The 72,089-nt window shown below is 35.7% G+C and overlaps 3 protein-coding genes and 1 pseudogene across 3 annotated transcripts; 1 reads left to right on the top strand and 3 right to left on the bottom strand.

The window, feature by feature from the left end:
* The window catches only part of LOC113333175, a 6,395-nt pseudogene extending 5,262 nt beyond the window's left edge, over positions 1–1,133 (bottom strand).
* A 14,942-nt stretch (positions 1,134–16,075) lies between these two features.
* On the top strand, positions 16,076–22,970 carry LOC113290554 (metal-nicotianamine transporter YSL2-like). The gene is made up of 8 exons (XM_026540147.1): positions 16,076–16,512; positions 16,595–16,767; positions 16,852–16,949; positions 17,061–17,195; positions 17,285–17,474; positions 17,581–17,708; positions 18,492–18,505; positions 22,045–22,970. The coding sequence occupies exons 1-8, from the start codon at positions 16,146–16,148 to the stop codon at positions 22,968–22,970; spliced, it is 2,031 nt and encodes a 676-aa protein (XP_026395932.1). The 5' UTR covers positions 16,076–16,145.
* Positions 22,971–23,078: 108 nt separating this feature from the next.
* Positions 23,079–25,603, bottom strand: LOC113290546 (ferredoxin--NADP reductase, leaf isozyme, chloroplastic-like). Its single transcript, XM_026540140.1, has 9 exons — positions 25,328–25,603; positions 24,998–25,238; positions 24,773–24,906; positions 24,478–24,556; positions 24,192–24,283; positions 23,997–24,074; positions 23,806–23,868; positions 23,478–23,712; positions 23,079–23,402 (listed from the first exon to the last, which is right to left on the bottom strand). The coding sequence occupies exons 1-9, from the start codon at positions 25,445–25,447 to the stop codon at positions 23,335–23,337; spliced, it is 1,110 nt and encodes a 369-aa protein (XP_026395925.1). The 5' UTR covers positions 25,448–25,603; the 3' UTR covers positions 23,079–23,334.
* Positions 25,604–48,702: 23,099 nt separating this feature from the next.
* On the bottom strand, positions 48,703–51,161 carry LOC113290538. The gene has a single exon (XM_026540131.1). The coding sequence runs from the start codon at positions 50,971–50,973 to the stop codon at positions 48,961–48,963; it is 2,013 nt and encodes a 670-aa protein (XP_026395916.1). The 5' UTR covers positions 50,974–51,161; the 3' UTR covers positions 48,703–48,960.
* Positions 51,162–72,089: the final 20,928 nt, after the last annotated feature.

Below are 72,089 nucleotides of genomic sequence, written 5' to 3'. Positions count from 1 at the left end.
GAAAAACAAATGTTAAAGCAACTGCACTTGCGGTTGTAGTTTTGAAATGGAGAAAATTGCAACTGAAATCAAAAGCTTACCTCCTTGTACAATAATGAGCTACTCGTGGGAACACCCAAAAAGATCCAAGCCAAACCGTTGAACTGTTTAACATGACAGGAAATGCCGCTACGTAAACAAAAGTTAAAATGTATTTCGTAGTTTGGGTCTCCCAATTCGTCTTAATAGTGGAACCTAGAACTATGATTTATGCATTAAAACCCAAAAATTTGCGCACACATATATACCTTGTAGTTTTCGTGTTTTTCAAAGAACATTTTCCACAAGAAAGGAGCAATTCCAGTTCCAGTTCCAAGCTGCAACAACAAAGGCACCAATAGCTTAATTAACCCGCATACGAAATGAAGGCTATAATCGACAAGCATTCCCCAAGTGCCATGTTTTTTCCTAACCAACTAAACAGTAGAAGAGAAAGGACTTATACTTGGCCCAACTAAGCTTGAGTTTACCAACTCTTTAACATTCTTACATTTCCGATTATGTGTGTACTTATAAGGTCGTACATTAATTGGAGCACATCGTTATGAGTTGATCATCTCAAGTGATAACATTGTGGGTGTTGAAAACGCCTTACCAAACTATTGATCAATATTTGTATCTGCCCAAGTATTTCTAGATTATGTTATGCTTCCGAACATTGACTAATTTGAAAAAATACCTCAGGTGATCCCTTATTTAAGAGTTGTTGTATGCTATGACTGTTGGCTAACCATACTTTATTTTTATTGCCTTCTTCTAGTCGAATATATGTTCAATAGCCATCTTAAAATCCATGGTTAAGTATTTTAAAACCCAAGTTATTAGACCTAATATTTCCAACCATTGAGCATCCCCCAAGTTGCAATACATCAAAAATTCCTTTGAACCCATACTTATATGCAATTTATCATCCATAAGTATATTCTTTTACAAGCCATTTTAGCCCCATTAGCTACCGTCACCTCAAAAGTGTCATCATCAATTACCTCAATTCCCATTCTTTTAGGTATCGCAACCTCAATAAAATTATGAGTACCTCCAAAATCGATAAGTATTATAGCTTGTGCCTTCTTAATGTCTCCTTGTACTCGCATGGTTTGTGGAGCCATCCAACGCATGCATAGAAATCTCGATATTTGTTTCCCTGGTTATTCCTATACAATAACTTCATCTTTATCCTCATCTTTGTCATAATGGTCGTATCTATCAATTAAGTACAATGTTTTGAGTTTTACAACGATGACCGTGATGAAAATCAAGATATAGAGAGAGAGCGGAGAGGAAGATCACGCGGAAACACTAGAGAGATTACATTGTGCTTAATCTGATTCTCACACTTTTCATTAACATAAAACTTTGCCTTTATAGGCTACAGAACACTAGCGTGATTATCACTAAACCACTAACAATTACATGCTTAACAGGATCCTAACTATTAGGACTTATAACCCATGACTAAATCATGTAAACAACCCTTAAAACTAGGAATCACTACTGCATTAGATACACGAGTAACTTCTGTGAACAAACCACTAATACATATCTACGAAAATTCCAAGACTTTGTAGTTTTAGTTTAATCAAAACTCCAACAGACCGCGGTGTCACTTTTCATCACAATTATAACATAGTTGTTGATTTCTTATTTCTTCATCCTCGGTCTGAGTTAACAACTTGAGTTTTTGTCGTGGGTTTTGAAGATGAAACATGTGGTTTAGAATTAAAAGGTCTACCAGTATTGACAATGTTGGGTTTCCTTGTTGCTATTATATATGGTCGTCTTCATAATGTAACTTCTCATCTAATAACCTTCCAATTTACATTACATCATGTAAATAAATAGGAGCGTGGGATTGGATTTCTAGTCTCACCTCGTCCTTTAATCCAATTAGAAAACAACTCACCGCAAAATATTCCGGGCGAATATCATCTACCAACTTTGGTAATCTTATAAAATATTCACAATATTCAATGTATGAACCTGAGTGCCTAATTTTGGCCAGTTTGGCCCCGCATCCTCATACGAAGTAATACCAAAATGATTAATAATGTCTTTCGGAAATTCTTCCCAAGTATCTACAAGTTTTGTTCTCTTTAACCACCTGTCTCGTTGTAAAGTTTCACCATCCAAATGTTTCCACCTTGATTTTCTAATTTGCAAATATTATACAACATTAAATTGCCAATAACCCTCTAGATCCATCAAACTTGGAAAAATGTAACCACTCTCCTCATCTCTTTGATTGGTTGTTTCTCTCATTATTCCCGATTGTTTGCCTTTCCACAAGCTGGACGATCCTTTTAATTAACAAAGCTTGATTTGATGTCATCTCAGCCACCTTCTTTGTTAACTCAACCAATTATTAATCCATAATTTCTAGGGTTTTTTTTTCCAGCCATCATAAACATGAAAAGTCGGCTCTGATACCAATTGATAAGAACCTACGACCTGCAGAGTAGACTTAAAGATACACAAAAAATTCAGAACAAAGTTATAATTTTCATTGATAAGAAAATTAACAACAATAGACCCTCTTATGTATGCCATTGAATTAAGAAAAAAATCCTAAAAGGAAACTACTCCTATAAGAGTCTAAAACAAAATTTTAAAACTTAACAATTTCCAAATGCAAACTAATTCCTAAAACAAGAGAAACCTACTGATTCTTACCCTAACCCTAGTTTTAACCCAAGTAATTTTTAGGGATTTCTTATCTGAATCAGCCTCTTAAACAAGACATTTCGATGCATCTTCACTAATTGCCTTTCAATTAACAAAGGGAAAGTGAAATGAAAGAAAAAAGAATGGGTCTTCGATGATATTTCTTGTTCATGTTTAGTTCTCTTTGTTTCGGAAATTTTTTCGATTTCTACATATATTTCTCCCTCGCTTTTCCCACTTTCTTTCGGCCATCTTCTACCCAAAAGCCTGGAAATATGTTTCTTAGGTATTGTTATGTTTGGCCTAATCCATAGGACCATAGTACTTTCTCAAATAAGACTTCAAATCCAGCTCATACTGTGTCATTACCCTGTCTTTGTCTGGGTCGTCGGCATCATCTTTATTCAACTCAACTAATGTTAGTTTGATTCATATGAAAAAACCATTAGTAGCGTATTTTTATTATACAAACAAGTTTTCTATTTATATGAAAAAACCATTAGTAGTGTGATTCTGTCCTGGCACATTGTCATTTGTATCGAAGTTGGTGGGAATTTGTTGGCATGTCAATTCATTATTGTCCAACATTCCTAACAGGGGTATCATTTTAATGGGAAGTCCCTGTGTATATTCTCACATGCATCTTATCTTTTTTAGTTCTACATAGTTTCGGGAAAAAAAAATGCTTGAACAATAAACAATTATAATTTCAACATTGCTAATAGGGTCACATATTTGCTAGGGTCTTCTTAATCATCCCTTGCTAGGGGTCTAAACCAGTAAACCAGCTCACCGTCTTACATGGGTTTTTGTACACCCTCGAGCAAGACAGTACCCCCATTAGCAGCCATGCATAATTTTATGTTAAGTTTCCTAATCATATAATTCATCCCACATTGCTGGAGTCCGAATATAGGAAACAAAAGATGCCTGAATTCGTATTTGTTTAAGTATCCCTAGTCTATTCTTTGGACGTAAGGTTTTAGTTGGCACCATTAATGATTCCAAGAACTAAGATATACAGAAGGATTTTGTATTTGTTTAAGGATCCTAGTCTATTCTTTGGACGTAAGGTTTCAATTATCTAATGGAAAACGATTATGCATTACGTTTGATGAAGAGCCAGTTTACGTATTGGCAGACATGGACAATATTAACTTTTTTTTCTTCCTTTCAACGAATATACAGTGGAGCAACCATGTTGTTCTCATTTATAATTTGATGTGTATAAGGAAATGATGATATCGTGTATACGTACCTCAGTTATTGCAATTTAAAATATCACAAGTAGTGAGCACATGCGATGCACGTCGGTAACATTAATTTTTCAATCCATTTCTGAAATGTGGTACCTCATTTTACTTTTCAATTTAGCCTAATATTATGTAAAAATGGAAATAAAAAATAAAATAAAGTATCACTCTTAATGAAACGAAGGTAATATCTTTGAATCGAAAATAAAATCTATATATTCTTCTAAGTAATTTTATAACATATCAAGTGAAGTAATTAAGTATTATATAGGTAACATATAAAAATACATAAACTCTTTCAATTTGTATTTAAATTATAGTTATTTTCCCGGAGAACTATAAATATATTGAAAAATAAAAAAATTGATATGGTTGTTTATATTCTTTGCGTTCATGATTGAAAGAGCTTTCCAAATATATAAAATTCACAAAAATCCGACGTACAATTTGGAAGATACGAAGTTTTAACATATTTATTTTTATTTTTATAAAAATGGCATTTCTGTAAATAAAAGATTTCATATATTATTACTTTTAAGTCCCTATTCCGTTAAGCATTTCAGTCCTTATTCATATTTCTCAACAAAACAGTCCCTATTTTGTTTAACATGTAGCCCCTAATCCGTTTGGTGAACCAAAAAAAGAGTAAGGATTTCAATTAAGCTTGCTTGCCTTAAAAGGGGGTAGATAATTTGATGGAGGACTTTGTGTTTAAAAGGGGATTGAAGAACATAGAAGATTACCAACTCGTTTTGTCTAGAAGTATGGATCAGGAGCTGAGAGACAGGAATAACGGAACCGAAATAGAAGAATTCGAAGAGTCCGACTGCAAACCACAATTAGAAGAGTTTTCGAGGAAAATTCCACACTGGAGGAGCCAACTAACAGTGAGAGGATTAGTTGCAAGTATCATTATCGGGACAATTTACACTGTGATAGCACTGAAGCTCAGTCTCACAATAGGAATTACTCCTAATCTTAATGTTTCTGCTGCTTTTGTATCATATGTTTTCATCAAGGGGTGGACTAAGCTACTTGATAAAGTTTGTTTTAATTCTACTCCATTTACAAAGCAAGAAAATACATTAATTCAAACTTGTGTTGTTTCTTGTTATGGTCTTGTTAGTTCAGGTAAAGTGCTCTACTGCGCTCGTTTCCGAAAAAATGGATAAGCAGAATTGACAAATAAGACTCTCAAATGCATACTTAGTTGTGATTTGTATGGTAATAAACGCCTATGGTACGAGGATCTACCAGCGATGTTGTGAGCTTATATGATTGCTAAGAGAATCTTTACTAGCATGTTGCTATAAAACCTGGTCTAGGTTACTGTGTCGACCTAATTTATTATATTACTTATTAAAGTAGTGGTTGCTTCAGCTATATTTTAGGATGGTAGTGGTTTAACTATAAATGATAATCGAAGGTTCGTACTAGACTGCATGAAAGAGATACAAATGTTTGCTCCACACGCAAAAATATCGTGAGCGTCTATTTAGGTCATATAACCTATTTTTTCATGCTGACTAGTACATATTAAAATACATATAATATCTGAATTTATTAAGTTATAAATATTTTTTAAATATAAAATTGATGTTGATTATGCCATTTCTGGAATTCAGTTGATATTAAAATAATTAATGATGTAATTGGTGTAACGTAAAATCAGACATGTTTATTTTATTCTTTGGCAAACATCACAACAAGTAATGTAATCTCTCACCTCTTTATGCATTTTATACCGATATAACAACTTAGACGACCGTTTTGTTGTCTTCAAATACTCGGCATGACCAACAATTATAGAATCATGAAACTCATCTCGCGCCAGTGCTTTCCATCTTGAAGCATGACTAGTTGATGTTGTTTATAATAAACTAAACTATTCTGTACATTAAAGATATTAATAATTGCCGAAAGAAGATTCACTTTAAAAAATGAAATATGTGATCCACATATCTGTTTTTAGTTCATCCCATAAGTTCTTCCATCCAAGCACACCTAACATAGGTTACAGAAAAAATTCCATCATGTTTAAACTTTCGATAAAATGCATTAGCAACCTTGTTAGGCGATCTATTATTATATTCAATCATGTGGTCATGGTCTAACAATTTGGATAACCATTTTTTGTGGGTCGGTGTTCCGTCTCTAGCATCCAAAAAATACTCCAAATATTTTTGGTCTGCCCGTATAAGAAATTTTCTGCAAATAAGAAAGGTTGTAATTTAGTAACCGCATGAACCACTGGTAACAAGTCTTTCTTTTAAGTTGACAAACCACGAGGTCCAAGTGGATTACTTGTGAAAGCAATTGGATACCTTCTTGCATTAAAATAACACATATTCCTACTTCAAGCATCACTTTCAATAACAAAGGTCATTATTAAATCAAGCAATGCTAGCACATGTGTGGATGTCATTACACTTTTTAATTTATCAGATGCATGTATTGCTTCATCTTTCCACAAAACCATGTATATTGACTAGTTTTATAAATGGAGTTGCAATATTAGCATAACATTGTAATAATTTCCTATAATATCCTGTCAAACCTAGTAATCCTCATGATTCCTTGAGACTTATTGGTACCGTCCAATTGAACATATTCTGTATTTTTCTATCATACCAAACTAACATTTACTTAAATTGTCTTTCTAATATCAAGAATACTTCATCAAGGTGCAATAAATGTGCACTCCAGCTAGGACTATAAATCAGAGTACCATCAAAGAAAACCAAGACAAGTTTACTTATTAAATTTCTAAACATGTTATTCATGAGATGTTGAAATATTGGTGGAGCATTAGTTAATCCAAACGGCATGACCATGAATTCATCCATCATGGGTTCAAAATGTTGTTTTGTAGATATTGTCTTCATGTATTCTGATTTGATGATATTCATATCTTAAATCTAACTTCGAAAAGAATAAAACACCATGTAGTCCGTCAAATAACTCATCAATGACCGGGATTGAAAGCTTATCCTTGAAAATAACTTGGTTTAAAGCTCTATAATCGAAAAGCATTCCCCAAGTGTCATCTTTAACTAACTAAACAGTAGAAGAGAAAGGACTTATACTTGGCCCAACTAAGCTTGAGTTTACCAACTCTTTAACAATCTTTTCAATCTTACATTTCCAGTTATGTGTGTACTTGTAAGGTCGTAGATTAATTGGAGCATAGCGTTATGCGATGATCAACTCAAGTGATAGCATTGTGGGTGTTGAGAACACCTTACCAAACTATTCGATCAATATTTGTATCTTCCCAAGTATTTCTAGATTAAGTTATGCTTCTGAACATTGACTAATTTGACAAAAGACCTCAGGTGATCCCTTATTTAAGAGTTGTTGTATGCTATGACTGTTGTCTAACCATACTTTATTTTCTTGCATTCTTCTAGTCAAATATATGTTCGCTATCCATCTTAAAATCCATGGTTAAGTATTTTAAAACCCAAGTTATTAGACCTAATATTTCCAACCTTTGAAGTCCCATCGCATCCCCCAAGTTGCAATACATCAAAAATTCCTTTGAACCCATACTTATGCAATTTATAATCCAGAAGTATATTCTTTTACAAGCAATTTTAGCTCCATTAGCTACCATCACCTCAAAAGTTTCATCATCAATGACCTCAATTCCCATTCTTTTAGGTATCACAACCTCAATAAAATTATGAGTACCTCCAAAATCGATAAGTATTGTAACTGGTGCCTTCAAATATCTCCTTGTACTCGCATGGTTTGTGGAGCCAGTGATCCATCCAACACATGCATAGAAATCTCGATCATTTTTTTCCAGGTTCTTCCTCTATAATAACTTCATATTTATCATCATCTTCATCTTCGTCATAATCGTCGTATCTATCGATTAAGAATAATGTTTTAGTTTTACAACGATGAACACGGTGCCACTTTTCAATCATAATTATAACATAGTTGTTGATTTCTTCTTTCTTCAGCCTCGGCCTGAGTTAACCTTTTAACAAGTGGAGTTTTTGTCGTGGGTTTTGAAGATGAAACACATGGTTTAAAATTAAAAGGTCTACCAGTATTAACTATATTGGGTGTCCTTGTTGCTATTATGTATGGTCGTCTTCACAATGTAACTCCTCATCTAATAACCTTCCAATTTTTATTACATCATGTAAATCAATAGGAGTGTGGGATTGAATTTCTAGTCTCACCTCGTCCTTTAATCTACTTAGAAAACAACTCACCACAAATTCTTCCAGGCGAATTATCTACCAACTTTGATAATCGTATAAAATATTCACAATATTCAATGTATGAACCTCAGTGCTTAATCTTTGCCAGTTTGGCCCCGCATCCTCATACGAAGTAATACCAAAACGATTAATGATGTCTTTCTGAAATTATGCTCAAGTATCTACAAGTTTAGTTCTCTTTAACCACCTATCTCGTTGTAAAGTTTCACCATCCAAATTATATGTTGCCACCTTGATTTTCTAATTTGCAGATATTATACAAAATTAAATAGCCAATATACTAGATCCATCAAACTTGGAAAAATGTAACCGCTCTCCTCATCTCTTTGATTGGTTGTTTCTCTCATTATTCCCGGTTGTTTTACTTTCCACAAGCTGTCCGATCCTCTTAATTAACAAAACTTGATTTGATGTCATCGCAACCACCTTGTTTGTTAGCTCAGCCAATTGCTAGGTTTTGTTTTCGAGCTATAGTCACAAACATGAAAAGCCAGCTCTGATACCAATTAATAAGAACCTACGATTAGCAGAGTAGACATAAAAATACACAAAAAATTCATAAAAAAGTTATAATTCTCATTGATAAGAAAATTAATAACACTAGACCCCCTTATGTATGCCATTGAACTCATTGAATTAAGGAAAAAATCCTAAAAGGAAACTACTCCTATAAGAGTCTAAAACAAATTCTTAAAACTTAACAATTTCCAAACGCAAACTAATTCCTAAAACAAGAGAAACCTACTGATTCTTACCCTAACCCTAGTTTCTAAGAATTCCAAGTAATTTTTAGGGATTTCTTATCTGAATCATCCTCTTAACCAAGACATTCCGACGCGTCTTCACTAATTGCCTTTCAATTAACAAAGGGAAATGGAAATGAAAGAAAATAGGGAAAATAAGGACGGGTCTTCTTCGATGATACTTTTTTTTCATGTTTAGTTCTCTTCGTTTCAGAAATTGTTTCGATTTCTATATATGTTTCTCCCTCACTTTTCCCACTTTCTTTTGGCCATCTTCTACTCGGAAGCCCGGAAATATGTTTCTTAGGTATTGTTATGTTTGGCCTTACCTTTAAGTTTTGGTCGAATACCCAGTTTCCTCCAACATATAGTTAAAAGACAATGACGACCCGTACTGGTTAGCTTTATTTTTATCCAAAACTTTGCCACATTTAAAATTTGTGGCATAGCCTTGATTATCCATAGTCAGGGGCGGAACTACCTATAGACTTGGGCTGGCTTAAGCAAGCCCAAAGTCCAGAAAAACTCAAATTTTTACAATGTTTGTAAGTTTGGCTAAAAAAATTCATGCCTAAAAAATAGGCTTAAGCCATACCCACCGATCCAATTAGTTTTCAAACCACCCCCACCTTTATTTTCTACAGAAAATGGGCGATTTGGCCAAAAGTACTTTTCCAGGTTCAGATGGACGGGTAAACCTTTTCCCTAGGTCAAATGCGCAATACTCTTTTTTATTTGAAACAAACTAAACTACCCTTCCTATCACACTACTTAACATCATTTCTTCTCGTCTTTTTCGTCGCCTCCACAGAAACTAGATATAAAAAAGCTATTACCATCTCTCGTTCTCCATCTGCGTCTACACCTCATCTTCTCCATTACCAAACAACAAGTACCATCGTATTCTTTCTACAACGTCTCCAATATCAAACCAGTAACATCATATTCCTCTACCATCTCTATCTCCTCCACAATCACTAACACCAACACCACCATCAACTTTATCCAACAACACCATCATAGGTACCAGCAGCACCACCATCAAAATGGGTTTTCTGTGTGCGTAATTTAATTAAATTTCTCAAATTATGGTTTTATGTTAATTCGATTTCAGAAGATAAGAAATGAAGACTATGCTTAAATTGGTAAATATCTTAACCGTAATTGTGTTTTGATTGCAATTGATTTCAAATTTGTTCATCTTAATTAGATGAAACTGGTTTTATCCTGTGCTAGATTGAGTTGAACAGACATGGCGAAACTGGTTTCATCCTATACTAAATTGGGTTGAATTTGGTTTCACCCATTTTAAACTAGGATGAAACCGGTTCCATCCTATACTAAATTCGGTTGCATTTGGTTTCACCCATTTTAAACTAGGATGCAACTGGTTTCATCCTATACTAAAATGGGTTGAATTTGCTTTCACCCATTTTAAACTAGGATGAAAATGATTTCATCTATAGGTAGGATGAATCTTTGATTTTTGAATTAGGTATCACTCATTGTAAACAAGGATGAAATTGTTTGGAATTGATTAAATTCGGATTCACTCATTTTAAACTAGATGAAATTGGTTTTGTCATGTTTAGATTAGGTTGAATTTGAATTTTCAGTCATTTTAAACTAGGATGAAACTGATTGCATCCTGTTTTAGATTGTGTGAATTGGGTTTCATTCATTGTAAACTAGGATGAAGCCGGTTTCATCCTGTCTAAACTGGTTTATATTTCATATTTATGTTTGAGGTTACCGATGGCTGTTGGAGGAGAAGATGTTCATGGGTTTATTGGGTTTGGTTTGAATTGGTGTTTGGTTGAGAAAATTTGAGCCAGGGGGGTGGGGATTGAGCTGAAATTATGGAATATCCACGTACCCTATTTTATGGAATAGGGACATATTGGTCTGCAATGGTGGATTTGAGCTGAAAATTCACGTACATGTTGAAGGAGATTACTCTGTTTTTTGCTGATATTGCAGATTACTCTGTTTTTTTCCAATTGTTGTATGGAATATCCACGTACCCTATTTTATGTTACTCTGTTTTTTGTTCATGTAATTTTTAGTGTTTTTTGTTCCCTGTTTTATGTTACTCTGTTTTTTAATGTTACTTTATATTTTCTTTTGCTGAGATTGCAGATTACTCTGTTTTTTCCAACCTTTACTAACCAGTAAACATCTGAAGAAGATAGGGACATATTGGTCTGTTCCAGTTAATTAATAAAAAATATTCTGGGTGAAATATCCACAATGGATAATTGAACAATATTTTTTTGATTCCTGTCCATATAAACAATATCAAAACTTACCAGTATATTTCACCTAGAAATTATGGATTTTGGTCTATTTAACCAAATTTTGTGTATTTTCTAGCTCCGCCACTGTCCATAGTGCTTGCTCAAATAAGACGATTAATCTAGCTCATACTGTGTCATAACCCTGTCTTTGTCTGGGTCGTCAGCATCATCTTTATTCAACTCAACTAATGTTAGCTTGACTGTAACAATGCATCCATACCGTATTTTTATTATACAAACAAGTTTTCAATTTATATGAAAAAACCATTAGTAGCGTGATTCTGTCCTGGCACATTGTCATTCGTATCGAAGTTGGTGGGAATTTATTGGCATGTCAATTCGTTTATGATATGCTTGTATGCGTAGGTAAATAGAACATGTCAATTCATTACTGTCCAACATAGGGGTGCACATGGGTTGGATTGGGTCGGTTTTGGCTTCACCCGCCACCCAACCCACTGATGGTGGGTAACAGAAGTTGTCACCCACAACTAACCCAACATTACAATGGGTCGGTTTTCACCCGACCCACATTACCACGGGCTGGATCGGGTGGGTGGTGGATTACCCACAGTAAAATACAATGAACATTACATTACATTTACATGCTAACAATTTTCTGTCAAACATACCTGTATACAAATAACTAAGACTCTTACAGATTGAGTAACTCTCTGTGAACTTTTTATGCTCTTTTAATCTATTTAAATTTCAAAAAAAAAGACTCTTACAAATTGGATGTAATAACTTTTATCAAAAAGCTGACCCCAAGTCAAGTGTAGACAATTAAGATCATAAGAAGTTACTTAAAAGTGTTTACTTAAAAGTGTAGAAAATTAACATCATAAGCTGACTCTTACAGCCAAAAAAAAGCATTTATAAGCATTTATAAGCATTATATATCATTAATTCAACGGCTATGGTTCATTTAGGATAGGTAATCTAAGGGTTAGAATTAACTTAGAAATATTTAGGTGGGTGGGTGGGTTGGGTCGGGTAAGGGAAGCTGTCACCCACAATCGACCCACCATACGATGGGTTTTGATGTTGTGATCCATAGTCGACCCGCTCCTAGGTGAGTTGGGTCGGGTGCGGATAATTTCAGGCGGGTATGAGTTGGGTTAGTGGGTTGAGTCGGTTTTGTGCAGCCCTAGTCCAACATTCCTAAGTGGGGTGTCAGTTTAATGGTAAGGTCCAACATTCATTATTGCCAATTCCCTGTATATATTTTCACATGCATGATGCATCTTATCTTTTTTAGTTCTACACAGTTTCGGAAAAAAAAATGCTTGAACAATAAACAATCATAATTTCAACATTGCTAATAGGGTGTCATATTTGCTAGGGTTTTCTTAATCAGCCCTTGCTAGGGGTCTAAACCATCCCACCGTCTTACATGGGTTTTTGTACACCCTACCCTCGAGCGAAACAGTACCCCCATTAGCAGCCATGCATAATTTTCTGTTAAGTTTCCTAACCGTTTACATTGCTGGAGTCCGAATATAGGAAACAAAAGATGTCTGAATTTGTATTTGTTTAAGGATCCTATTAGGAAATAATATGGGAAAGTCCATATTTAGGAGATATACATATTTAAGTTGTGAGAGTTATATTAGAATGAATTATCTTGAGAACCAAGTATTGTGCCTTGAGAGCCAAGTCTTGTGATTGTATAAATAGCTAGAGAATTAATGAGAAAGATACCCAAAAATTATTATCAATGTAGTCTTTTACGCTTCCGTGTTTATGCTCTCCTCTCTCTTGCTCGATCCTTAACATGGTATCAGAGCAAGGTGAGAGGAAGAGAGAGGAGAAGGAGAAAGAGATATAGAAGTTCTATTGTTTTTCGTTTTAGGGTTATCAAAAAAGAAAAAAAAATCGTTGTTTGGTTGCTGTTTGCTTGAAGAAGAAAAGAAGAGGGTTTGAAGGTTTGTTAAGCCGTGTTGCTGGTTTTTCAGAGGAAGGCAGATGCTGTCATGAAGGAAGGTGATGGATACCGTAATTAGAATATGAATTCCAGTTTGGTTAGGGTTCGAAGAAAATACAAAGAAGAAGATGCAGGCAGAGATGATGGTATACTATTGTGGTAGTTACTGCCATGTTTCGTAGCCAGTATTGAAGAAAACAGACGACATAAGATTGGTATGAGCTTAAGGAGATGAATCTCAGTCTCAAGATGATGAGTGAGGAACTGAAAATAGCTTGACGCCATTGAATTCCTTTGATGGAAGGTGGTGATTGCTGTTGATATAAGAAGAAAACTGAGATGAGTTAGCTGTGTCGTTTGAGGTGATGAACGAAGGATTACGTTGCTGATGTAGTCATGGTTTAATGGCTGTTGAACTAAAATCAAATCTGTTAGTTCGAAATCAATACAGAAGAAGGAAAGGTTAGTAAAAAAATCGTGACTTGTTGCGATGGATTTAACTTGTGTTCTCCGAAGCTTGAGACAAGGGTTTGAGAAGATATCATGCTGTGGTGGACAAGAGAAAAATCAGGGAAGAGAATGATGAGGTGGTTATGACTGTTAATATCAAATCGATGGTTGAGGTTAAGGTGTGTTTGGTTGTTTGTACAAGATAACAAGGAAGCTCGATTACTGAAAAAGTTAAAACACAGGAGAACGTAGTCCCAAAGTTAACATGTTTCTACAATTGACAAGTGGTAACTACTTGGGTTCGTGTAATGCTTACAAAGGGGTTTTGAGAGAATTGCGAAAGCAACAAGAATGAAGAGATGGCTAGAAGGTGATGATGGTTACGGGCACTGTTTACTGATGGATGACCGAATAATGGAATGCTGCTGACATGGACGATGATGATGATTGGTGACTGTTGAAAGAACGATGATGAAGAAGCAGAGATTCCGGAGCCAGTGATGGATGTGGTGGTTAACTGTGAAGATCGTTGACAGAGTTTTGCCGGGAAGAAATTGACAGAGATCACGACTGTTGGTGATGGGTTGATCGTGAGATGGAGGTTGCAGATAAAACAAGTTAAAGAGATTAGCTTTCAAGGGTGCTATGAAATTTGGATTGAACGATGGATTGCTGGCGTTAATGGTGAAGGAAGTTGAAGAATAGTTACAGAAGCATAACAGAAGAAAGTGTCACGGTTGTGACAGTGGGCGTGAACAAAAGGTTTATAACAGAGAAGTGTGACAGTTTCTGTCAGAGGTATTGCAGAAAGCTGTTAAACATGTTGGAAGAAGTGAAGTGTGGTTGAAGAGTTTGTGAGAGAAACTTGGAAAACTTACAAAGTGTGACAGACTTTGTGTTAGTTATTGCTTGTGGCATAAGCGTAACAAGAGAAATATTGTGAGAGAATCTTAAAAAAAAAAAAAGAAGTGTGAAGGTTTCGCAACAAAAGCGTGACTGGAACAAGAGAAGAAGAAACAACATTCATATTGTGAAGAAAAAAAAAAGAAAAAAAGAACAATCACCAAGAGGTGATGAGAAAAGAACAACAATAATAGGTTAAAATCCTATGAGTTGTCGAGAGAGTACACAAAGTATTCTATCGAAGAAACCAAGAGTACAAGAAGTATTCTACCAAAGAAACGAAGGGGACCGAAACGTCCTTAAACTACGAAGGGGACCGAGATGTCCTAAAACTATGAAGATGGGACCGAGATGTCCTAAAACTACGAAGGGGACCGAGATGTCCTAAAACTATGATGGAACCTGTATGTTCTAAAACTACCAATGGGACCGTAATGTCCAAAAACTACGAAAATGGACCGTAATGTCCTTAAACTACGAAGGGGACCGCAATGTCCTTAAACTACGAAGAGAGGACCGAAATGTCCCTAAACTACGAAGAGGACCGTAATGTCCCTAAACTTCCGAAGGGGACCGTAATGTCCTTAAACTACGAAGAGGACCGAAATGTCCCTAAACTTCCGAAGGGGACCGTAATGTCCTTAAACTACGAAGGGGACCGAAACGTCTTTAAACTACGAAGGGGACCGAAACGTCCTTAAACTACGAAGAGGACCGTAATGTCCTTAAACTAAGAAGATGGGACCGAAATGTCCTTAAACTACGAAGGGGACCGAAACGTCCTTAAACTACGATCTGAAGATTTTTTTTCACAAAAGTGTTGAAAAAAAAACAAGAAAACTGAAGTTAATTTCTTTTGTCCAAGATGGGCATTCGTGATCTACATGCTCCATCTTGAGGGAGGGTATTAGGAAATAATATGGAAAAGTCCATATTTAGGAGATATACATATTTAAGTTGTGAGAGTTATATTAGGAATGAATTATCTTGAGAACCAAGTCTTGTGCCTTGAGAGCCAAGTCTTGTGATTGTATAAATAGTTAGAGAATTAATGAGAAAGATACACCAAAATTATTATCAATGTAGTGTTTTACGTTTCCGCGTTTATGCTCTCCTCTCTCTTGCTCGATCCTTAACAGATCCCTAGTCTATTCTTTGGACGTAAGGTTTTAGTTGGCACCATTAATGATGCCAAGATTTAAGATATACAAAAGGATTTTCTGTTTGTCCTAGTCTATTCCTTGGACGTAAGGTTCCATTTATCTAATGTCAAAAGATTAATTTTCCATCTCTTTGGTGAAGAACCAGGGTACGTATTGGTAGACATGGACAATATTAACTGTTTTTTTCTTTTTTTTCAACGGATATACAGTAGAGCAACCATGCTGTTCTCATTTATAATTTGATGTGCATAAGAAGATGCGGACATCGTGGTTAGTTATTCCAATTTAAAATATCATAATTTGATGGAGGAAAGGGTATTGAAGAACATAGAAGATTATGAACTCGTTTTGTCATGTGTACTCTGATAAAACATATAGTACTACGTATTCCCTTTCAAGTTCAAAAAAAATTGAGTGAAAAACAAACCAAAACGGTCGAGCAAGAGTAGTGTTTGATTTGAAGCTAGAAGTATGGATCAAGAGCTGAGAGACAAGAATAACGGAACAGAAATAGAAGAATTCGAAGAGTCCGACTGCAAACCACAAGATGACGAGTTTTCGAGGAAAATTCCACATTGGAGGAGCCAACTAACAGTGAGAGGATTAGTTGCAAGTATCATTATCGGGACAATTTACACTGTGATAGCACTCAAGCTCAGTCTCGCAGTAGGAATTACTCCTAATCTTAATGTTTCTGCTGCTCTTGTATCATATGTTTTCATCAAGGGGTGGACTAAGCTACTTGATAAAGTTAGTTTTAATTCTACTCCGTTTACAAAGCAAGAAAATACATTAATTCAAACTTGTGTTGTTTCTTGTTATGGTCTTGTTAGTTCAGGTAAAGTGCTCTACTGCGCTCGTTCTTTCTCTAGCTCTCCTCTATATGTATTCCATTTCGATATATTTTGGTGAAACTGCAGGAGGATTTGGATCTTTTGTATTGGGGTTGAGTAAGAAAATATACGAGCTAGCAGGGGTTGATACCCCAGGAAACAGCCGAGGGAGTTATAAGGATCCAGGAATTGGATGGATGACCGGTTTTGTTTTTACTACAAGCTTTATTGGCCTTTTATCTTTGGTTCCTCTTCGAAAGGTAAAAAATTATATTTTGCTAGTAGTATATTACTTGAATTCCGAATCATTATTGATAAAAAGTGTATGACATGTCTTTGTGAAGATCATGATAATCGACTACAAGCTACCTTATCCAACTGGCATTGCAACGGCGGTTCTCATAAATGGATTCCACACGCCTAAAGCAGATAAGACGTCTAAGTACGATCTACTCATACTAACTGATCCCTTTGTGTCTCTTCAGTTCAATGGTTACCTGTCTCGAGTTTGATTTCGGATCATAATTTTTTATCTATAACATCTTCTATTCAGGAAGCAAATTCGAGGATTTGCAAAGTTCTTTTTATTTAGTTTTATCCGGGGTTTCTTCCAATGGTTCTACACTGGTGGAGCCGCATGCGGATTCGTGCAATTTCCAACTTTTGGGTTACAAGCATGGAAGAATTCGTACGTGTTACTTCTTATTACCTGCCTATATTCATGTTTTCTCTTGGTGTTAAACTTTTTGTGAATTTTGGGTTTCTTCTGTTTTGCAGTTTTTTCTTTGATTTCAGCATGACTTATGTTGGAGCAGGGATGATTTGCTCACATATAGTTAACCTGTCTACTCTTTTTGGAGCCATTCTTTCATGGGGAGTGATGTGGCCACTGATACGCGGCCTAAAAGGAGAATGGTATCCAGCAACTATATCAGAAAGCAGCATGAAGAGCTTAAGTGGTTATAAGGTCTCAACACTAAAATTTCCATTTCTTTACGTCATAATTATTTTGCATAAATTGGCAACTGTTTTCTTGACACTCAAAAACTTTCTAACTCCGTTCACTTTTGCAGTCTTTTATCGCCGTTGCGCTCATTCTTGGAGACTGGCTTTATAATTTTCTCAAAGTTGTATACATTACCAGCAAGAGTATTAAACGCACAGTTTGTTGGTTAAACTTCAACATACAAGTCACTAACAAGCTGGTTAGGACAAGATTAGGAAATTGATGTAATCCTAAGGGAATTAGAAGTCATCTAGTTCTAAGAAAAGGAAAGACATGTAATAAGGTAATAGGATTAGGAAAAGGAATTCATAGTTCTATATATATGATCACCAAAGTTGTGGTTGATCATATGAGCAAGATTAGAGCTTGTGTTTAGTTTTGAGAGATTTTCTAAACATCAATAAAGAGAGTTGTCTTTATATAAGCTAAGTTTCATCTTGCAGTTGCCATTAATTGGTATCGGAGCTTGTTTCTGAGCCATGGAAAACGAAACCACCATTGTGGGTGCAAAACAGTTGACGCCTCCATCAATACAAGTTCCAATCCTCAAGGCCACAAACTACACAGTATGGGCCATGAGAATGAAGGTACTGATGAAAATCTACAAAGTTTGGGAAATAATTGATCCTGGTACATTGGACCCAGACAAAAACAATGTTTCCATTGGATTACTCTTTCAAGCAATACCAGAATGTCTTGTTCTACAAGTTGGTAAACAGGAAACTTCAAAGAAAATTTGGGATGCAATAAAGGCACGTAATCTCGGAGCTGATCGAGTTAAAGAAGCCCGTCTGCAAACCTTAATGTCTGAATTTGAAAGAGTGAAGATGAAAGACACTGATACTATTGATAGCTTTGCAGGAAAGCTATCAGAGATAGCCTCAAAAGCTGCGTCACTTGGACAATCCATTGATGAAGATAAACTGGTAAAGAAGTTTCTCAATAGTTTACCAAGATCCAAGTATATTCATATCATAGCTTCTCTCGAACATGTCTTAGATTTAAAGAAGACTAGCTATGAAGATATAATTGGAAGATTGAAAGCATATGAAGAAAGAATCCTTGATGAAGAAAACAATGGAGAAACTCAAGGAAAAATCTTGTACACAAACTCTTACCAACAAAACTCTGCGACAAGAGGAAGAGGTCGTGGAAGAGGTGGTAGAGTAAACAGAGGCCGAGGAAGGGGAGGAAGGTTTAACTCACAAGATAGAACAACAAGTCAGAATGATCAAAACCAAGGGAAAGAAAAGAAGGATAGATCAAACATTATTTGTTACAGATGTGATAAACCAGGACACTTCTCCTCTGTATTCCTTGAAAGAATACAAAAGATGGAAGAAGCAAACAAGAATGAAACAAGGGAAGCAGATACAACTCTTTTCATGCACGAAGTTGTATTCTTAAACGAAGGAAAACTAATACCAAAGAACTACGAATCAAAGGATGGAGAAGAAGGAATCTGGTATTTAGATAATGGAGCCAGCAATCACATGACTGGTAAGAGACACTACTTTTCTGAACTCAATGAGAAAATCAAAGGACAGGTGAAGTTTGGGGATGGATCTTCTGTAGAAATTGAAGGGAAAGGATCAATTCTATTTCAGAGCAAGACTAGAGAACAGAAGCTTGTCACAAACATCTACTTCATCCCAAACTTACAAAGCAACATTCTAAGTTTAGGACAAGCTACAGAAGTTGGATGTGATGTTAGAATGCAACAAGATTATCTAACAGTTCATGACCCAAGTGGAAGACTTTTAGTTAGAGTCTCACGCTCACAGAATAGACTCTACAAGATAAGTCTCATGATTGGAAGGCCATTATGTCTGAATATGAGACTGGAAGATCAGACATGGAAGTGGCACGCAAGGTTAGGACACATAAGATTTAGTTCTTTAAAGGCTATGCAGGTACCTAATTATCTATGGGGAGAAGATGTACGACACTCCACATACCTAATAAACAGGATACCTACGAAATATTTGAAAGACATGACTCCATATGAAAGTTTGTGAAAGAGAAAACCAAACATAGATCATTTAAGAGTGTTTGGTTGCAAAGCATACGCAAAAGTTGATTCTGCAACTCTTAAGAAACTGGATGATCGATCTCAGACTCTTGTGAATCTAGGAATTGAGCCTGGATCCAAAGCTTACAGATTATTCAATCCAACAACGAAAGAGTGATAGTGAGTCGAGATGTGGTATTCGATGAAAAAGCAAACTGGAACTGGAAAGAAACTAATGATGGACCAAGTAGGGATCCAGGAATGTTTCACATGAGATGGGGTCAAGTAATTGATGAAGGCGAAGGACCCATAATCATCAATACCAATGGAAACAATGATGTTAATCAAGAAGAAGAAGAGAATAATGAAAACACTGAGAATAACGAAGAAGTAGAAGAAGAAGAAGAAGAGATCGATGAAATAACTCAACCCATTCCACTGCGAAAATCAACAAGACATATACAAAAGCCTACAGTATCTGGAGGATTATGTTCTTCAAGCTGCAGAAGAATGTGAGATAATGCTACTTTCTGTTAATGATGAACCAAGGAATTTTCAGGAAGCAAAGGTCTCGACTAAACGGACACAAGCATGTAGAGAAGAAATTATTTCAATCAACAGAAACAAGACTTGGTTTCTAGTTGATAAGCCAGGTGAGGTAAAAGTGATTGGTCTTAAGTGGATCTTCAAAATAAAACGGAATGCTGATGGTACTGTCAACAGATATAAGGAAAGACTTGTAGCTAAGGGATACGTTCAAGAATCAGGCATAGACTTTGATGAAGTTTTCGCACCAGTTGCTAGACTAGAGACAATTCGTCTCTTAATAGCAGAAGCAGCATCAAACTCATGGGAAATTCACCACTTAGACGTTAAGACAACATTCTTACATGGTGAATTGCGAGAAGATGTGTATGTTGAACAACCAGAAGGTTTTGAAGTAAAAGGACAAGAGCATAAGGTTTATAAGTTATCAAAAGCCCTATATGGTCTAAGACAAGCTCCTCGATCCTGGAATACAAAGTTAGATCAAATCTTAAGAGAAATCAGATTTGTTAAGTGCTCTAAAGAAACATCAGTATACAGAAGAGAAGAAAAGGGAACGCTTCTTGTGATTGCAGTCTATGTAGATGATCTATTTTTGACTGGCAACTCCCTTAAGGTGATCAATGAGTTCAAGAGAGAAATGTCATCAAAGTTTGAGATGTCAGACCTCGGAAAACTCACTTATTACTTTGGCATAGAAGTACATCAAGGAGTAGATGGGATTCAGATTAAACAAGAAGCTTATGCAAGGAGAATTCTTAAAGAAGCAGGACTTGAAACTTGTAATCCAACTAAGATACCAATGGAGTTTGGACTTAAAGTTTCAAAGGCACAAGAAGAAGCAGAGATTGATTCAACGAGTTATAGAAGAAATGTTGGATGCCTTAGATACTTGTTACACACAAGACCAGACTTGGCTTTCTCTGTGGGAGTAGCAAGCCGTTATATGCAGAGTCCACGCAAGTCTCATGGTGATGTAATAAAGCAGATATTAAGATATCTAAGAGGAACAATCAGCTATGGATTGAAGTATGGCCGAGGAGGATCAAAATGAATTGTTGGGGTATAGTGACAACAATCATAATATTGACCAAGATGATGGAAAAAGTACAACTGGTCATATATTTTATCTAGGAGAAGCACCTATTACATGGTGTTCACAGAAACAAGACACTGTAGCCCTCTCATCCTGTGAAGCTGAGTTTATGGCTGCAATAGAAGCAGCTAAACAATCAATATGGATTCAAGAACTGTTGGGTGAAATCAAAGGAAGAGAACCTGAAAAAGTTCTCATTAAGATTGATAATAAGTCTGCAATTGCACTCACTAAAAATCCAGTGTTTCATGGGAAGACGAAACACATTCCCAAAAGGTATCATTTCATACGAGAATGTATCGACAAGGAGATCATCAACGTTGAACACATACCAGGAACTGAGCAGAAAACAGATATATTGACAAAGGCATTAGCTCGGATCAAGTTTGAAGAAATGAGACAACTGATTGGAGTACAAGATATGTCACGGGTAAGGTTGAAGCTTAACGGGGAGAATGTTGGTTAAACTTCAACATAGAAGTCACTAACAAGCTGGTTAGGACAAGATTAGGAAATTGATGTAATCCTAAGGGAATTAGAAGTCATCTAGTTCTAAGAAAAGGAAAGACATGTAATAAGGTAATAGGACTAGGAAAAGGAATTCATAGTTCTATATATATATGATCACCAAAGTTGTGGTTGATCATATGAGCAAGATTAGAGCTTGTGTTTAGTTTTGAGAGATTTTCTAAACATCAATAAAGAGAGTTGTCTTTATATAAGCTAAGTTTCATCTTGCAGTTGGCATTACAGTTAAAGTCAACATCGAAGGTAAAAAGGAAAATGTATCTAGTGTGTTCTTTTGATGGAGTAGGTTTTAAGATTTTTGATGTGGTTTGACAAATTTGCTCAAGGAAATTCGTATTTTTACTCTCCAGTTAATGATCCGTCGGCTAAATCTCTTGAAGATCTTCAGCGAGATGAGATCTTCATGAGGGACAGTATTCCCATATGGGTTGCATGTGTTGGATACATTCTTCTCTCCGTTGTTTCCGTCATTGCGATCCCACTCATGTTCCCCCAACTGAAATGGTATTACGTAATAGTATGCTACGTCCTTGCTCCGTTTCTAGGATTTTGTAACGCATATGGTGCAGGCTTAACTGACATAAACATGGCATACAACTATGCAAAAGTAGCTTTGTTTGTGCTAGCAGCAATATCGGGGAGAGAAAATGGAGTAGTTGCAGGGCTTGTAGGTGCTGGCCTCATAAATGCAATTGTTTCTATCTCTTCTGATCTTATGCAAGATTTGAAAACCGGTCACCTGACATATACCTCCACTCGCTCCATGGTTATAAGCCAGGCTGCCGGAACAGTAATAGGTTGTATTGTAACTCCTCTATGCTTCTTTCTTTACTGGAAAGCCTTTGATATAGGAAACCCTGCTGGAGAATATAAAGCTCCATTTGCTTTAGTTTTCCGAAATATGGGAATTCTCGGAGTGCAAGGTTTCTCTGCATTGCCTAGCCATTGTTTGCAGCTGTGTTACGGGTTCTTTGCGTTTGCATTTCTGGCTAACTTGGTGAGAGACCTTTCTCCATCGAAGATCGGGAAGTGGGTTCCTATACCTATGGCTATGACGGTTCCATTTCTTGTCGGTGCAAGTTTTGCAATTGATATGTGCATTGGGAGCTTGATTGTGTATGTATATGAAAAACTTGAGAAAAAGAAAGCCGCTCTAATGATCCATGTTATTGCTTCTGGTTTAATGTGTGGAGAAGGATTATGGATGCTCCCTTCAGCAATCCTTGGTCTGGCTAAGGTGAAGCCTCCCATTTGTATGAAATTTGTCTCCTCTTAACCTGAAATTGTGCAATATAAGTGCAACAATATTCAATTTGTATCAAAGCATTTTATTTCCAGCTGAGTGGTGAGATCTGTATCAAGCAAATTTTCATGAATGCAGCTATTACTTGCTAAGTTCGAAAAAACTGAATTTGATATACACCAACAAAGAGGAGTTGGAGAGTGCTTTCTTACACCAGGAGCCATCAATGACACTAATTCACAACAATTACAACTCTACTTATACTTGCTACTAGAGTTTGGTTTCATGGTGCACAGGAGGGGCACCTTATGAGAAACTTACAATCATCTTACACATTCTTGACTAGACAAGATGAGACCAATTATACAATAAGAAGCAAAATATATATCGTTGTTAACTAATAAACTTCAACATTCCATTGTTCTGCCTTCTTCAATGTTCTTTTGTATTCAAGCCAATCAATACCTGTGCAAAGAATATCAACAGTAAGCAACCGTAAGTATGGAAAGCAGTTAGGGGTCGGGTATGTATGTTTCTTACCGTCTTTAGCCGCTAGAGAAACCATAATGTCATCAATTCCTTTCTCCATTCCTTTCAACCCGCACATGTAAACGAAAGTGTTGTCTTTCTTGAGTAATTCCCATAGCTCCTCTGCGTATTGAGCCATTCGAGTTTGTATGTACATCTTCTCTCCCTTGTCATTTGTTTGTTCTCTGCTCACTGCGAAGTCGAGCCTGAAGTTTTCAGGTGCTTTCTCCTTCATCAACTCAAATTCCTGCCGTTCATAGAAAAAAATTGTTAGAGCAAAATTGCGCTTGCGGTTGCAGTTTCAAAATGGAGAAAATTGCAACTGAAATCAAAACCTCACCTCCTTGTACAGCAATGAGCTACTCGTGGGAACACCCAAAAAGAGCCATGCCAACCCGTTAAACTGTTTAACATGACAAGAAATGCCGCAACATAGACAAAAGTTAAAATATACCGTATTTCGTATTTTGGGTCTCCCAATGGAACTAAGAATTATGCATTAAACCCTGAAATTTGCGCACGCATATATACCTTATAGTTTTCGTGTTTCTCAAAGAACATTTTCCACAAGAAGGAACGGAAAGGAGCAATTCCAGTCCCAGTTCCAAGCTGCAATAACGAAGGCACCACTAGCTTAATAAACCCGCATGCCAAATGAACTCTATATTGACATAAGAAGCACTAAAACAAAATCACGAATCCTGATTTGCAAAGAAGAAAAACTACCATTATGATTGTGGCATTTGGATCTTTGGGCATAAGCATTTCTTTTCCAATTGGCCCTGTGATCGTCACTTCAGATCCAGGTTTCAAGTCACCTAAAATTTTAAGGAAAATAAAAATCAGACTAGGATTGTTTTCAAATAAGTGAGTAAAACCGTCTAAATTATAGCCACTATATAACATTAGCGGTCCATAGTTGCAATGCATGTAATTAAGAATGCTCGCCTCGTCCTGGAGAAAATGAAGAATAATGTTGCAAGAACTTTTTAGATATCTGTAGATCACTTACATAGGAAATTTGAACAAACTCCCTTAACTTCTTCACCTTGATCGTTGGTGTAAACTAGTCGCTTCACACACAGTGAAACCTGTAAAGATCAGCCAACATTATAAGCTTTTAGGCCAAAAATTAAGCAAAAGAAACAAGATATTGGCATTAAGCTTCACGTGCATCCTAGACTATCCTTGACGATCTATATAAAGCCAGATGCGATTCTTTCCAAGGATTTATGCATAGTTTCGGAAACACAAATGCAGACGGGAAAGTTGAAAACTATTGATGCAGTATATGAAGTAAATCTTACAGTTTTGGAGTCTCCAAAATCACCAATAGCACTGCTAGCAATTGAGTACAACCTGAGTTTATGTGGCTTCCCATTCTTGTCAACTCCCTCAGGAATAATCCCAATGGATTGTCCTTCTCTGTAAGGAACTTCACCTAAAAATCATCCAGAACCAAAACAGGAATTGAATAACAATCTCAATAACTAACAAAATCAAAATATTATTAGAAATGGATTAAGGAATACCCTCAGTGGTGAAAACCATATGCCATGTTTCTCCAGGGGCATCATCACCAGTAATCTTAGTGTTAAGAAGGCATCTACCAATATAAGGATTCTTTGGTTTGAATTTGTTAACAACAATTCCTTCATCATCCTTCTTGGAGATCTTTTCTACCTTTACAGGAGCAGCTTCAGTAGTAGTAACTTGAGATGTTATGGTAACAGCATTGTTAGAAACAGAGATACCACCAGTGTAAGCAGAGTTCTGCAGAATGAATTCAAACAAGTCTATATCACCAAGAATATCCAAAATGTTTAAGAAAAGAAAAACAAAGATTTGATATTTGTAACTACCTTGGGGAAGCTGATCCTATCTGAAAAGATAGATGATGTTCTTGATGAAAGTGCAGATGTTGATGATGATGATGACTTAGATGAAGGAAGAGAAACTGCAGCAGTGAGTGAAGTTGCCATTGTTTTTGATATTGTAAGAAGAGAAAATCAAGAATGAAGGTTTTCTTCTGTGGGTTTTATGGTTTGATATTCAAGTAGAAAAAAAAAAGATAGGGAATCATGGGAATTGGGTGGAGGAAATTGTAAGTTAGAATGAAGTGGTCGTTATTGTTGTAGGATTTCAGTTTATCTTGTGCTTTGGATATTTCTCGTATTTCTAGTCAGTGTAAATTTTTAAAAAATTGCATATTACAAAAATAAAAGATCCAATCAAGACAATTCCATAGGGTGGGTAAAAGCATTATCAAACCAATTTGAGCCCAGAAGGTCACGAGCCTAAGTGACATTTTTCTCAAACCTGTTTTGAGGCATACTAAATAATGTCAAAATAGGGTCACTAAATAAAAAATAACATCACCCGTTATCAACCCTTTTTGATAATGACATAACTACCCTTATATAATTAGTATTAATGATTATGATTAGATTTGATTAATTAGGAATTTTAATGATTGATTAAAAATTAAATTATTAGCGGTAAATTAGTAGAGAAATCAGATTTATGTGAGAATTGGATTTTTGAGAGGAAGAAGAAATGAAAAAAAAACTTGGATTTTAATGTTTAGAAGTGACCAAAATGTGTGATTCAAATCAGAGGTAGACTTCTATGCGAGGTTTAGTGTCCTTTTTATAAGTTGAATCTGTCAAAAAATTGAATTTTTAAAACCCAGATTTACTGACCAGATGAACGGTTCGACTGATAACTTGTCAGCCGAACTTCACTCTGTAACTGACGAATTTAGGTTCAGCTGATTCGAACAAAATCTAGCAAAGTCGCATCATGCAAACATAGTGTTTCTCTAAATCATATACTAGGTTAGACTCAAAATTGATATACCAAGATCAGCCGAACTGATCTTCTGAAAATTTAAAACGAAGAACAAGGCTAGGTTCAGCTGATTCGAACAAAATCTAGCAAAGTCGCATTAGCCGAACATAGTTTTTTTCTAAATCATATACTAGGTTCGGCTCAAAATTGATTCCAAGATCAGCCGAACTGAACTTCTGAAAACCCTAATTTCATCTTTGAAAGCATATTCTATCGATCAAACAAAATAAAATCAATCAAAAACAAGATGAGTTTGTTACAAACATTCTAAAATACATCTGAGAGCAATTGAGATTTGGATTTCGCACTCCAACATCGCTCACTTCGATTCGTGTTTCCTTTGCTTGATTAATTGCTTGATTGAATTGGAGTCCAAGATGTTTAAGTTTAAAGATTATTTAGATTTTTGATTTTAGGTTTTTGAGGATAAGGGCACTCTAATAATTTGAATTGCTTAAGGATATATGAGTAATTGCACTACCTTTAGACACCCCTTATAAACCCACCCTAGATGGGATAATGAATGAGTATGCCTCAAAAAAAATCAGTATGCCTCAAAACAGGTCTCAAAAACAAAAAGTATATATCACAAAATTAGTCCAACCTAGCTAGGACTATAAGTGGGTTGTACAACTTCAGTTCTTATCAGGTACGGTTGGGTTGCCTTTAGCTTGTTCGGCTTATAAATGAATAGTAGGATGAAATTCCTACACCAAAATTATTTTTCTCTCACGGAATATTTTTGGAACCAGACTAGATCCAGATTCTAAATGTCACAGATCACTGGATTCAAGATTTTTAGGCTATTAGTTGAGATCCCTTGAGATTTCCCACAAAATTTTCTACTAGTGGGTGAAGAACCATAGATAAATGAAACAGGACCAAGCTCGAAAATAGGTATACGAAACATGACGAAGATGGAAAATAATATTATATGTATAAAATATTCGTCTATTATTGTTAAGTCAATCTTAACTCCTTTTCAAGGTTTTTTCTTTCTTCAAATCTATAAATCATCATGTGTCTCATATAACATGTTTTGATTCATTGGATATCGTGGAATCATCCTATGAATATATATATATATATATATTACTTCATCAAAGTAGTTTACCGTTTTTTTATTTTTCATATATTAAGATGTTAGATCTCTCTTTTAGGACTTATGTTTAAACATTTTTTTGAAACTAATCTTCTCCTATGAGGGGTAATCTCTTTTCCTGTGCAGGTGTATCCAAGATAATCATTTGTGGTATACAGTGGTGGATTCTTCCGAATGGTCTCTTCTGAAATAAGAACAGTGGTGTGGAAAGCAGTGGTGCAAGTCATCCTCTTTGTGATGACTCATAATAGTAATATAGTATCTCCTTATATCCTCTTAGACATTAGTAGAAGCCAATATGTTGATCTTCCTGTTGATCATAAATCTCATCCAAGATCCAGTTTCTTCCAAAATTTTCAATTCCTCCTAAAATCCAATTTTCAAAAGTCAGTCAAAGCAAAGACTTCCCGTATTTTGTGTCAATCAGTTACGTAAAATGCATGTGTTTCCTTACTTAGATCCCCACAAAAATAACATGCATAATTTGTGGTATCCCCTAAACTCTTTAGGAAAATTTCGCTACGTCATAAAAGAAGATTATTTCATTGTTCACCAGGATAACAATATATCTTTCTTCTCAATATTTTAAGGAGATATTCATTATGATAGCATAAATTTCTATCTCTCTCTGAATATTTTTTGGAGAATTATATATATTCATCATCCAACTAAGGAAAAAATCAAAACCAATTCTAGTCTCATAAGAACTATTCCTTAGATCTAAAGATTCAAAAACACAAAACAATGGCTACTAGTTCAAACAGTCGTGCATACAGAATTAACCTTCTGTGAAGACAACTAAGGAATGCATCCTTGGAGATACCAAAAGAGTGAACAAGTGATGTAGGTTCCTCTTCCACTATCACTGCAGCTACGGAAGAATAGTCTCATGCAATCTTATGTACAAATATAAGATTCCGATGAGGGTAATCAGAGAAGAAATTAACTAACTGCGGAGAAAGTACAGAAACAAGGAGATACGTATCATGGGTCATAACCTTATGTTGGTAAGGTTAAATAATGAAGCAGAACAATATTTAGTTATAAGAGATGGTCCTTGGATAATTTGAGAATCTTTATTCGCAATCAAAAAGTTTGTAGCTGGAATATCTGCTGAAGACTATGACTTTACGCATCAAGTATTCACTGTTCAATTGAATTACTTCAAACTTGAACATCTGGATGTCAAATTTATTGACGAAGCTATTGGTTTTATGAGAAATAGAAAATGGATCTCAAAAAACCATTACATCGTGGTGGCTGGTGGAAAACTTTAGGAGAGGAGGATGTATGGATTCGTTATCATTGGGAACTACAACTCAAGAAAATATGGGATAAATGTTGGTTATTTATCACCAAAATCAAAAGTGCATGGAATGGAATTAGTTATTGTTAGAGCATAGCTCGGTTGAACCCACCAAGCGTTGGTATGTCAAGTTTGCTTGTTATATTTTAGTGAACCAAAACTCATTTAAAGAGTCACTTGATTATTTACAACAGTCAACTTCGTATAGGTTAGCTATAAAGTTATTAGGATATGAGACATACAAGTATTACTCGAAGACATGAATAATGTGAAGAAGTAAATATATACAACGACGACATCATCCTTCCTCTTGAGGTTATTAATATTTTGACTTGAATTGTTTTCCTAACGTATATTTCAAGTCGTGCATATTGAAAAAATAACTGCGAAGCTGTGAATGATTACACTCTAGTTAGACATAGTATTAAGGAATACAATATGAAGTGAAACGCTTATCTTTTGAACTTCGTATATAAGACATCGACATAATCGTATGAATACTATTGTGATTATGTGTATGGGTATAGGTGAAGATTTCGTCCTAGGAAACAATGTTTTACATTCGTTCAAAGGAAGTAAATTTATAAACTTGTTTTGTGAATCAAAAGGGAAATCGCTAGGCTTATTGGTATTGTTATTCAGTGCAAATCCATTGGATTACCAATATGTGTGTTTAGTATATATAACTGTTGTATCTTGATGCCTGACTTATGTATCGGTATGACTTTTATTAGTGAAACCGATCTTAAGTAATCACCTGAGATGGTATGATCGATATTTGTAATTGGTGTGATCAACTCTAGTCATTGGGCAACCGATCCTAAAACTTGGTTGAGACTAATCACAAGATGGTAATCGATCCTTGTAGTAAGTTAACAAATTTTTAGTAATTGGTGTAACCGACCCTATAACTTGTGCAACCGATCACAAGTAAGTACCATAAATAAGTGGTAACCGATCCTGGTACTTAGTTAGCCATTTTATGGAAACTAGTGTGACCGATCCTAGTAGCCACTTGGAGGTAGAACCGAAACCTTTTTTTGGTAGAACCGTGAAACCCATGTTTGGTGATTGAATGTTTTTGGAATACAGATGAACCAATTCTTAACTCGTTTGGAAGTGTGGCAAATCGGTTCCAAGATTCTAAATATGAAAGAGAATTTACAAAGTTAAGATGTCGACATACTTTGAACACGTGAAATAATTCTTAGATTTTATTGTTCAAATATATTCTTTTATATGCTTTTAATTTCCATCAATTTCCTGGTGCTGGTGTGCCGGTTGGGAGTGAGGGTATTTTACATGCTGTAAATGGGTTGTTGGAGTTGAAAGGTCACTCAGATAAAATGTCAATGTTGGTTATTGACTTCTCTAATGCGTTCAACATGGTGTGCATATCTCATCTCATCAAAGAGGTTCGTCTTCAGTGTCCAGGTATTTCTCTCTGGATTGAATTTTGTTATGCCAAGCCGACTAGACTTTATTATGATGAATATATTTTGTCTTCTGCACTCGGTGTTCAACAAGGAGACCCTCTCGGTCCCCTATTATTTGCTCTTACACTTCATCCCCTTGTGAAGTCTATTGCTTCTCGTTATACACTTGATTTGCATGCTTGGCACCTTGATGATGGTACAATTATTGGAGACACGCTTGAGGTGGCCAAGGCTTTGAGCATAATAGAGTCTGAAGGGCCGAGTAGGGGTCTACACCTTAATATTAAGAAGACCGAGGTCTTTTGGATCTCAGTTGATCCTAGAAGCTTAGATGAAGGTGTTTTCCCTATTGATATTGGTAGACCCAGTAATGGTGTCAAACTTTTTTTTTTTTTTTTTGGGGGGGGGGGGGGGGTCTGGACTTGAATTTTATGAGTGACATGGTACTGAGTAGGGTGAACAAGACTATTCAACTTATAAACTCTATCAAAAAGCTCAAGGATCCTCAAAGTGAGATGTTGTTGCTTCGCAATTGCGCTGGTGTGTCTAGATTATATTTTGCGATGCGTACTACCAATCCCACAGCTCTACAACAAGCTTCTGATCTATACGACGACCATTTACTCATGTATTTAAGACTCTTAATTACGGGTGATGGAGATGGTTTTGGGCCCTTGAAGCAGAGATTGGCTACCTTGCCTATCAAGGATGGTGGGATTGGTATTTACACTATGGAAGACACTCTTACTTATTGTTACCTTGCCTCTCAGAGTCAGACTACCTCGGTGCGTAAAACGATACTTGGTAGATTATTATTTACAGATAATGGCTCTGCGTATCAACTTTCTCTTTAGAACTTCACTCAGTTATGTGGTTTGCCTTCTACTTATTGTGTCGATAATACTGCACCCCCTTCCATGCACTCCTTGGCTGTCTCTTATTTTGATGCAGTTAAAAAGCAAATCCCTGTCCAATTTTCGTTGTCTGCAAGAGACTATATTTTTTGGAAATGTAACCGGGTTAAGCATGCACAAGACTATCTTTTATCTGTCCCCATTAGTCGATTAGATCAATGCCTTGGGACTAGACAGTTCAGAGCGGTTGTTTGCTATCAGCTTGGTATTCCCTTGTTTGGTGAGGATAGTTTATGGTCTAGTTGCAATAAGCCCATGGATATATTCTAGCAAGTTTCGTCATGATCTTGCTCGTGATGTAATTGTGGATATTTTCTACAAAGCTAGAGTTCCTGTGCATAAAGAAGTTGATTTGGGACTTTTGTCAGATGCTAACAAGGACTTACGCCCAGCGGATATCCTTGTCCTTAACTGGGAAAATGGACAAGATGTGTGTATGGACGTCACTGGAGTTTCTCCATTTACTGGGGAGGGGGTCCATACATTCATTCCAGGTCAAGCCATCGCGAAAGCTACTGCGTGTAAACGTACTAAATATTTGGAAGTATGTGCTTCACACGGGTATGGTTTGGGTATTCTAGCTTTCACCACCTTGGGAGAGCTTGGTGATGATACTATTTGTTTTTTTAAACGTTTGAAGAATTTTTTAGTTAGCAATGATGCTGGTAGTGGTTTTGGTAGTTTTATTTTTCATAGATTAGGAGTTGCTATTCAAAAAGGAGCTGGTGCCCATCTTGTTGCTCGGTTACCAACTAAAGCATTGTACAATTCATAATTGATATGTATATTTTCTTTAAATAATTGCATATCTTTAGAAAATAATAATTAGTAATGTGCATTTACTAATTGGAAATTTTCTACTAAGATTTCGGTCATTAATTGGACAGAGCATTTCCAGGAATTTATGAAAACCGATTTTGTGTTTATTGCATATGTTTGAGAATATTCGGTTTTGGAAATTCCTTGGTGTCCAAACTTCCTTGGTCTATAAATATTGAGGTTTGCATTTCGAGCAAACTAATCCTCATAGCCAGAAAAACTACCTAGTTGTGTTGTTACTGGTGGAGCCTTCTATTCGGACAGGAAAGTACCTAACTAGGCGAAATCTCTTACGACCGCTCGTTTTAAAGACTTCTTTGGGATTGAGAATCTCTACGAGTACCGTTGGTGGGAAACTAGATAATTGTTGTTTATTATTAGTTTTCGATTGATTTGATTGACTAACGGCTGTTGAACTTTGATTGCACCTAGTTTTTTTATGCTTGAGAATATTCTCTTCTAATATAAGATTCACTCAAACTAGATCGAAGTTTCGACGGGGATCTTTAAAACTGTTTGTAGATCTAAAGACGTCTTGTGATAATCCGTTGTTAACAGACTCCGTTCTGTGTGTGATTGATCACAAGAGATTCAAGTTGTTTGTGTGCAGATGTTTACTGAAGATCTAAGAAAATTTGAAGACAAAGAAGATTTCTTATTTGAGTTCATAATCTTTGGTGCACACAAAACTTGATCGGTTGGGGATCCAACTATAATCGGTTTATCTTTGTGATAACCTTGATTGATTAGTTGAGTAGATTGGCATCAATACAATTCTTTGTGATTCAAAGTATTGATTGCATAGTCTCTAAACAATTACTTTGGTAGTTGTTGATTGATTGATCTAAGAACCCGACAAAGGGGTGTATTGGGATAAACAGAAGATCCTTTTGTCAAACTCACATCACGTTGTTTGAAAAGAGTTGTTACCGACAGATTTTTTGTTCCTTTACTGTTTGGAATACGAATCAAAGGAATTGTTCCAAGTGCGTGACTTATTGCAAGTTGGAGGCGCAGGGATACAGACGGAACTAGGTGAACTATAGATTTAGTTGTTTGGTCTCAACTATATGAAGTTGGTTTAGATTTTTTATAGAGGCTTAATCCTGAGAGTATTCAATTCTGGAAAAGGTCCCGGGATTTTTCTGCATTTGCGGTTTCCTCGTTAACAAAATCTTGACGTGTCTTTTACTTTTCTATTTCGTAATTATAATTTTTTTTATTATAATTAGAAGTAAAATATACAAACGTTAGTTCCTATTTACTTGATAGCAAACCTATTGTGTTTGGTTAAGTCTGAACCTATTATGAAGTAAATATACTTCGTTGTTGTATTGTCTCGATCTCGTATCCATATACGATCACACGAAGTGTGAACCGATTAGTTGTATTGCCTTGACTCAGTCCATTGACAATCACTTTCGGATAAAGGACTTATAGGTGGAAAAGTTTTAGATTGAGGTATATTTGGGTACCCACGTCTTTTCATTTATTATATCTGGATAGCCTAACAACAACTGAATATGAGGAAATATTACAAAATGTAAGAGATGTTTATGAAACCAATGACGAAAGAACTATGTCTGCTTCAATGGCTGAAGAGTTAGCTGAAGCTGAAGCAAATGACCAACGTAGACAAAATAAGAGAATGAGAAACTCTACCCTTAATCAAGAACCTTAAATGAACCAACACAACATCCATGTCAACCCACCGAATATTTTATGAATTGAAGCAACTAATGGTATAAACAATACCGCATCTCAAGAGATGATTTATAACAATTCATAGGCAATGATTTATAACAAATGGTTATCAAGGAGAAATAGCTCAGGTATCTATCACTGTCTTACTTTTAAGTGCTTTTAATATTCATTTATCTTGGTTTTCTTTTAGTTTTCTTTTACATTAAAAATAAAAATAATCGCATGGAACTGCAATGGTTTTGCAAATAAAAATATTAGAAATTATATCTCTGATTTAAATATAATGCTTAGTCGTGACATAATATTTTTGCAAGAAACAAAAATTTGTAGAGATAAAATGCTCAGGTTCATAAGACCTTTAAACTTTCCAAAAAAATTTTACGTTCTTTTTATAGGGAGATCAACTGGAATTTGTCTTATGTGGAAAGATGGATGTGATCTAGATATCATATACCATGATTGAAACATGATACACTGCTTAGTTCATAGTGACCCTTCTAAACCAAGATGGTTACTGTCTTGTGTTTATGGTTCCCCATATCCACAGGAAAGAATGAAAAATGGAACTTTATAAGAGATGTATGCTTGACTTACGATATTACTGGCCCATGGATTCTTATTGGTGACTTAAATATCATCTAACATGAAGATGAAAGAGTTAATAATAGTGGATCTTCTTCTTTTTCTTATAAAGCTAGCAAAATCATTAATGAGGCTGGTTTAAGTGACTTTGGTTACCATGGAAATCCATTCACATGGACAAATAATAAACATGGTACAAGGAAAATAAAATCGAGGCTATATAGAGCTTTAATGAACTATGATTGGTTATTAAATTTTCCTGATTCTTGTCTGAATCACTTGCCTTTCTTATCTTGTGATCATTGTCCTATACTATTAGATTTGTTTCCTAACAATGTTTGTAGTGCAAATAACTGGAAGTTTTACGAATGTTGGTTAAGAGATGCTAGCTGTAAACTTGAAATACAATCTTCTTGGTCCAAACATCATAGAGGATCAGCAGGCTATGTTCTTGATAAAAAGTTGGCATAAACTATAAGAGATCTTTCACTCTGGAACAGAAGCAACTTCGGAAATATACATGAAAAACTCAAAGAACTCCAACAACAGTTAAGTGAGCTTCAAAAACCTGGCTCATGTGGCTCGGACAATAGTAAATTTGTGCAAGAAATAGAAAAGGAAATTGAAGAGCGGCATCAGCGTTGAGAGGTTTTCTATAAACATAAATCTAGAGACATTTTCTTCCATGAAGTAGATCAAAATACAAAGCATTTTCATCTCCAAGAAAATCGGAGAAGGTCGAGAAATAAAGTTGAAACTTTAAAGATGTAAGATGGAACTTGGTGCAGTGGAAAAGATCAACTTGAATCCTTGTTAGTTGACCACTTTAAGGAGATAATAACTGCATCCAATCTAGATTCAGATGGGGAACTGCTAACTCTCGTGCCACCTTGTATTATTGAAGAAGATAATGATTTTCTCACAAGAATGCCTAATAAGGATGAAATTTACATACTCTGAAGCAGATGCAACCTTGGAAAGAACCGGAACCAGATGGTTTCCACCGGGTTTCTTTCAAGCGAATTGGAGCACAATAAATGATGATGTCATTAATATGATACAATTTTTTTCTGTACTGGAAGATTTCTTTAAAAGATGAATAGAACAAACCTCTGCATTATACCTAAATGCAAGCTACCTCAAACTTGTAGAGATTATCGACCAATAGCTTTATGTAATTCAACATATAAGCTCATTAGAGAAGATTTTGGAAAATGGACTAAAGCGGCATCTAGATAAAATTATTTCCCCCATGCAAGCACCATATGTGTCTGGAGGAAATATTGGAGATAACATCACATTAGCTCATTAGATTATTTACTGCATGAAGAGAAAGAAAACAAAGAAGGGTTATATGGAACTTAAACTCGACATGTCCAAAGCCTTTGATCGTGTGAGTGGTCCTTTCTTGACAAAGTTATGAAACAACTGAGTTTTAATAGTAAATGGTGTGGTTTCATTCAGGAATGTGTGAGTACTACGGAAATTCAAATTCTTCTAAATAACTCCCCGGGAAAAGCTTTAAATCTAACAAGAGGAATACGGTAAGGCGATCCCATATCGCCATAATTATTCTTACTCACCATGGAAGTTTTCACTCGTGCTTTGGCCAAAGCTGAAATGGATGATAAGATTCAAGGCATTAAGATATCAAGAAAATCCCCTCAAGTCACTCATTTGCTTTTCGCAGATGATTGTCTTGTTTTTGCCAAGGCTGACATCCACAATGTAACAAATTTACTTCAGGTTGGCAACATGTCAGGACATCAAATTAATTTTCATAAATCTGCTGTCTTTTTCTCGAAACAAATGCATCCAAGGAAATGCGAAATCCTGCTAAGAAGTTTGAAGACGAAGGAAATGAGTCTAGAAGAGAAGTACTTGGGAATCCCATTATTCCTTAATAAGAAAAAAAACTACTTCTTTTTCTAGTTTAGTTGTCAACACAAAAGCAGACTAACCAGATGGAGAGGGAAGTTCATTAATCAGTCAGGAAGATCAATTCTTGTGAAGAATGTTCTCAATGCCGTGCCATCAGATCACATGGGGATTTTCAAAGTACCATATGCTACTATAAAAAATTGGATAGTATACAAAGGAATTTTTAGTGGGGGAAACATGATTCAAAAGGTTTATTTCACACTGGCTGGCCAACCATTAACAAACATAAACAAAATTGAGGAATGGGTTTTAGAAACTTAAAATGCTTCAACAGAGCTCTTCTGACCAAAGATGCTAGGAGATTACTAAAGAATGAAGATAAGTTGTGGGTTAAAGCCTTAAAAGAAAATTATTTTCCAACTACATCAGGACTGCATGCAAGGAAAAAAAAGAATTCAACTTGGGCCCAGGAAAGCATTCAAGGGAGTATGCAGTTCATTTTCAAGTATAGTCTCTGAATAGTTGGTAATGGAAGTATAATATCCATTTAGTCTGACAATTGGATTCGAGGCATACAAGCACCTCCTATCCCAGCCGTGGAGATGGAAGTTGCAAATACTTACAATAAAGTGGCGGATATAATTGATCATGATACTAAGACATGTAATGTGACAGTGAGTCAAGAATTATTTAACCAGTATGATACATTAAAGATCTTTCAAATGAGGATACCACATAAAGGGGAAGATTAGCTTATTTGGACACTGATAAGGAATGGTGACTTTACTGTAAAGTCAGCTTATAAAAAACTGGTTGAGTTGAAAAGTCGAAACACTGTTATAGGTGAAGCGGCTGCAAGAATCTGGAAGTGCATAAGGAATGTCCCAACGTTACCAAGAATAAAATATTTGTTGTGGAAGTGTATGGTAGACATTGTACCTTTTAATGAAAGAATGCAAGAGTACTGAGTTATGGGGGTGAGCAGTGCAAAGTTTGCAGGCAAGGAATTAAAACTACAAAACATATATTGTGGGAGTGCTCTTTTGCAAGAGCCATTTGGTCTACAACTCCATGAGATAGGAGAAGCATGCATACTACTGATTCTACAGTTCAGGAATGGATTCAAAGTTGATTTTCTAATGAATTAATTGATCTGATTGAGAACTGGACAGTGATTATGAAAAATACATCTTGGGAGATTTGGAAAGCAAGATGCTGATGTGTCTTTGAGGATATCAAACCAAACCCAGTGGAAGTAATCAGATTAATTCAGCCGTTGAATGCATCTACATGAAACAAACGCTGAAACAACATCAAACTAGTCAGAATAGGGTGCATGATTCTACGATTAACTGGAAACCACCACAATCTCCAGATACCTCTTTTTGTTGCGATGCATGTTTTAAGATTATTAATCATGTTGCTTGCTCAAGATGGGGACTAATCTATCGTTTTTTTGCATGAGAATTCATTCAAGCAAGATATAATCATGCCAATGGACTCTTGAGTACTGGAGCGGCATAATGCAGAGGGCTTCTACAGTCTATGAAGTGTGCAGAATATTTAAAGGTACAGTTTGCAAGTTTCGAAATGGATGTAGACTTGGTAATCAAGGCAGTTAATGGAGAACTTCATCATGTTGCATATGAGAATCATACTATGATACAAGACATTAAAACTAAGATGGAAACATCCTTTTTGGATATGAAAATGTATCAGTAGGAAAATAAACAATCCAACAGATAGGTTGGCTAAGCATGCTAGAGTTCATAACATTTCTCAAACTTGGTATGAATATCCTCCAAGTTTTGTTGGAAATGCAATATTGGAGGATATGAATCTTTTTGTTCCAGTTTTGTTAAAGCATAGATCATTTGAACCCACCAAGCGTTAGTATGTCAAGTTTGGTTGTCATATTTTAGTAAATCAAAACTCATGTTAAGAGTCGCTTGATTATGTACTAGAGTCAACTTCGCATAGGTTAGCTTGAAAGTATTAGGATATGATACATTACAAGTATTGCGAAGACTTGAAGATGTGAAGAAGCAAGGATCTACAACGACAACAATCATCCTTCCACTTGAGGTTAGTGATATTTGAGTTGAACTTTTTCATACCTAACGTATCTTTCAAGTCGTGCATATTGAAAACAAAACTGCGAAGCATGTTTGAACTCTAGATAGACATAGTATTAAGGAATACAATGCGAGGTTTATTGCTTAACCATTAAACTTTGTAGATAAGACATCGCCATAATCATTTGAATGCTATTGTGATTATGTATGGGTATGAGGTGAGGATTTCATCCTAGGGAACAATGTTTACATGCGTTCTAAGGAAGTAAATTCATGAACTTGGTTTGTGAATCGAAAAGGAAATCGCCAGGTGTTATTGGTTTTGTTATCCATTGCTTATCTTATGAACAACCAATATGTGTGATTAGTAGAACCTCTCATGACTTGTTGTGTTCTTGGTAAAACTATTCACAAAGGCCTGACTTATGTATTGGTATGACTTTTATTAGTGAAACCGATCTTAAGTAATCACCTGAGATGGTATGATCGGGTTTGTGATTTTATGTCTGACCAAATCCGGGAAAAGGAGAACCGATCCTAGTAAGAGGTGCAGTACATCACAAAGGGGAAGCGATCCTTGTATGAGGTGCAGTAGGTTTATAGCAGAAAGGGGAACCGATTCTATGGACATGTGCAACACGTTTTTAGGAAAAGGGGAACCGATCCTATGGACACGTACAACACATTCAAGTGAGATACTATATATATGTGGGGAACCGATCCTAGTACCTAGTCAACCGAATTTTGGAAAGCTAGTGTGACTATGCACAGTACTTACATGGAGTCAGAAACGAAACTTGTTTTGGTAGAACCATTAAACCCATGATTTTTGATTTAATGTTATTTGATCAATCACATAGTTCTTGAAAGTCACATGAACCAATTCTAAACTTGTTTGGAAGTGTGGCAAATCGGTTTCAAGGTTGTAAGTATGAAAGAGAAATTACAAAGTTAGGATGTCAACATACTTTGAACACGTACTGTGAATGTTTATTATTTAATTGTTCAAAGTTATTCCTTAATAGCTAAGGGAAAAGAATCCCAAGATGGAAACACAAATAAGTTAAGAATATTTTAATTAAGGTTATTAATTTAATTTTTAGGAAATAACAATTAGTAATGTGCATTTACTAATTAAAGATTTTCTGAGAGATTTCAATCATTATTTTTTGGACAGAGCATTTCCAGGAATTATGGAAATCGAATTTGTGCTTTAATGAATATCTTGAGAATATTTTCGGTTTTGGAAATTCCTTGGTGTCCAAACTTCCTAGTCTATAAATACTTGAAGTTTGCATTTCTAGCAAACTAATCCTTCGTAACAGCAAACTACCTCTGGTTGTGCTGCTACTGGTGAAGCCGCCTATTCGGAGAGGAGAGTAACCTAATCAGGCGAAATCTCTTACGGCCGCTCAGTTTACAGTCTTCTTTGAGATTGAGAAGCTCTATTAGTACCATTGGTGGGAAACTAGATAATTGCGGTTTATCTTTTTTTTTTCATTTATTTGATTGACTAACGGTGGTTGAACTTTGATTGTACCTAGTTTTTTTATGCTTGAGGATCTTCTCTTCTGATATAATATTTACTCAAACTAGTTCAGAGTTTCGAAAAGGATCTTTAGACTGTTGTTAGTTCTAAAGACGATCTTGTGATAATCCATTGTTAACATACTCCTTTCTGTGCGTGATTGATCACAAGAGATTCAAGTGATTGTGTGCAGGTGTTTATTGAAGATCTAAGAATATTTTAAGATGAAGAATATATTGAAGATTTCTGATTTATGGGTTCATAATCTTTGGTGTGCACAATACTTGTTTCGGTAAAAAGAGGATCTAATTAATAATTGGTTTTATCCTTGTGATATAATTGGATTGATTAATTGAGTAGATTGGCATCAACACAATTCTTTGGATTAAGAGTGTTAATTGCAAAATCTTAACGAATAATTCCGTAATTGAACATAAGATAGATCTAAGGACCTGAAAAAGGAGTTTATGTTCAGATAAACAGAAGAGCCTTTGTCCGACTCATATCACTTGGTTGAAGAGAGTTGATACCAAACATATTTGTTGTTCCTTTGCTGTTTGGAATACGAACCAAAGGAATTGTTCCAAGTACGTGACTTATTTATGAGTTGGAGGCGTGGGAATACAGACAGAAGTAGGTGAACTATAGGTTTAGTTGCTTGGTCTCAACTATACGAAGTTAGGTGTAATTTTGTATAGCGGCTTAATCTTGAGAGTATTGAATTATGGACAAGGTCCCGGGGTTTTTCTGCATTTGCGGTTTTCCTCGTTAACAAAATCTTGTTGTGTCATTTACTTTTATTCCACAATTATAATTGTCTTTACTATAATTTAAAGTAAATCACACAAACGTTAATTCCTATTTACTTGATAAGTAAATCCTATTGTGTTTGGTTAAGTCCAAACCTCTTTATCAAGTAAGCATACTTCGTTGTTGTATTGTTTCGATCTCGTATCCAAGACGATCACACAAAGTGTGAACCGATTAGTTGCATTTTCTCGACTCAGTTCATAGACAATCACTTTCGGAAAAAGGACTTATAAGGATGAAAAGTTTTAGATTGAGGTATATTTGGGTACCCTCGTCTTTTCAAGTTTCATTAGGTTAATAAAATCCCCTGTTTTGCATCAAAATAATAATAAATGGTAAGTCAATCTTATTATTAGGCTGACCTATCGGAGGGACCGAAGGAAGAGGGCTCCTTCTATGGCAAATTTTTTCCAAAATGAAACCTAACACAAATGTGTAATTTGATAAAAAAAAGATTAAAAATAGTTTGGTGGTAGTTTTTCGGACCTGAAAGCCCGAAATTCCCCTCCTTTTTAGTTTAATTATTATAACTCCTTATGTATCTTATTTTTTCAGGAGTATAATTGGCAAACAAACTTGAATAGAACATATCTAAAAATCCGTGTCTTGGAATTTTACAAATTTTATTTTGTCGAAAAGATTTTAAAGGGATTTACACAATGAGTACAAACAATAATATCAAATTTAGAGTTTTTACGAAAAATCTGAAGGTGTTTATCCTTTTAGGTACAATTTTCGCAAATTTAAATGGTCAAGACTAGAAATCAAGACTTATAGTTTTGATCACTAAACTTGACAAACAATTTTGAGATAGCAACGCTTGCGAGTTCGACCGAGCAGTGCTCTAACATAATAGTTTAATCTGAAACGTTGAGATGGATGGTCTTAGAATCAAAGATTGTTCTTGTGATCTGATTCTCAACTAACACATTTTCAGACACATGATTTTAATCGTGCATAGAAAAACAAGAGAAAGACAAAAGGCTTGGTATCTTTACGGTAGAGATTAAATTTATAATCATACATTATGATTAATGGATTTTACAGTTCAGATATATACGAATGTTTAATTTGTGGACATAATTAGTCAACCATCATCAGATGGTTCTTCTTCACGTTTTCTCTCTAATCATCTTGAACCTAACCAGCTGGGGTTTAATTTTGTTTGGATCAAAATCAAACCTATTTTTGAATCTATTTTTTTCTTTCTTTCATGATTTTTTTTCTTCCTGAAATCGAATTAAAAAAATTGATATAGAAGGCTATGGTGATATATAACCATGCACTACTCAGAGTGATTTTCCAAACCAGTGATGATAAACTATCGAGCCTTCAAATCAAGTTTGTTGATTAGAATCGATAAAAGTTAATTAATCAAATCCAAACAAGCGACATAAGTATTTCCACTGCCATGTTATCCATGATTTAGACTGTTAGATATCTAAAATCTAGTGGGTCTCATGATTTGTCAAAAGGCTTTGTCAAACCCTTTTGTTATCGGATCCCGACCCTTTAACATAACCGATATATAAGCGATTCCTTGAAACATTTGTATTTCTTAATGTAGTTTAAGAATCCTATTATTGGGGTTGTATGGGGGTGACTTTTTGGGGGCTTAAAATGATAACAGAAAATAAACTGTGGATAGGGGGAACACAATCCATATAAAAAGTTCAATTTATCCTTACACATAAATAAACCAAAATCAAATTATTCATTAAAAATAAAAACAAATCAATTATCTTCTCCTTCCCCTTCTCTTCTCATTGACAAATCATAATGAACATGATGATCATGATTTCATCATGATGATGATCATAAAAAAAACTAAATCTATTATCTTTTCACATCTTTCTCTTCTCATTCATAAATTATGATGAAGATGATGAGCATAACTTCATCATGATGAGGATGATGGTCATAAAGAAAACCCAAAATTATTTTCTTCTCCTTCTCCTTCTCATTCAAAGATTATCATAGAAAAAAAAAACTAAGAAAACCCACCATTTATTTTTGTTTTGAATGGTTAAAAAAATATAATTCGATGAATTTCGGGTAAAAAAAAAAACAGTGTCTGAAGATGTTTATGACTGGGAGTTCTTAGATTCCCAACGATGAATCAAGATTACGGGTGGGATAGTTTGTCGACCCAATCGTAGAACCCCAAAACGGCTAGGAACTGATGGTGTTCCAAGCCGTATTTGTTATTTACGGTCGGGAAATAAAGAACTCAGAACCAAAAGAAATTTTGAATTTTTTTTTTAGTTTTCATGACCAGTTACGACTAGGTTTTCCCAGCCGTAACTGCAGTTACGGCTGGGAAAACTTAGTCTTAACTGGTTCGGAAAACCAAAAAAAAAAATGAAAAATCTTTCTGTTAGGAAAACCAAGCTGAAACATGGACTTTCGGTTGGGTCGACAAACTATCCCAGCCGTAATCTTGATTCACGGTTGGGAATCTAAGAACTCCCAGCCGTAAACATCTTCAGAAACTGTTTTTTTTTTATCCGAAACTCATCGAATTGGATTTTGTTAACCATTTAAAACAAAAATAAATGGTGGATTTTCTTAGGTTTTTCTTTCTATGATGATCATCATCTTTATCATGATCTTTGAATGATAAGGAGAAGAAAATAGTTTTGGGTTTTCTTTATGATCATCATCCTCATCATGATAAAATTATGCTCATCATCTTCATCACAATTTATGAATGAGAAGAGGAGGATGGGGAGAAGATAATAGATTTAGTTTTTTTTTTTTTTTTTTTTTTTATGATCTTCATCATGATGAAATCATGATTTGTCAATGAGAAGAGAAGGAAAATGAGAAGATTATAGATTTAGGATTTTTTTTTCTTTTTTATGAATAGTGAAATTTAGGTAAGGATATGATAGACATTAGGAATATGATGTGATAAGGGATAACTTCATTTACTATTACATGACCCTATAAAGCCCCAAATTTTCCACCCCTTTTACGGCCCCAATAATAGGATGGGAAAATTAGGCGCAGGCCCAAAAAAGATAATATTCTCATTGTCAGACCCACAATTAATTTTTAGTTCTGTGACACCCATAATTATATGAAATTATTAAAATTGTCTACATGACGGATTATGCATCCGCATGACAGGTTATGCATCAGGGGTATATTTGGCAACGCAACTTGGATATAACATATCTAAAAATCCGCGCCTTGGAATTTTACAAATTTTATATCGTTGGAAATCTTTTTAAGAGAGCTACGCAACGAGTACAAACAAGAATATCAAATTTTTGTTTTTCACGAAAAAATCAGAGGTGATCATCATTTTAGGCAAAATTTTCGAAAACTTGATACATAATCATTATGTAGCTACCAAAAAATATGCATAACACATTCTGCAGACGCATAACGAACTATGCAACCATTTTCTCGGTTGCATAACAAATTATGCATATTCTATAACAAGTTATGTATCTATTGTTTTGGTTGATTTTAGTGCGTACATAAAAAAATTGATGCATAATGCATTATGCATCCATATTTACGGATGCATATCAGGTTATGCATATATTTTCTCGATGCATAAAAGATTGTGCAACAATTTTCTCGATGCATAATGCATTATGCAACCATATTTTCACGACTGCATAATATGTTATGTAGATATTATCGTAGGCGCATGACAAGTTATGCAACCTTATTTTTTGTTGGTTTCAATACTAACAAAAAAAATAGCTGCATAAAGTGTTATGCAACCGTTTTCTGGACTGCATAAAAAATTATGCAAAAACAAAAAACACTGCATAATGTGTTATGCAACCATTTACGAGACTGCATAATAGGTCATGCAACAACTTTTGTATATGCATAACAAGTTATGCAATCATTTTCATAGCTGCATAACAAATTATTCAACCATTATGACCGACACCAACACAAACAATAACTCCAAAAACTTCATCAATGTTCACTGACCATAGACCAACACGGCAACACCTCATCTTCATGAGACTCAGTAATGGGCACCATGTGCTTCAAGAAAATAAACAATTGAAACAAAAGAAAATAAATGCGTGCATGGTCTATGGAGTGGTGGGAGTAGTGGATATTTAGAAAAAGAAGAGCATGGGTCATATGAGACTGAACCAAGATAAACTAGCGAGTAGCGACCAATACCTTTTTTTCCTTTTTTTTTATCATCCTGAGCTTCTCCCTGTTTTATTATCTCAGATTCAAAACACTAAACTTCTCCATCTCAAACTAATTCAACTCAAACTTGTCCAACACCTCTTTGATCTCCTACTATTCAGCCGCTATACGGTAGATAGCATCACTGCCATCTTCGTTATATGTAATTCTCGCTGACATGATTGGCAGCAACCATGAACAGCAGCGCAACGCCCTCAACGACATCAAGCCAATATACTTGAGTCTTAGCTTATTCTCCCTCACGAAAATGGCAGAAACCTTATAACTGATTTAAGTATAGTTTACAGGAGCCAAAGATAGACTCATCCTCTTTTGTTGGTTGCAGTACTAGTACATAACGCATTTACTCCAATCGTCTTCTTGGTGTAATAATGAGATGTTGTTGTCGATCATAAAAAAGGAAACAACTTGTTGCCGGATCCTTGTCTTCCCACACGCTACAAAAAAGAAAAAAGTTGTCTTTCTTACAAATACTTCAAAGTATAATATGCTAGTTTGCTCTCTGAAGTTGGATTTTGAAGTTATGGATTTCTTAGACGAAATAACTTTTCGTACTACAGAACCATATCAGCAGAATTTGGGCAACGCTACAAACCATTTTTCGTGGATAAGCGCGGATTAAAACTAAAGTTGCATCCAGCCGCATCATCTTGCCCTATTGGGTAAAGGATCCAGCGACAATATGAACATAAGCAAAAAACAACCATTTTCGGAAAATGTAATCGAACACCAGGAACAAATTGTTTTTGCTACGAGTTCAGGAAATCAATTGAACGAACTCCAAAAATTAATAATTAATGAAGACTGAGAGTGAAACCTCATTACTTGAAAACCAAAAGAAACCCTTCGAATCAGTAAAGGAAATCGTATAGAAACCTCAAATTGAATCACAATCCCATAATACCAACCTTAGTTGCATCAATCAGATCTAAAATAAATTTTTTATCAAGAGATCGAGATTAAAAACCTTACCGATTCCGCATCTCTCCTTTATAAACCCTAATTACACCATCACTGATCCATTGGGAGTGAGCACTAAGAATCATAATTCAACTGTTATGAAGATTTACCCTTGGGAAGAAGAAAATGAATTGAAGAAGTGTTTTTTTTTTCCTTCAGAGAAGAGCAAAACAGAATTTCATAAATTATGGGTTTGAGAATAATTTTCGTATAGGAAATGGGTGCGCGCCTGAAGTTTTCTGAGTATGAGTTTCACAGTGTCCAAAATCTAAAAAATGGGTGTGGTAGTAGTTTTCACTAATAGGATTCTAGTTTAAATTGCTAGGGTGGTGAAAAATGAGACTTTACAAACTTCATGTACTCAAAGTGAGACTTTAAGTCTGTGGCTTAGGCCCATTATAAAGAGTTAACTAGGAACAAAGATTTTTGAAACAAAATTCATCCTCCAAATCCTTTATCTGACAAAAACATCAGAGATTCAGAATATAGAGTTCATAATAATTGGCTTACGGCTCATTTAACTGGACCAGCTCTCTCTATTCGGGAGAGCTTGGAATTGACCCCGTCGGACAACTGACCCCGTTGATATTGACTATTGAGTTCTACTTCTACCTATGGGTGCCGTCTAGGTACCTTTTCGTCTTTTGGGAGCTTTAATTTTTGATAGTGGTGGGAAGCATTAATTCGTCGTTGCTATACATTTTCATTTTTTGCGATTTAAAAATAACCCAATGTCAACTGTGATTAATCCAAAGAGTTTTCAACACTCAAGATCAAAAGCCCATCTAATCGATTTTCAAATTATACATGGAGAAAACTCATCTAATTTTCTCTCCCTTTCTTTTGGTCATTCTAATTGCTCTTAGATTCGGGTAAGCTACACAAGCAACCTAATTGCCTTCTCCTATTTTTTTAATAAATGATTACAATTCTATGCTTCGGCATTTCATTGTTATGGGATTGAAGAGCAATTTCAAATGAAACCTTTCAAACTCATCGTTCGTATATATCTTTTGATTTATTGAAACAACCATGTAACCTTTTGATATTTTTAGATTACATATACAGATATGTGAATGGCGCTGGCGGGCAATTAGGTGCCTACGGGTCCGCGGACTATGATGTACAGTGTATTGCAGTAGCAAAGATCCCAGAAGGGCGTTACTGTGATGAGTGTCATTTTGCGTGTTACGTTTACGTAGAACATAACATCATTACAGGATATAGTGTTGCGTCTATAACAATAAAACACTCAAGAAAGATGTTAGAATAAAAAGATTAATTTCTGCAAGGTAAATAAACACTCAATTGGACTGCAAACAGAGAACAGAGTCACGTGTTCAACACGCTGTCCTTAACACGATATTTGACCGGTACGCCTCAAGAATGAGTGATGCCTATACCCTGTGGTCAAGTTCTTATCCAGGATAAAACTGCCCGTTGCAAGCACTGTTAGCACTACAATACTTGCTCACTCTTACGACCTCAACAACGATTGTGCACGGAATGAAAAATAAAGGACCACACAGGAGGAGAAGACGAAAAGAAGAGGATAGTAGCTCTTCTGGACAAAAAACGAAATGAGAGAAAGTGATCGCTTTATATAGGGGAGAATAGAGAGAGGTCTCATAAACGCGCATTAAAACAATTTCAATCAATTCATATTTTTTTCCAACGGTTTTAAACGTTCATGCATCACTTAATATCGATTTGAAATGTTCATGCGTCATTATGTTTTGATATAAAACGTTCATGCAAATTTAAGTTTGATATAAAAACGTTCATGCATAAACATAATGTTGCCCAAAATGTGCAATTGCACCAACTAGCCCATTGTCTAAGTCCTCTCCCTCGCACAAAAGTGCTAATGACCCAAGGGTCACTCTAATATCAAAAAATTCAATACTTATGGAGAGGTATCATCTTTAGTTTTCCCTATGTGGGACTAAAGGTTCATTCATAAATAGTGAAAATGAGCTAGTGTCCTTAGTGACCAATAGATCCTAAGTTCCAATCCCATCAAGACCAAAAAACCAAACTATTGTATAAATTCATTTTCTCTAACATATAGTGGTACATCGTGCCAAGATGATTCAGTCAATGCTGGAGCATACGTCTGTACATGTTGTGCATGAATGATGAAACCGCAACACCCACAAGCATATCACGGATATGATCAACTTCGGTTTCTTTTCTCTGATTCTCTTTTGTAAGTTTTATGAACAAATTTGGATGTTGTTGGGTTACGAGTTTGATCGGCCTTCATTGGTCAATGACTGTTGTTTGAATAAATGAAATCAGGCTGCTGTGTGTTTGTCTGTTTCATGATTCCCTAATACTGTTCTACTTTTCATACCCCGTTTCTGAAATTTCTCCAAATCGTTTGTGATAATCTGTCCCTTGTCAGAACTCTTTAGATGTCTGTCCGAGATTGCCCGAAATGCTTACAACAACAGCGAAAATCCACTATGGTCCCCAACGTGTACTATGGTCTGTATAATCTGTCCGAGATTGCCCGAAATGCTTACAACAAGTCAACAACAGCGAAAATCCACTATGGTCCTCAACGTGTACTAGAATATTCACGAGCCACTGTTATACACTTGGCCAACGTCTCAGGCTCCCCAGCCACACTGGGTCCACAAAACAGTCCAAAGGGTCCTTGCGTTGCGTACTGGGGAGAAGACACCTATTCCTCCAGGGCAATAATGTGAGTTTAATCAGTCGGTGGTACATAGTGAAATGGCATACGCTGCCAACTCCTTTTCTGATTATCGTATCCATTTCTAGGGTTGATGTTTCCTTCAATAATTCGTACTGTTTCATTGGTGGGAAATTCTGATGATTCTCCAAGGGCAACACGGGTTTCTCTAGAAATGCTGCAACATAATCCTAAGGTTACTTTGTCATGTACTCACTGATGACACAAAAACACATACTACATGCTAGTAACTACGCTCCAGAATCGCACCTTCTGGATCTGATACACGGGATGTCCACAGTTGTGAGTTTGTTTGTCTCACTGAACAACTTGATTGTAGGAAAAACAGAATCAATAACTGGTAAAAGTAACAACTTATCAAGAAATTTAATGCAACGACCATCCTGAGTTTTTATGCCTTCTTTCAATAACATTGTTTTTACAGGAATAAATGAAGAACCAATATAAAATGAGATAACAAAGAAACCCATGGCAAATCAATTGAAAGAGAACAAAATATGATTGTTCATGGATTTCTAATGTCTTCCCTTAAATAAACAACAACGGCAGAAATATATATACACTCAATGGAACAATAAACGAAATACAAAATAATTTACTTGACATCGAATTCTAATAGAAACCCCTACCTCCTCTAGACTGATAAAGCTCTAATCTACTTTTAGTCTCAGGCAAAAGTGTGTCTAGTGTCGGATGTTGAATCATATATGCTTGTTTTGATGCCCATTCAAGAACTGTAAGTACTTCTGCCTGAGCTAATTCCTCACTATCTGGTACATGATAAGCAACATAACATAACAATACCAAAGACGAAATCTGAACTTTCTGTTCGGAGAAGTACACAAGTTGGATTAGATGCTTAACTCCACCTGCAGTAATGATAGCTTTTGCATGATCAAGGTGGAGATAGTTACCCGAACAAGCAAATTTGGTGAGAGCAATTGCTGCTTCTCTTGTAATTTCACTTTCCTTCTCATCCAACAATTTCACCAACGGACCAATAATCCTTGTCTCGGTTGCTTTGAAAGTCCTGGCCAAATGACCCATTGCTTTGATGCAAGGGATGAGAAGGTCTGTATCACCATTCTCGATAACTTTCAAAACTTGATCCACGACGGCCTTAGCAGCTGGAGAATTGGGTTTGAATGCAGATCGTCTCAAGTCAGGGTCTTCTTCAGCAACAGAAGCAATCTCCATCAATGCCATAGCGGAATTGTACTGAACATCATCTGAACCCTTTTCAAGTAATACAGCAAAACATAATAACGCTCTAGACTCGGTGATACTCTTACAAATAGAAGAATTCCCCTTAGCAAGATGCCACAATGCTTTCGCTGCCATAGCTTTCATTGCAGTCTTGGTAGCTGGGTCTTCCAATTCCCTCCCTTTTGCAGCTGATGACAAATGATGACTGCTTTTGCTATCAAGGGAGTGATTCTGCTGATGCCCAGTAGAATTAACAATGGGTTGGAGTGGACTAGATGGTGATCTCTGTCCTACTTTGCTAGGCATCGTAGACATTGTGTGCTTAACTACATTATGCATACTGTTATTGAGGTTGTTTTTCCCCATGGGATGAGGGATCTGACCCAAAATCTGTTTCTCATCCCCATTGACTCCCTTCACATTATTGTTAGGGGTGGCAGTGGGGGTGTTGGTAATAGCGGAACCAGTTATTTGTTTATCATGACTACTAGCAACAACAACAGAATGAATAGACATAGCAGCTTTATTACTAGTAATAGCATACTTACTATGTTCTTGAATCGTTTCGAACGCGAGATGCCCCACAAGTAACCGAATGATATTGTTCTGAGCGAAATGATCTTGACATTTAGGATGATTGTTTGTCAATTCAGAAACAGCCCAAGCAACCATGGACTGAACTTTCATTGGACCATCTTTGAGAATCTTGGCGAAAACAGTGCAAACACCAGCATGAATCATATGTTCAACACTCTCAGGATCCCGACCTAATAAACCAATAGCTCTAGCAGCATTCTCTTGACCTTCAATTCTCCCTTCTTTCACCAATTTCAATAACGGACCAACTCCACCTTCTTCAATAATCAATTTCCCGTATCTATCATTATCACGAGCCAACGAAACAAGCGAAGCAGCCGCATCAGATCGATCATCAATTGATCCATTAACAAGAGTAGCAATTTGCTCCCAAATTAAACAAAGAATAGGCTCATTAGCCGCAATAGGAGGTAACCCTAAATACTCATCATCTCTTCCATCAGCTGAAGCAGCAGAAACCCTTAACAACCACGAAACATCACCAATCGAATTCTCCAAATTCCCAGACATTTTCTTAAACTGAGTAGCTGGTATAATAGTAAAAACTCTCTTCATTAAATTCTTACTAGCACAACATTTAGTAACTAGAGCCAAAGCTTTATCGAGAACCTGTTCAGTATCATCAATAATCCTCCGTGTTGGCCTTTCGTATAAATCAGAACTCGCTCTTGCTGCTTGACGAAGAAGTGCTGCTAATTTCTCAGTCTTGGATTTCAATTCTGAACATTCTTGTTTAAATGAGTGTGGATCTTCAGCTAGTTTTGATACTTGATCAGCTAATTGAATTGGCTTAGCTAAGATCAGTTTCACTATATCCGCCATTGAAAAAAAAAATATAGAAAAAATTTCTCTCAAACCCTAATTAGAATCCGATTTGAGATCCCCAAATCTTGAATTACAACAGTGAGAAACAAGGTTTGGTTTTTTTTTCTTCTTCTTCTTGTTGGTGGGTTTACAGAGTGTGTGTTATAAGACTTCTTGACTCTGAAAAAAGAAATCTTTACATGAGTCAAAAGAGTTTACAGTATACACACTTAGGAGAAGTTTACTTATTTTTATAACCTCCTACTAGTGTGGTGTACTATTACACAACCTGGTATGACAAGGAGGAATGAGTCAGTGTAATTACAACCCTTGATTTAGTTCTTTTTGGTGAATATTAATGGTTGTGATGAGGTTTGATGAATAAGTCAACTTTAGTAGAGGAGAAAATAGAGACAATGTGTGGGTTGGCGCTTTGGCGGAAGTGGGGAGTCGGTGGTCTTAGTTTATCATGTAACACTCGGATGTCTTATAACTTAAAATTTAAATATCTTGGGCATTCTGCGAATCTCTTATAGGTCATTCGGGTAATAGAATCAGAAGTTTCCAAAAGCAGAAGTCAGATAAAAATTATTTTGTTTCAGAAAATTTTGACTTTTGGATTCAAAAATTTCGTTTTGAAATTCGATTCGCAAAATGATTTTTGACTTTTCAATTTTTAGAAGTCAAATAATAATTTCTTATATATTATCCAAACATGCTATTAATAATTGTTCTTCTGCGGGATATTTTTATACGATAGTTTCTTTTAATTTGACTTTTTAATTTCAGATCAGCAGATCGTATTAAAATGCAACAAAACATCTTGTAAATAATGGCTGGATGAATACAAGAGCTGCTTATTTTGGCAGGTGGATCGGCACATATTGACTAAAGGAAATGGCAGCTCATTGAAACAGTGCTCAAAACGATTTGTCATTTCACTTTATACGATAATTCGGGGGCCTCTCAAGTATCTATCTTCAATATGTTGGATTTTGGCAAATTATTCATCATGCAATATGCTGGATTTTGTGGAAGGAAAGAAATGGGAGAGTCTTTGGTGGTCGTAGGAAAGACACTAATGAGATCATTGATCTAGTTAAACATTTAGTTGTACTTTGATCATTTGATTGCGATACTTTTAAATTTGTTCCCCTAATTTCATTTGGAGCAATTGAAATCATCAGTTTCCAGTGATTTAAACCATGATAGTATAATGAAACAATTCTCAACCGTGAGTAATGCGAATATACGGGGACCGGAAGATAAAACGCCCCTCTTAAAATTCATTTCGCGAGCCATGGCCTTGCAAGGCATGCGCACTGTAAATATCAGCATTGGGTTCTTTTTCTCATTTGGATTTTCTTCGGCTTATCATCAAATGAACGCGAGCATGGAAGAAAAGTTGCGGGTTATACGCAGGATATATGCCAAAAGAATGTACCAGCTTTTGTCACTGTAATAAAAAATATCATAGGCCATTGCAATCAATACCCAGGCCCTACATGAGTAAATACACATATTCGTGATAGAAATTCGTGATAGAAGTAGATGCTGCCAAATGCAATATGATACGGAGATCTCGCACAGAATGTCATTTTGTTGCCGATGATGATCCACTTGTGTTCAGTAGGGACTACATTAATGTGACGAGCAACCACTAACCAGTTAAAAGAACAAACACATACCTCACGTGCTTATTCATCCTTATCAACCGAAATGAAAAGCTCGAAATGGGAAGAACCCAAAGGGCGCATAAGGACTGTACACTTATATATCAACGACAGTACTTATCATTGCAAATAGGGCTGTCAATGGATATTCGATATCGGGTTTCCGTTTCCGAACATCCGGATTCCGTTAGGTTAATATCTGACATAACGGCTATCCGATATCCGATAACCTTAACGTAACGGATATCCGTTTATTAACATAACGGTACCGGTTAAGGGAGTTTCCGTTAGGTTAATATCCGATACCGTTAGTGTATAACTATATCATAAAATTTTCGGAAATTTTCGATACCTAATACCCTTTAGGTTTACTCTTTGGCCATTTGATTACGTCTCTCCTAAGTAAATATCGGAAATTATTGAATATTAACGGAAATTATCGGAAATTATTAAATATTAACGGAAATTATCGGAAATTATTGGAAGTTTTTTGTATCATGAGTAGATAACGGAATAATATCCGATATCCGATAGCTTATCCTTAACCTTATCGATATTGAATTTTTGAATTCCGACGGATATTATCGGATACCGGATATTCGATAACCCTTAACCTTAACCTTATCGGTATTGCCAATATCCGACGGATTTTTATCCATTGACAGCCCTAATTGCAAACAACAAAACTGGTGTATGAGCGAAGCAAAAATGAAAACTAGTGATATGGAACCGATAAAATAAGATACATTATCACATGATGAAGAATCACCATTCAATGTCAACAATTTTTGTTTCTTATCCCTTAAATCGTTAGTACTGGTGTACTGCCTACCACACTTTATGCCTATGTGAAAAAGATATTAGAGTTTTGGTACGATGAGTCATGGCAACGTGGGTATGTATTTGGCCATGAAAGATGGGGGAACTTTGTTATAGCGAGGGTAAATTCTCTACATCTACTGATCTAGACTGCATACTGCTGTAAAAATAATAATGCACGTTCGGCCATTGGTGCATGGAAAATTGTCGCATGCTCATTTTACGGCCTAAAATTTTTCGTAGGACATGACCGGCAATATTCTGTGGTCCAATGAATCAACTTCATTCACAAGTGCTCAACCTTGCACACTAACATCAAAGTATGCATCTGCCTTCACTTTTAAGACTTTACGCATCAGAAGCTTTTTTTCTTTCTCTGTAACTCTATATGCCCCCCTAAGCATAAGAGATTTGCCATGCATCATTCCATTCGACACTCTCACTAGATCAGCAACAAAATGAATACAAAAATATAAAACAATAAACCCATTTTATTGTATCAAATGAAGATAAACAAAACTTTGTCCATACCCAGACTACAGCTGCCTCACCATTAAGGACTTAACGCTCCCAAGACCTAGCCTTTTGATAGCCTCTCATCTCCTACTGATTTACAATGCCCCTCACACTGTTTATGCAGTAGTTACAATGGCCAAAATCGTGTGCAACCCTTCGCACAAGCCTTGGACGGCCAAGTGTCCAAGGGATAGTTTCCATAACCATCTAAAGTTGTGCCTAAATGACCATACTCTCCAACTTGTGCCAATTTACGCCACACCTGTCCCAAACGGTTTTGGACACTCTAATAAGGTTATAAACTCACTTTATAACTGTTCCAACTTGTCTCACATCATTGCCATGCTCGCAAATACAATAACCAACACTTGAGCCATAATGCGCCTCTTTTACGTCATTTTTGCGCATCACTGCAGATGTCCTTGATCTGAACCTTCTAGGACACTTTATCTAAGCCAAATACATGCCAACATGCTTCCTAACTGATGCCGATATGCGCCATATGTGTTATTCTCGTTTTACTTAGCCAATTGCTCGACAATAGTGATGCATACTCTTGCATCACTAGCTTGTCTGTGTTATCCAAGCTTTGGCCAGCCTTGGAATAATGCATAGGCCAACTCTTGGGATATTCTTCACTCTTGTATCATCTTTGAGTTTGGGACAACTCAATTCCACGGATATGATCGCATGTTGCATTTCTCAATTTGGCCTTGTCTTGTCTTCCATCAATGAAGCTTCACTGTGTCGGCTAATAAGCTTCATTACTTGGCCACTGACTCTACAGCATATCGTCATCTTAGCGCTTCATGGTCTATGCAATGTAGCGTCATCATGGCTGAACACTGACTAGGCTGACCATGTTGTAACACGTCATTATTGCGCTTCACTAGCCAGACCTGTAATAACTAGCCACTTTGGAGTATGGAACAGTACAAATTTAGTTTTAGTTTCAAGTGGTATTAGAGTTCTCTTTTTCTTTTACTAGTTACGAAGTAGCAAATCCATATCATTAAAGGTCCCCTGGTCACAATGTGCAAGTCCCATGGAGTTGTAAAATTGGTAAATTTGCTAGTTTCTCTACTATGAACTTACCAAACAAGCTAAACTACTTGGAAAACTATAAGTGTTTTTTTATAGAGGCAAAGTCTCTACCGAGCGATAGGGTCTTGGCCGCTCGATAGAAACTTATCCACGTGACAAATTTATCTCCAATGGCAAGACTCTATCTCCAGCGGCACAAATTCATGTCTCTGGATTATTATTTCACATATTATATCTTTTTATCTCATAGTTTTTGGTTATTATTATAGCATTTTTTTTAAGGAAAGCGGTCCACTGAATATATTATAGTACCTAAATCTCATGAGGACCCCACCAAACCCAAACGAATAGGTTTTCATTATTAATAAGGGTCACGCCAAACACAACTAAATATATTATTTCATTAAAATTTGACAGTTTATCGTAGTGGAGAAACACTTTTTCCATCCACCTGGCATGGAAAATCGAAAAACTTGCTTGTTATTCCCAGAGAACAGGCCTAATGACACTTTTTCTGACCATTTCAAGTGGTAGGGCATCCATCTCTCACCCAAAACATGTAATAAGACTATGTAGCGTTCCTAGAAAGCCCCTTTCATTGTTTCCGCTAGTATTATTCTAAAAGTTTCTCGTCAGGGTTTTCGCAAAAACCTTGACCAAAATGATTAATCATTATGTCGCAAAACATTATGAGATTTGCATTATTGTTGTTTTACCGATACCATCGTACTCTTCCAAGTGTTATAGTCACTTTTTGCGTAGAAATATGTCCTCGAATATTTCGTGCAACATACTCATAATTTAATTTAGGTTGCACCTGAAAAAGCATAATATGTAGTGTCATGCCATGCAGAACCGACACTGGAAATCTTGATCAGAGTACACACATCTAGGAATGAAATAATCCTCATTCTCCCTTAAAATTTTCATCTTTTTATATAAGTACTTATTTTTGCCTCCGGAGTCTTAAGGTGTTTTCCTTGAATAAATTGCAACATAGTGCTTCTCAGTTCTATATTATTACAATCCAATTATCGTAATGTTCATTATACCGAGCGATATCCATTTCCATCTAATCATCGGAAGAATCAAAAGTTATGTCAGAAATTAAATTAAGAAATTTATTCTAAAAATAGATAAAAACTTGTAAAAATTGATTTGTGTTAGGGGGAGTGATATAATTGAGGGTTTGAGATAAAAAGTATATATAATGTTTAAATAAAGAAGTAACTATTGGGAATATGCATTTTGAGAGTTTTTCGTTGGCGGCAGAGATTATGTCGTGCGACGTTGACTCTGCTACAAGTGGTATTCCCATAGTGGTGAACCCAATTGTGAAGTCGTACGTCTTAGTATCACTGGTTGGTTAACTGGCCTAGGAAATATGCAACAGTTGCATGCATCAAATACGATTTGGACATCACAAGGATTGCATGATGGATTCATAATTGCAATCTAGGCATTGGCATGCACCAAATGGAATTTTGGCATGGTCAGGAATGCATGATGCATTTAGAAATACGAGATAAGCATTAGCATGCGCCAAATGGAATTGGGGCATGGACAGGAATCATGATGCATCCAGGAATGTAAGCTAGGCTTGCATATCCATAATTTTATCCTTGGGAGAATGATAACACTTGGTTGGTGTGTGCATCATTGGATCAGTTAAATCATAAGCATGCGTCATGTATATGGTTTTAATGGTTACGAGTTGATTACACTTAGTCGGCTTAGAGAAAGAGGCGGGTTGGAAAGGTTATGACAACTGCCTTGCATAAAGTAGATGTGTAACTGCTAGGTGGTATATTATTAATAGTCTTTGTAAAGATATATATAACACAATATTGTAAAATTATGGGTTTACGGTACGAGGAGAATTTGTGAAACTCTGCATGTGAAGTAGTAATAAGGCTACAACCAAGATTAAAGATAAGTTGTGTTTGGTGCATTGTCCCTTTGTTTACCAACAGTTTTATGCATCATTGAAGTGTGTGTGCTAATTTCTAAAGCATAAATGATTATGAGCAGAACCTCTATTTAGTATGTGATGAATAAATTTTAGTCAAGAAAAAAAAGATCGGGTAAGTGCGAATTATGCAGAGAATGTGTTTTGGAAACGTGGTACCCTTATCAAGGATGGTTGTTTCATTTGTGAAGTTTAACCCTATGTCACCTAGCAAAATGGCATTTCTGCCAAGTTCCATTGCACTTATCGAAAGGTTTAAAAAAATATATTAAAGGTTGTCTTAAAGAAGTGTAATTAGGTTGATAAATTTTGAAACATTCTAAATTCGAGAGGATATCTCCTTCAATAGACTTTTTTAGTCTACTTATACCTTATTTATTTTGAATTCAACAAGAGTATAGTACAAGGTTTCTCGGTTTTTTTCCGTGTGGAGTTCCATTGTATGATACAACAGATATTTGTTCATAACACGGGCGAGAGGCAGGGGATCGATTCCTACTGTGGAGGGTTGTATCCCCTTTTTTCGGTCTTTGTATGAGATAAGATTTTGTTATTAGGATGACGGTTGAATTAGGGATGACGTTAGTCTAGATGGTTGGGTTTGCTCGGGGAAGTGGACCAGCCATGCCGAATCAAAACTATATAAAAAAAAACTTTCCAATTTAAAAGTATTTTACAGACTGAAAATCACCAAAAATTGAACACCATAACATCAAAGTGGATTAAATATGTAAAAACTTATATATTAGCAATTTTGGTTTGTACAAGAGATTACACTTTTCGTTATGTTCTAAGATGATATTTTTATTTAAATCGGTATTGGTCAGATGAGAGAATAACAATTCATCGTGCTTTGGAGTTGCAGTTATCTACCCTAAGTTTTCCAAAAATTTAAAAAACACTCGGTTATCGTGCTTTGCAGTTTCATTCCCCGACCCTTCGTAATAAGATCAATACAATTTGTCATTGTCGCATCCATCCTTACAAACAACCTGATATAGTGTCACACTTTTAAAGTGAAAGAGTAGTAAAACAATAGATATGTGGAAGACTCTACATTTTTACAACATAGAAAGCAATCATTGATGGAGTATCTCATATCAACAACCACAACAACAAAATACCAAGGTTACCAATATTATCACCACCATGAATGTGATGATTCCGAGGAGTTACCGATGGTTAGTGGTGGTGGTGGTTTTGTGGTAGTTATTGTGTTTCTTGGGGGCTAGGATTCCAAATAGAGCTTTACAACTGGGTTGGTTTTCTAACGGTCCATATTTGGGCTTGGACTTTTATATTCTGAGCTTTTTAGCATCCGAAAACCTATCAATTTTGAAGGGTTATTATGGACAAAAGCTTCTCACAACTAGTGTAATTAATATGGTTTCACATATTTCATATCCCCATTTTTTCTACTTCTCATCCACATTAGTTCTCATCCCTAAATATCCTAAGTATTATCCAAATAAACTTTAAAATATCTTAAATCTTATTTACTTTGTATTTTGACTTTGTTTTTTATACCCTACGTAGCTTCTATTTACCCCACCGTTAAAAGCATTAAGATATGAATTTGAGTCTTTTTTCTGAGACGGATACAAGTTCACGAATCAAGTATTTGATTGCTAAGAGCTTCTCCAATGGTGAATATGGATGTTTCCTACGTGGCATCACTTTTAAGACATCCTCTAGGTATAAAATCATAAATATTAGGAGAAAATAAGTTTTATCTCCAACCCATAAAAGGTTGTATCCTTATTTTACTTATTGGTAGGTATATAATTGGTTAAAATTATTTTCATTTTTGTTTTTAATCATTTTTATTAATAAAAGTGTGACTAGGATGGGAAGACATCCTCTAGGTGAACCTAACTTTTTTTTTGCCACATCATCCTGACATCAATGGGTTGGAGATGATCTTTTATAAAAAATGGTTGTGTATCCTATGTGGATGAAGACTTTTTCCTTCACACACATTCCATTCGAGAAGCTTTAAGGTTAGAAAGGTCCCCTAATGACTGTATCCGACGTCCCGACCTCTACGATAGGGCGAAATGAAATTTGTTAGAATTTTAAGTCGGGAGAAATGTGTATTTCGTTAACAAAGCTTGTGGTACTTGCTAGAGTTTTCTTCGAGTTTGTATAAACAAAATCGTGTGGGATTCTTTTCTTTCCTAATAAAAGGTACTAGCATGTGAATTACTATTAATTCGTTGCTCTATTTTCTCGATGATGTTTATTTTCATCATCATTAGAGTCGATTTTCTATCATTATGTGATACAACCCGTCTTGTTTTGTGTCATTGTGATATGTTTTCAACTTTTAACTTTTTATTCTCAAAAGAAGAAGTATTTACAATTACCCACACAAAGATAGGGAAGCAGCTAATCTCCAGATAATTACAGCAAAAAAAATAAAAATTTACAGCCAAAAAAAAAAACATAAGAGAAGAGAAGAGAAGAAAAGCTTAAGGAGGTTGCCAACAGATTTAGGTATCACGGGATAGTAGAGGTTTGAGTGACCGGTGTCCAGCCAAATCAGAGCTCAGATATGATACTTGACTTGGCCCGATCGTTGTAGCAATAATTTGCAAGCTTGGCAAGGATAGTTAATTGAAAACTTTGTTGTTTAATCCAGTAAACCCGACCCGGGTTACTGGCTAGTCCAGCGGCAAAATATATTTACTCCCTTGTCCAAAAAAGTTTTGAAAAGATTAAAATTACTCTACTAACCCTAACATATAATATTATGTATATTAATACATATATTACTACATATGTAGTATGTAGTAATAACATATGTAGTATGTAATATACTTAGTTACTAGTATACTAGTAGTAGTATACTAGCATACTAGTAGTAATATGTTATATATCGTCAATATGTAGTATGTAATAATAACATATGTAGTATGTATTATACTAGTAGTAGTACTAGTAGTAATATGTATATATTGATACTACATATTAATATGTTATTTGTTATATATTGATACTACATATTGATATGTAGTATGTTATATATTGGTATGTAGTATGTTTGATATGTAGTATGTTATATATTGATATGTAGTATGCTATGTATTGATACTACATATCAAAAAATTGTTATGTATTGATACTACATATGTTACTACTAATACTAGTTACTACTAGTACTATATTAGTATACTAGTTACTACTAGTAATAGTATACTAGCATACTAGTAGTAATATTTTATATATCGTCAATATGTAGTATGTAGTAATAACATATGTAGTATGTAGTATACTAGTAGTAACTAGTACTAGTACTAGTAGTAATATGTTATATATTGATACTACATATTAATATATTATATATTAATACTACATATTGATATGTAGTATGTTATGTATTGATACTACATATCAAAAAATTGTTATGTATTGATATTACATATGTTACTACTAGTACTAGTTACATATTATACTAGTATACTAGTATAGTATACTATACTAGTATATATTGATGCTACATATTGATATGTAGTATGTTATATATTGGTATGTAGTATGTTTGATATGTAGTATGTTATATATTGATACTACATATTGATATGTAGTATGTTATGTATTGATACTACATATCAAAAAATTGTTATGTATTGATACTACATATGTTACTACTAGTATACTACTATACTAGTATACTAGTTACTACTACTATATATTGATACTACATATTGATATGTAGTATGTTATATATTGGTATGTAGTATGTTATATATTGTTACTACATATTGATATGTAGTATGTTATATATTGATATTTAGTATGTTATGTATTGATACTACATATCAAAAAATTGTTATGTATTGATACTACATATGTTACTACTAGTATACTAGCTACTACTAGTATGATAAAGTAGTTACCTAGTTTATTTACTAGTAACAAATTAGTAATATATTTTTGTTACTGCTAGTATGGTACATATTAATATGTAGTATCACCGTATTGATATTACTAGTATGTAGGAACATACTACTAGTAACATTTACATGTGTTGATACTAATTAGACCTGGAAGGGTATTTTAGGCATTTAGAAAATACACTTTATAATCTTTACGAAGTTTTTGGACTACAGAGTAAATAATCTAGTCCAAAAACTGGGTCATGAAAAACTGGACTAAACAGTAATTCCTACTAGTTAATTTCGTTGAAGCTCGAGGTTCAGCATGTTTGTACAACCATCTCAGGCCTCGGGCGATGAATTGAGAGTTGAGACATTATTTCGGAATGATTTTTTAGGGACCATGGTTTTTTTGAGGGGACCATGGTTTTATTAGGCCACCTTCCCTATAGTGATAAGGGGTGTCCTAAAACGTTAAAATGACTAACCTACCCTTAACCTAATTTAATTTAAAACCAACCTAATAACCACCTATATATATATAACCACCACCACCTCCCACCACCACTGCCCACCACCGTCGATTACTACCACCACCACCTCCGATTACCACCATCACCAACCACCGATTACCACCACCACCTCCCACCACCGCCGATTACCACCACCACCTCCTCCGATTATCACCACCACCAACCACCGATTACCACCACCACCTCCTCCCACCACCACCACCGCCGCCTATTTAAGAAATGTAACAACATCAATGCAATCACAATTAAGTTCTGTTACATGATAATTTTATCGAGTATAAAAGACGCCATCCGCAGCCTGATTCTGCCATGGGACCACTCCGGAGGTATTTTCCAACAAACCCTTCACTTTAATTTGATTTTGATTGCTTCAATCGAATAGAAATCATCAAAATAGGGTTTTAGTAGGAGTTACAGATCCATGTTCGGTTAGGTCGATTTTCCAAAAAACCCTAGTTTACTAACCGAACTTCTTGAAAATGAAGAACACGAAGAACAGTTCGGTTCTATTGGATTTAAAACTAAGTCACCGAACTCTCTGTTCGGTTGTTTCGCAAAAAATTTTAAAACTACAAAGTAACCGAACTCCACCCTTAGAACCGAAAAAAAATAATCCAGTCCAACCGAACTGTGTTGTTGTGGCACTATCTTGAGTTCCAACATAACCGAACTTAACCAATAGAGTTCGGTTCCTTCGCAAAAGGCGCGCACGAGTGAGTACACTTAAAAATAAGGATATCACCGAACTTCTTGTATTAGAACAACAGAAGTCCGTAAGTTCGGTTCCTTCGCAAAATAAGGATATCACCGAACTTTAGTTTACGATAATAATGAGAAGTCCACAAGTTCAGTTCGTTCGCAAAAATGTTAAGTTTTCTTTGTAACCGAACTCTACCTTTGAAACTTCGTAACCGAACTCTACCTAATTCGCCAAGAAATAAATTTCGTAGTAACCAAACGTTTGCCTAATTGCATATATGCATATATAAGCCCAGTTCGGTTGATTCGCAAAATATGTTGAAGTGTGCGAACCAACCGAACTTCTAACACTAGGTTACTTTTAACCTGCAGTTCGGTTGGGAACTTGGTTGCGTTGAAGTTTGCGAACTAACCGAACACACAAGATGTACCCAAATAAATTGTTAAGTTCAAAGTTCGGTTACCTACCATTTTGTCCTAGGTAACCGAACATTACACTGTACGACCAAAACCTCCATTAACGAGCGAGTTCGGTAACCTGCGTGTTTGGAAAATGTAACCGAACTACACTTACAGGTGTGTTCGGTTACATGTTCTTGACATATGGTAACCGAACTGACCCAAATCTACATAAAAAATTTCATTTTTTTTGAAAGTTTGGAGCAATTCAACCAACATTATCTAAGTTTGAAGCACACCTGGGTACCCAAATACCCTTCCTCCGGTTGTGGTTGGTAAAATCCATCGTTTTTCATGTTTTCCTTCTTCATCTTCTCTAACTTTACTCTCTCAATAATTCTACTTCTTTAAAAAAAACCATCTGATTTTTTAATCTCACTAATTATCTTTAACTTAATCATCTCACTAATCATTACACTAACTATTATTAACACTAACTAATCATCACCCAAAATTAATCAGGAGGGTAATTTAGGTATTAATATAAATATCCAGATAAGGGGTGACCTAGATTTACTTCTAATGTCTTTACCCAAAATAAAACCATGGTCCCCCAAAAAAACCATGGTCCCCAAAAAACCGTTCTTATTTCGTACATATATATGTAAAAAAAAAAAAGGAAAGCACAGGTAAACTGTCCAAAGAAACAATAGTTTAAGCTGTGTCAAACTGGACTTGGCCCATTTCAAATTCTAATCTAACAAATGGGTTGTCAATAGCCCATAGAACTAGCAAGATGATACAATCACACAACTTTAATGAAGTTATTTTTCCTTTTCTTTTTTTGATGGTTTTAGAACAGTAGATTTGGGCTACATCCTTAACTCCTTATAAGGAGTTATTTCAGACAATTACAGGGTTCGAACCCTTACCTCCGCCGCAGTGGGAGGGAGCATGCCAACCATCAGACCACTTGATGGTTGGCAGCCTTAATGAAGTTAGACAAGGCAAAATGGTTTGCGCAACCGGTGCTAAGGATTTTTTTTTGTTTTTTTCTTTTATAGAAAGGTTAACTTAAGTTAATCAAATAATATAGTATAAAAGATTTGTAAGCTCATTTTTATCAAATACATTGGAAATAATACTAGACTTTAGAACTCTTAGCTGCAGTTGGGATGACATGTGTCGAAGATGCTTTAAACGAGCTTCATTTGCAATGTAGTCCGCCGCAGAGTTATATTTACTGTTTATATACTTAACCTGAGCCTGCAGTAATTTTTCCTGAATTGAGAGCGTTTCCTGTATGGTATTTTCCGCACTCCAAGAAGAATCTTTGCATGACTTGTTGATCGTCTCCGTCCGAATTTTGCAGTCCGTTACTATTGAGACACTAGATAATATATTTTTACTCAGCCAAATAGACGCTTTTAGCAAGGTTTTTGATTCAGCATGAAAAGTTGAGGAATAAAATATAGATATCGGTGTTAATGAATACTCAACTGATTGGGGTAAATTTTGTCCGAGAAAATGGTTTTCTTCTATGTAGAATCAGTAGATCTAAATCTGCAACAGTTTGAGAAATGATTTTACCAAAATCACTGAAGAGGTTTAGCGCCTGCAAATGTAAATATCTTACAAAGGTATGTAGAATCATTTTAATTAAACTATGAGACAATCCTTATGGGGAGTTTCTAATTCAATTAACAAAGGAAGTTGGATTGGTGGTAAAAGGTTAAATTTTTAAAAGAAATAGGTGGTGTGGGTATTTTTAAAAGCTCAAAATGTTTTCTCGAGATCAGTCATAGATCATAAAATTAGTGATAATATACATACTTTACTACGTAGTGACATCTTTAGTCTTGTTAAAAAAACGAATTGTGGGTTGGTATTGTCTAGTCCATGGAAATTGTTCAGCAACATTTTATTGTTATAATTTAAAGTGCCAATGGAGTCTCTTTTTTTTCATGGCATGATAGATGAAAGATGGAATTGATATTAGGCTGGCTCTAATGGTTCTCCAACATTCAAAATTTTGGAGAACCCACGTCATCCAAATGCAACACCCAACCACAGTGGGAATCCAAGATTTAAAACAGATACGCCATTTGAAATGGCGTCTGATGTATCAACTGTTAGATCACCAATAAGACTATGAATCCAACGGTCTATATCATCTCGATGTTTGACTTTCAATAAAGTATTTCCTAGACGGTATTTCTCTTGGCGTCTGGTGTTTTTTTGGGACGCCAACCCTAAATGGCGTCCAAGTGTTGATTCCATCTCATGTTCAACAAAACAGAAGAACCCTTTATGAATTCAACTTATTAACGACCCAAAAACGACTTCTGGGGGATAAAGTTGATTATTACTCCCCCATTAGAGTAAGCCTTATGTAACTGATAATGTTGTTGTTGCCGGATGAATTCAGTGATGAATGAATCAAGTTTTCAAGATAATGTCGATATGAATTTGAGATCGAGAGAACATCAAGGGGATCGTGTTTGCTGGAAGATACTGATTTTGGTGGTGTTGAGAAATGTCAATTGTTGAAGTCTTTTCATAGAGAAATAAAAGAGTTTGATGTTGAATGATTACAAATGTTTTGAACAATGAAATATTTGAGTGTTCATGAATGTTGAATGATGTTGGAGATATGGGCTTGTTATGGAATTAGATTATGTGCATGGAAGGTGAATATTGGTGTTTAGAATCACCAGCAAAATAATTTTTATACTGCGCTGAAGGTATTTACAAAAAAAAATTCAGAACGACTTTGACAAAGATTTAGTTTGAGTGGGCATAAGGAAGTGGTGTTGGTCCAAGTTCAAAAAGGTTCACAAAGTCATTAGACGAGGGGTCGGGTATCAAGCTTTAAAAAAAAGTAAGAACCTTATCATTCTTTGTAGTTCATGGTTTAAACAAAATAAAGTTTAAACTTAATATTGCTTCGAAGTTTACATAAAGCAGTTAATTCAGGTTACACTGTAGTGCATAATGCATACTCTGATAGGGAATTAGGTTATCCAGGTTGCATCTGAGTGCATGATGCATCCAGGTACATCCAAGTTACTTTTCATACAACAGACAAACCTTTTGTAATAATTATGTCAATTCATGAACCAAAGTGCTAGGAAATAGGTTTTGGACAGGTTGCAACGGGCGTGCATAATGCATATTCTGACAAGAAAACAAATTTTAGCTAGCGACCATAATGCATATACTGACAGGAAAATAGGGCTTGGCCAGATCACATAGGAGTGCATAATGAATATTATGACAAAAAATTGGTTTTTTCATGTTGCATCAGGGTGTATAATGCATATTCTTGTAGGAAGTAGGTTTTGGCCTGGTTGCAACTGAGTGCATGATGCATCTTGAGTCTTGTTTTAAATAATAATATTACTTTTTGAATATAATATTAACAATGAGTTTTGTTTTTTACATAATCTCAAACCCATTCCAAAAATATAAGTTTCATTCAAATCCGACATATATTTCAAAAAAAAATGATATTCTTTTTCGCAATAGATTTTAAATTGGAAAGACAAATGAACAAAAGAAAGAAAATAATTAAAAGTGAATGGTATATTTATCTGTTTTAACCAACCCAACGTTTAGTTGTCGTTACAGGCACACTTTTTAATATTTCTGTTATGAAATTTAGGTTTGTGATTCCTCGGGTCAAATCACAGGTATAACCATAAATCAGGAGTCGAATCGACCCAAATCATATGCTTGCAAGAAGAGCGCGGATCTTCATAGGATTTGATGCACAGGTGGGTCAACTGAGTTAAGGTACTTTTTTTTTCTTTTCCACATATTGTTCAAAATTACAAGATGTGTTGTCTAGTCTTTAAAACCTACAAAATGTAGTTGATTCTAGAAAGAATATAATGAAGAGGATGAAAAATCCGCTCAAGGTGTAGTGCAGTGGAACTTAAAAATGACCTATAAAACCGACCCCCTAGAATCGAGCTAGAAAGAGAGTAAACCATCCTGTTGATCCCAATTTATACTAAGATTTCGAGAGCTAAACCCCACAGAATTGCGATCCAACTAAAGATTTTGATTTCAATAGGGTCAGCAATGATCATAGTAGATATCGTGAAGTAGGCACACCTATCAACATCTAAGCCCACAGTAAACATATGATGAACACTGCTCGGTCGAACTCGCAAGCGTCGCTATCTCAATTTTGTTTGTCAAGTTTAGTTTTCAAAACTATAAGTCTTGATTTCTAGTCTACTTATATCTATGTCTCGGATTAGGATAGAATGTGTAGTTGAGCTTTACACTTCACGGCGTTCATCGATTTGAAGACGAAGAACTACTAAGGGGAGCTTCTGGAACTTCATCAACAAAAGGTATGTGGAGACTTGAACTCATATATCACTCAGAAGTTTATTCTATTCTGTCTCCTATTGAGACAAAGTCGTCTAGCTATATAGACTTTACATTATACACATTTGATATTTCGAGCTGAGTTTAACTCGCTTATATTTTTCTCGAAATATGTGTTGGAAAGCTTTTTGCTTTAACCACGTTCATCATTACTCTTGACGAAAGTCGAAAGATGATCATGTGAAAATCACGTGGTAACATCTTACATGATTTGTGTGAGACAGTCATTTGATGTAGGCCCGGAATGTTTCGTATTGATTATTCAATCACTTGAAAATTGCTTATAAGCTAATAGTTTGTGTGAGACAGCTATTGTCGTCTTCTAAGAATGTTTCAATGATTGAAATGGGAGTTAAGAGCTAAAATCCATGTCTGGATACATTACGATTTTTGTACTTAGTGTACGAACTGTTTTGACGGAATTCAGAACCGGAAGTTTGCATACCTGTTCGCAAACTTATTCAATTTTTTAAGTCAGGGTACTTAAGTTTGCATACCCTTTCGCAAACTGATTTAACTTTTGAAGTCCGGGAACCAAGGTTGCGTACCGTTTGCAAACGGTTTCAACTGAGTTTGGTCCGGAGCTAAAATTTGCGTACTCGTTTGCAAACTGTCGGCTTGTGACCAATGTCCGGAACTTAAGTTTGCGTACCCGTTTGTAAACTTAAGTGGTTTAAGTTATAAAATCGGCAAAGTATGTGATACATGTGTATCTTCCTTTCCCTGCGAACTAGTGATCTTCAAGACGAATTGAGGATATAATCCTATATTAGGAAGGATTCCTTATTTAGGATAAATTCCTAGTTTAGGAAGGAGTATTGTTTTGAGCAGTATTCTTAGTTTAGGTAATATACCTAGAAAAGAAATTAGTCCTACAAAAGGAAATAGATTCCTATGATTTTTGGGAAACCAAACAAAGCCTATAAATAGGGATATTTAGCTCATAACTAAACACATCTAGTTAGTGTGTTCTTGATATTGACACACCTAGACACAAAATATTAGGCACAGAAAACCTAGAGAAAGCTTGAAACTATACTTGTGCAATCTTACCAAATAGTTTAAGGTTAATCCACTGTTTAGAGAAGATTGCGAGCGTAACAAAGAGAAAATTGTAATAGTTTTCTTGTTCATAATCTAGAGAAGATATTTTTCTTCGAATATGGTTTCCAGTGTAATCTGTTTTCTAGTTTTCGTCTATTATTATTCTGAATTACGCCTTTATAATAATAGTCACCAAGGTCTAGAGATCATACTTATCAAGTTGGTATCAGAGCCAGGTTCGTTTCTTTTAGGGAAGATTCTTGTGGTTTATGGTCTTCACTAGATCTCTCTACAAACAACTTGGTGAGTTACTCGAGAAGAAGAAAACGTTAGAAGAACAAGATGACCATGGAATGGTTGAAGGTAGATAAGGAACGAGCATATGAGGAAGGTAATAAGTTGAAGCCATTGAGATGTGGATCTTTTCGTATTTTCGGTCAGATTGGTAACAATGACTTTAGTCTATATTTACTACCTTATCTAAGAATTTTCTCGGTTATCAATACCGAACAATTGAAGTTATTTGATCCATCGTTACAAGGATATAATGGAGATGACAAGATGATCTTGCCACATGTGGAAGAGTTGTGGTTTGATATAGAAGAACCACTCGAGGAGTATTGCATTACGGATCGAAGAGTGACTAAGACAAGACAAGAAGATAAGGACACTTTTCTAATTGGAAGTCAAAGTCAAGTTCCCGGCAAAGAGAGATGGTTCAACAGGGTGCAAGGAACTCACAAGTTCCCTAACCTACAAATATAACTTTCACAGGAGTTCAAGTTCTTGATGGGGGGGCGCATGATACATGTGTATCTTCCTTTCCCTGGGAACTAGTGATCCTCAAGACGAATTGAGGATAGAATCCTATATTAGGAAGGATTCATTGTTTAGGATAAATTCCTAGTTTAGGAAGGAGTATTGTTTTGAGCAGTATTCTTAGTTTAAGTAATATACCTAGAAAAGGAATTAGTCCTACAAAAGGAAATAGATTCCTAAGAGGTTTGGGAAACCAAACAAAGTCTATAAATAGAACACAAGTAATAATTTCGAAGAAAATATCTTCTCTAGATTATGAACAAGAAAACGATTACAATTCTCCCTTTGTTATGCTCACAATCTTCTCTAACAGTGGATTAACCTTAAACTGTTTTCTAAGATTTCACAAGTATTGTTCCAAGCTTTCTCTAGGTTTTCTGTGCCTAGTATTCTGTGTGCAGGTGCGTCAATATCAAGAACACACTAGCTAGACGTGTTTAGTTATGAGCTAAACATCCCTATTTATAGGTTTGGTTTGGTTTCCCAAACGTCTTAGGAACCTATTTCCTTTTGTAGGACTAATTCCCTTTCTAGGTATATTACCTAAACTAAGAATACTGCTCAAAGAAATACTCCTTCCTAAACTAAGAATTTATCCTAAACAAGGAATCCTTCCTAATATAGGATTTTATCCTCAATTCGTCTTGAGGATCACTAGTTCCCAGGGAAAGGAAGATACACATGTATCATGCGCCCCCCTCAAGAACTTGAACTCCTGTGAAAGTTATATTTGTAGGTTAGGGAACTCGTGAGTTGCTTTCACCTGCTGAATCATCTCTCCTTGCCTCGAACTTGACCTTGACATCTACTTAGGAAAGTCTCATTCTCTTCCTTGCGTGTCTTTGCCGCTCTTCACTCCATACTGCAATCTTCTTTGAGTGATTCTTCTCTATCAAACCACAAGTTTTCCACATGTGGCAAGATCCTCTTGTCATCTCCATCATCATCTAGTAATGGTGGTTCAAACATACTTAACCTTCTTAGATCTTCTTCTTGTTGTTTGGTAATGTATTCCAAACTAACTCTACTCGTCTTCTCGTCAAGAGAATGGATCATAAGGAGAATGAACTTTGTTAGCATTCACCAATCTCTTAGCCTGAGTGGCTTTAATCAAGCTTTCTCCCTTAACAGGAGAGTCAATAACTCGTATTACAAAAGTTTTCCTATCTTTGGTAAAGGTATACTTCTGCTCCCTTCTATGTAAAACCGCATCTCGATCCCACAAGTAAGGACTACCAAGTACAACTTGACAAATATCCAATGGAACCACGTCGCATGTAACCTCGTCAATGTATGCCTCATCTAAAGCAAACTTGAACGTGCACTGCTCTGCAACCTGTAGACCACCTTCCTTTTGAAGCCACCCTAAAGGATAGGGATTCGGATGTTTGAAAGTTTTCAAACCTAACTTTTCTACCAAAGAATGTGAAAGTAAATTCTTCTGACTTGTTGGGTCAATAACAACATCTATTAGTGTTTTCTTAACCTGCATCTTAGCCGTGAAGAGTCGTTCCCTAGGATCGTCCTCCATAAGTTCTTATATGCCTCCTGCCATTAGAGAGAGCTTTTGGTTAGGTTATGTTAGTCCTTTGACTTCTTTTGGAACTTGTGTGACTAGTGTTGCCATCATGGCTTCTTTCTTCTGCAACCCTTTTGGTTTTAGATTAGGATACTTCATCCAACACTTATCAACAACATGCCCTGTTTGTTTGCAATGTTTACAAACTAAACCTTCTTGGTCGTTAGACTTTCCTTTATATTTGCTCCTTTCATCTCCTTTAGCGACGAAACTTCCAGACTTTCCCTTGACGTTTCCCTCAACATCAATTTTCTTCATCCTGCCTTCGATGGCATTAGCTTTTATGCTTGCTTCGGAGATAGTATCCATCGAAAACATCTTCAACTCCTTCCGTATATACTCATGGAACTCGGAAATATACTTCATATAGATAACATGATCTTCCAAGTCTAAATACAAAACCAAAGCTTGATTCTGAAATTCCGAAGTATATTCTTCCACGGTTTGGCTGTAAGTCTGCTTCAAGTTGTACCACTTGAACCATCTCTCCTCAAGGTAGCCGACCGGATAAAACTGTTTCCTTACAACTGCCTTGAATCTTTTCCACGACAATACTCTTTTCCTAGGTTTTGTCTTTGATAAGCTTTCCACCAGGTTAGAGCATGCTTTTGTAGCTTCAATGCCGCAAAAGTAATCTTTTCCTTTGAACCATATTCAAAGAAAGAAAAATACGTCTCTAGACGTTCAATCCATTCATCCAATTTTTCTACATCGACACTCCCATCATAAAGCAGAATATCAACATGAAAATCAATTTTCAGATTCTTACCATGAGGTTTAGTTGATGTAGGACTTTTAAGAAAATCACTTTTCTTCTTCTCATCCTCATCTTCTTCCTCTTCTTCTTCTGAATCGTCTTCTTCCGATTCATCTTTTCCCGAAGCTACAGGTGAAAGTGTAATCTTTTTCTTCGTCTTCGGCTTGGGTGTATGAGAACGAATACATTCGCTTAGTTCCTAAGGGTAACTTGCATTGACTTCATGTCTGTCTGCAGTATAGCCACCTTTTCTTCCATAGTTTGTGGTTCTCCTTCCTTAGGATCATCATCTGACTTTGTCATCCTTGATCCTCTTGTTTTCTTAACGTCTTCTAGCTTCTCGAGTACCTCACCAAACTTTATGTAGACAAATCTAGTGAAAACCATAAACCACAGGGATTTACCCTAAAAACTAACCTTGCTCGTGATGCCAACTTGATACGTATGATCTCTGTACCTTGGTAGCTATTACTATGAAGGCGGAATTCAGAATAATAATAGACGAGAAACTTAGAAAACGGAACACAAGTAGTAATTTCGAAGAAAATATCTTCTCTAGATTATGAAAAAGAAAACCATTACAATTCTCCCTTTGTTACGCTCACAATCTTCTCTAACAGTGGATCAACCTTAAGATGTTTGCTAAGCTTGCACAAGTATAGTTACAAGCTTTCTCTAGGTTTTCTGTGCCTAGTATTCTGTCTGTAGGTGCGTCAATATCAAGAACACACTAGCTAGATGTGTTTAGTTATGAGCTAAACATCCCTATTTATAGGCTTGGTTTGGTTTCCCAAACGTCTTAGGAATCTATTTCCTTTTGTAGGATTAATTCCCTTTCTAGGTATATTACCTAAACTAAGAATACTGCTCAAAGAAATACTCCTTCTTAAACTAAAAATTTATCCTAAACAAGGAATCCTTCCTAATATATGATTATATCCTCAATTCGTCTTGAGGATCACTAGTTCCCAGGGAAAGGAAGATACACATGTATCATGCTATCT

This window comes from Papaver somniferum, chromosome 1 (genome assembly GCF_003573695.1).
Source record: "Papaver somniferum cultivar HN1 chromosome 1, ASM357369v1, whole genome shotgun sequence".
Lineage (NCBI taxonomy): Eukaryota > Viridiplantae > Streptophyta > Magnoliopsida > Ranunculales > Papaveraceae > Papaver > Papaver somniferum.
This window is presented reverse-complemented; position numbering and strand designations above follow the sequence as displayed.

What these genes read in the sequence shown, in the direction of transcription:
- LOC113290546 (XM_026540140.1), bottom strand. Translation starts at nt 25,447, where the DNA reads ATGGCAACTTCACTCACTGCTGCAGTTTCTCTTCCTTCATCTAAGTCA. An exon ending in ATAGGATCAGCTTCCCCAAG is followed by an intron (nt 25,239 to 25,327) that starts GTAGTTACAAAT and finishes TTCATTCTGCAG; the next exon opens with AACTCTGCTTACACTGGTGG. An exon ending in TATGGTTTTCACCACTGAGG is followed by an intron (nt 24,907 to 24,997) that starts GTATTCCTTAAT and finishes GATGATTTTTAG; the next exon opens with GTGAAGTTCCTTACAGAGAA.
- LOC113290554 (XM_026540147.1), top strand. Translation starts at nt 16,146, where the DNA reads ATGGATCAAGAGCTGAGAGACAAGAATAACGGAACAGAAATAGAAGAA. An exon ending in CTTTGGTTCCTCTTCGAAAG is followed by an intron (nt 16,768 to 16,851) that starts GTAAAAAATTAT and finishes GTCTTTGTGAAG; the next exon opens with ATCATGATAATCGACTACAA. An exon ending in AAAGCAGATAAGACGTCTAA is followed by an intron (nt 16,950 to 17,060) that starts GTACGATCTACT and finishes TCTTCTATTCAG; the next exon opens with GAAGCAAATTCGAGGATTTG.
- LOC113290538 (XM_026540131.1), bottom strand. Translation starts at nt 50,973, where the DNA reads ATGGCGGATATAGTGAAACTGATCTTAGCTAAGCCAATTCAATTAGCT.